Source organism: Dendrobates tinctorius, unplaced genomic scaffold (assembly GCF_039654945.1).
Source record: "Dendrobates tinctorius isolate UK_male_01 unplaced genomic scaffold, ASM3965494v1 ptg000011l, whole genome shotgun sequence".
In the NCBI taxonomy this organism is placed as follows: Eukaryota; Metazoa; Chordata; class Amphibia; order Anura; family Dendrobatidae; genus Dendrobates; species Dendrobates tinctorius.
In genome coordinates, this window is record NW_027361679.1 from 104,551,256 (window position 1) to 104,623,344 (window position 72,089).

Consider the following 72,089-nt stretch of genomic DNA (forward strand, 5'->3'; position numbering starts at 1 on the left):
CCTGATTGATATGAGCGCCGTCCAGTGGTCGGCGCTCATAGCAAGTGAGCAATTCTGCTACATACAGGTGATCTGATCATCGCCTGTATACAGCAGAGCTGATCGTGTTATGGCAGCTTCTAGTCTCCCATGGAGACTATTGAAGCATGGAAAAAGTAAAATAAAATATTTTTGAAAATCACCCCCCTTTCGCCCCATTCATAAAACAATAAAAAAAAATCAAATATGCACCTATTAGGTATTGCCGAGTTCAGAATTGCATGATCTAGCAATATAAAAAAAATTAACCCAATCACTAAATGGCGTAACGAGAAAAAACGTCAAAACGCCAGAATTACATTTTTTTTGCTGCCACAACATTGCATTAAAATGCAATAACGGACACCCCCAGCTTTATTACAGCTTGGGAGAGAGATCTGCAGATCACTCTCTCTGAAGCAGACCGTCTGAAGATCTTTATCCTTACCAACAAGACCTCTATCTCTTGCAGATCACAAGAGAAAAATTATAAAATATTAACGCGTTGGTATAGGTGTCCTGTGCTCCTCCATAAAATATATCCTGCAATTTCAAACTTATGCTGGAGATGTGACAATGAGGAGGGGTCTATGCTTCATATATGGTGCGGTTGCAGTCTTCTACGTCCATTTTGGGAAGCTGTTTTTGGAGCCTTTCGCTTGATGACGGGCGTTCGCTGTGAGCCATCCCCTCAAATAGCTCTCCTTTCACTGATTCCCGGGTCTATAACATCCATAAAGAAAGGAATTATGAGGTTCTGCTTAGTAGCAGCCAGAACAATTATTCCCTGGTACTGGAGAGCGACAAGGGTTCAGTTTGCGGTGGAGTGGGTGTCCGAGATGGATAGAGTGAACTGAATGGCGTCGCTGATGGCTCAAGAAGACGAATCTGTGACCGAGTGGGGACAAATGCGGTTCCTCTGGGAGACATTCAAGGAGAGTTCGGAGTTTCCGGGCTGGTTAACTGAGTTTCCATAATTTTCATAGGGTAGCTGGGACCGAGGTTGGTTTAGTTTTCCCTCCCCTTCCCCCATTTCTTACCCACTTTCTCTCTTCTCTTCTCTTTCCCTCTTCGTTACTACTGTTCTCCAAAAAAAATTGTTTAATATTCTTCCTTATGGATTTTTGAGACTCAGTATCGTAAATTAAATTATTATTAAGTTTCCAATTAAAAACGCTTTTTTTGTGTTACTTAGGGTCATGTTGGTGAGCAATGGGGCATGGTCCTAGTATATTTTATTATCGTAAGAGGTCTTTTTAACCAGGCTTATTAAGTCATGTGTTATGAATAGATAGTCGATTCTGGAGTATTTTTTATGTACTGACGAGAAGAACAAATAATCTCTCATTGAGGGGTGTATTATTCTCCATATATCCAGCAGGAGAAGATCCATCAGTGCTTTTTTTTTTATTTTTGGTTATGGGAGTATATGTCTTCCTGAAATGGGTTTCTTGAAAAAAGATCACATCTACTTTGTTCTTCTCTAGATGTCTCAATATTTGTGATCTTTTCTGTGGAACATTTATGCCTTTATCATTGAAGGTTGCTATGTTTAGATTGGCCATATGTATGGTTTGTAGTTGGAGACATTGTGTAAGAGGCTACCAATAGGACCTAAGGGCAAAAACTTACAACTGGGGGTAACAGTTATTAACGTGCTTGAAGAAAACATGTCAACCAGAAAATCGGGACGGATTACCGACCCGACATGAATTCACAGTTTGCTACTGGTTGGATAAGTACCCGATGGTGTCCAACCAGAAGAGATAGCAAAAAAAGATCACCAGATCTGTGGGGGCGTGGATCTGACGGTCAAAGGCCTAAAGGAAGAGACAGCCTGAAAGAAGAAAGGGGAAAAGGAGAGATAGAAGACAGGGCAAAAGACAAGAGAAGGGCGTTGTAAAGAAAAGAGAAAGAAAATGCAAGTGCCAATCCTGACTGAGTCTTGCTTATAGAGGGACTAAAACCAGAATATATCAAAGATTAAACATTTCCTGTTAACTAGTTTATGTTATTAAACACAATGAATTGTAAAAAGAGAAAAGGTAATCAAGCATAGAAACACATTATTCAAAATCGGTGAAGAGTTCGTGACTCCAAGAGCTAGACCATTCCCTCTGGAGATGGAGCTTTTCAACCTTCACCATCTTTGTGTTAGGAGTCAGATTTCTGCCTCTCCTTTGTTGAAATCTAGACCCTCACATTCTGCAGTCTCCTGCTCCTCATCTGCTGTAGAGGAGACTGCAGAGGAGATTGCCTTGCGGCAACTCTCTCCAGAGGCTAAGTCCTCTACTCCTGCGTCTGAGCATGCTCATGGGACGAACTCCCATTGGAGTTCGGGAGTCAGGTGTTCAGGTCCTGTGTCGGATCCCATTGGCTCCTCTTGGAGACCTGGAGATTTCCGGAAGGTTCCATTTGCTATAAAAAGCGCACATGGCTGTTCCGCCATGCGCTAGTATAGCCATACTGCTGCTGTATGTTTGTTGATGGATGCATGGACTGGTGAATGACTCATTGGAAACCCCTACCCTATGATACTACGTTTGTGAGAGTGCCTGAGTTATTGCCAGTATCAGCGCCAGCGCGCTATTGCTCCATCGCCTCAGCAGCCTAGCGTCAGCATTGCGCCTGCTATTTAGCAGTGTCATTGCAGTGGCTCCGTTCTTGCCGCGCTGCAGTTGCAGTCCTGCGTGCGACGCTCTACACCCGGTCTTTGTCGGTAGGTCTAGACGGAGTAAGTACCGCCATCTAGTGCTACTCCTGTGACCAGATACTGCGGGTGCAGCGCTGTAGTTCTGTGTCCTAAACAGACTCAGCGTTTTTGTGTTTATTATTGTTTCTGGGACTCTGTGAGTTCAACAGAGTCTGAGCAGTGCACATTGGGTGCCATTAACCCCTGTGCACATTACCGCCAGATTGCTCTGTCGTCACCTAGCAGCAGTTATTACATCCTCTGCACGGTGGGCCCCGAGTGGCGAAGGCACTTTATTTATATTTTTATTTAGTGCCTTCCGCCACTCCTAACACTTTGTTACCTCCATTGGGCATTTTGTTAATGTCCGCATTCAACCTTCTGATTTTCTTAGGCTTATTTAGTGTAGTATTAGACCATTTTTCATGTACTGGTAATGGCGGGAATTTGAGAAATTCTTCCGCAGTTGTCCAATTTGGTAATTGAAGTTGAGAAAGGTCCAGCTTGTTCAGGACAAAGGGTAGATCCTCAGGTGTTCTTATAATCAAGGTTTTGCTGTCCAAGGAGATCGCAAGTCCAAATGGAAACATCCATCTATAGGCTATGTTTCTATCTCTGAGGGTCCTAGTCAGGGGCTGAAGTTGCCTTCTTAAGGCCCCTTTACATTACACCAGCGATCCGACCAGCGATCCGACCCGGTCAGGATCGCTGGTGCATCGCTAAATGATTGCTAGAGAGCTGTCACACAGGAAGATCTCACAGCGATGCAGCAGCGATACAGCGCACGATACTTACCTTTCACACACAGCGATCCTGACGTCCTCCCGCCCACCTCCACGCGTCGCTCGTCATCACAGCAGGAATCCCAGCAGGAAGCTGACGACGAGAAATGGAGCCGGACATTCTCGCGCGATCACTCAGCGATGGACAGCGGGGGAGCCGGTCGGAGGTATCACACATAGCGAAATCGGTGATGTTATAGCGATATCGCTAGTGATATCGTTATGTGTAAAACCCCCTTAAGATCCAGAGTGAGTTTTGAGAGGTCTTGAAACATTTGGTATCTCATTGTCCTTATATTCAATTTTAGCTGCTTGCCTTGATCTGTGATAGAGTTCTTTTTTCATTTTAAAGCTTTGTATACAACAAAGAACATCCCTGGGTTTGTCTGGGCTTATATTTTTGGGCCTATAGACTCTGTGGGCCCTTTCAATGCAAATAGAAATAGAATCGTCATTGCCCATCAAATCCTTGAATATGTTAATGAGAGTAGATGTAATGTCCTTATCCAGAATTTTTTCAGGAAGACCTCTGATTCTCAAATTGTTCCTTCTTGACCTGTTCTCTAGGTCATCTATACGAATTTTTTGTAGGAAGCGCTCCTTATCAATTAGAATTTCGGTAACACGTTTGGAGTGTGTGGTTATCTGATCACATGTATCTTCCAGAGTCTGCACTCTTGTGTATACCTGCTTGACATCTTTTCTAAGATCTGCTATTTCTTCTTTAATGGTTTGGGTAAAGTCTTTGAAGAGATTCCTTATGTATTCTGTAGTAGGTAAGGTTTTAATAAAATCCTTAAGGCTTGTTTCTTCAAATGTATTGTTCTCTTCCTCGTCGCTATCAGAAGAGAGAAGAAGAAGAGCTTTGTTTATGTTCAGAATTTGATTTGCTGAAGTGAATATCCATAGAGAGTTGTTTTCTAGATCTTTCCTTCTCTTGACCCTTCTTGGGGGTTTTGGTAGTTTTGGCTACCTCTTCAGTTTGCATTTTGGTAGATCTATCCATTTTTTAAATCTGGTTTAAATGTAACTCAATCAAGAAGTATGGCAAAATCAAGTCATTTAGAAATTATTCATGATTTCATAAACAACTGGTAATAGAGAGGTAGTTTACATTAGAAGTGGATTCCTCAGGTTATGTCTAAAGAGGCCACTAGGTGGCAGCAAAGAACTGTTATCCACTTGATCCACTGCCCTCAGACAGCGTATATATAGGGGTGCAAGCTTATGAGATCGTTGCTTTTTTTAAAAAATTTATATCCCTCTTCCTCTTTCCTTATTTGACACAGGAGATGGGTAAGGGTCAGGCACCAGCCCAGAGTTTATAGATAATGCTATTTATGTGATGTAGGGAGGGTGTCACGTGGACCCGTAAACAACAAGACGTGGCACGTGATACAGTCCTGTGTGACACGGCCCGCAGGCCGGTAACTAAACAACAAGACAAGGGGGAGGGACAACAGTTACAACGATGGGCCCTGCGATAGGGAAAGGGGACGTGGAGACCTACTGCACTCCCCTGAGTCAGTGTCGCTAGTGCTCCTAATGTTCCCTATGCCGCTTCCGCACCGGGCGCCGCTCAGGATACCTGTCGCCCTAGCACACCCTACACCTATCCCTTGCTAGGGAGCTGGGTGGCGCAGGCACTGGCCCCACCGCTGTACTAGTACACACGAAGGAAAAACACAAACGGGAACACCACTTAGCTTTACTCTATTGCACTTGCTCCTGGAAACAGAGTCCACCACCAGAATGCAGCTCTCCTCCTGAAACGCTGTCACCAAGCTCTGTCAGAGCTGCAAGGAAATCCCCTCTGACTCCTTCCACACCAGGGCTCTGACCGTGCTGCAAGGAGCTCTCTCCAGCTCCTTCCTCCACCAGGGATGGTTGGAAATGAATACTATCACCAACACTGATTGCAACACCTGTGACTCTTTTATAGCAGAGCCAGCAATCACACCTGCATTATAAATGTGCACTTAACTAAAGAAACAGAGTGCAATGATGCTCACCACCACCGGGAGGCAAATTTAGAACAAAAGACACCACAGTGCAATAATCCTAATGGCCACCGGGGGCAAAAACCAAACCTAAGCACAGAAAAAAAAAGGTTACATGTACTTTATCTCAGTCCTGATCCAGCATGGATCATGACAGCGGGGATCCCCAGCACCGACCGCCCCAGTAACCTGGACCCGGCCGGCACAGGGGTACCAGGCCCCCAGGTGGCAAAGACCTGAGCTCGGGCAGCAAACAGTGAATGCCCGGTGGTGTTGTGCTTTAGAGGGGAATGCCACAGCTTGTTCCTCTGTGATGAGAATTGCAATACACCAAGATTATGCAGTCCTTATTTATATGAGAAAGCGTTCAGAAGGGTTGTTGTGAGAACTGTGGGGTTGGTAATAAAAGAGAATCACCTTTGTGGAGTACTCCCCTTTTATATATGTGCTGTTTCAGTTTTCTAATATGGGGAGCTGTAAGCCTAATTCGCCCTCGTCTCCATCCAGGCTCTCTCCTAGCTCTGTATCCACCAGGTGACCTACGGCGACTAGGAGCAGTCCAGGGTGTTCAGGCAGCGTCCCTGTATCAGAAAATACCGGCGCGTCAGGCCGCGCAGCCCGGGGCCCAGACTCCAAAATGGCACCGACAGGGCAAGAGCACGGAGCCTCCAGGGGGAAGCAGCTTCACCTCGCGACAGGCCCGGACTCCGAGGTGCTGCAGGAGAAGGAGCAAGCAGCGCCCACTGCGTCACCGGCGTCTAGCAGCTCCGTCCGCTCCCAGCCGATCTGCACCTGCTCACTCCCGTGTTGTGAGTTCATTTTCCCCTTCACTACTGAGGCCCGAGGAACTCCTTCTTCTGGTAAAGAAAGGTAGTGAGCCTGATTATCAAACACCTGAGCCTGATGATGATGACTGGCTGAGTGGAGTTACTGACTGGATATAAGGCTGCCGACGCCCTTCTGCCCTGCGGGTGATTTCTCTGTGGGATCCTTGGAGACCAGTCTGAATTCCTGCTCTTCTAAAGCTAAGTTTTCTGCTCGGCTTTTTGCATTTGTGCTTTGACTTTGTTTTGCTTTGTTTTTCTGGATTTCTGCCATTCCCTGCTGGGGTGTGCTGAATTCCTTTAGCTCTGTCTTCTGAAAATACCTGAGTGCTGATTTAGTTTTTGAAGCCTAGCTGCTTCAGGGTCTTTTTCCATATCAGCTTGTTGGCTTATGTCTTTGATAGGGTTTTGGCAGATTGCAGACAGCAACCTTCCTTTCCTGTTCTTTTTAGTTAGCTTGGGCCCCATCGTTTGCTCAGCCTATCTTTCTATCTGTGTGAGTGTTTTTTCATCTTGCTTCACCGTCATTATATGTTGGGGGCTGCCTTTTACTTTGGGGTCTGCTCTGGGGCAGTTTAGATTTCCTTTTCTGTCTTTAGGCTATTTAGCTCTCCGGCTGTGATCGAGGGGTCTAGGGCATCATAGGAACCCCCCACGGCTACTGCTAGTTGTGTTGATAGGTTCAGGGGTCTGCAATCTGATAGTTGCCAACTTCTCTGGTTTTCTGGACGTAGCTTCTATTTTTGTGTCTGCCTCCTACGGTGACTCAGTCATAACAGAATCACCCGCCATACCGCAGATCCTAGGGTACTCAATAGCAGGAAAGAATTTAAAAAAAAAAAAGTGTGTATATTTTTTCCTCTATATCTCTGAGGCCGTAGGGGGAATTTTTTTTTTCTCTCAATGGAGATAAAGCAATTGTCTGATCGTGTGGAGCAGCTCGCTGCGGAAGTGCGGGGAATTTCTGCCTACCTTGCTCATTCACATGCTGCTGAACCAAAGATTCCTACACCTGATGTATTTTTTGGGGATCGGTCTAAATTTTTGAATTTCAAAAATAATTGTAAATTATTTTTTGCCTTGAAGCCTAACTCGTCAGGGAGCTCCGCGCAGCAGGTTAAAATTGTCATCTCTTTGCTGCGTGGCGATCCCCAGGATTGGGCGTTTTCTTTGAAACCAGATGATCCTATTCTGACTAATGTGAACGCATTTTTTCAGGCCTTGGGGTTGTTGTATGACGAACCTAATGCCATTGATCAGGCTGAAAAGACCCTGCTGGCATTGAACCAGGGTCGAGATTCTGCAGAATTGTACTGTCAACAATTCCAAAAGTGGGCAGTACTTACTACCTGGAAAGATAATGCCTAAACTGCTCTCTTTCGGAAGGGGTTGTCAGAAGCCGTAAAAGATACTATGTGGGATTTCCTGTTCCCTCTGGTCTTGACGATTCTATGTCATTAGCCATTCAGGTTGATCGGCGTTTGCGCGAACGCAAAGCTGCACGAGAGGTGTTGCCCCCTGTTGAACAAATGTCTGAACCTATGCAATGTGATAGTTTTTTCCAGAAAGCAGCGTCAGGAGTTCATAAGGCGTAATAAGTTGTTTTTTCTGTGGAGATGCCTCGCATATTATTTCTGTCTGTCCTAAACAAGAGAAACGCTTTGCACACACGTTTTCTGTTGGTGGTGTTCAACCTAAGTTTCTTCTGGCTATTACTCTGATCTGCTCCCTGTCCACATTTTCCGCCAAGGCTTTTGTGGATTCGGGAGCAGCCCTAAACCTAATGGACTTGGATTTTGCTAAACGTTGTGGATTTCCGATGACACCTCTGCAGACACCTATCCCTTTGAGGGGGATTGATGCGACTCCTTTGGCTAAAAATAAACCTCAGTTTTGGACCCAGGTGGTAATGCGGGTCGCCCCAGACCATCAAGAAAATAGCAGATTTTTGGTGTTGCATAATCTGCATGATACTATTGTTCTGGGGTTTCCCTGGTTACAAATTCATAATACAGTTTTGGATTGGAAATCTGTGTCTGTGGTGAGTTGGGGTTGTTGGTGTGCCTTTAGTGAGGCTCCGGTGTTTTCCGCCTCTCCTCAGTCGCATGATGTTCCTGACTATTTGGTGGACTTTTATGATGTATTTAGTGAGAATGAGTCTGCGTCTTTGCCTCCTCATAGGAGTTATGACTGTGCAATTGAACTGAGCCCGGGGTGTAAATTTCCCAAGGGTCGGCTCTTCAATTTACCTGTACCCGAGCACGAGGCTATGCGATCCTATATTAAGGAGGCGTTGGAGAAGGGTCATATTAGACCATCCTCGTCACCCTTAGGTGCCGTTTTTTTTTTTTGTAGCCAAAAAGGATGGATCATTAAGACCTTGTATTGATTATCGTGCCCTCAACAAAATTACTGTTAAATATCAGTATCCGTTACCCCTGATTTCTGATCTATTCTCCAGAGTTAAAGGTGCTTGCTGGTTTACCAAGCTTGACCTCAGGGGGGCGTATAATCTTATTCGCATTAAGCATGGGGATGAATGGAAGACGGCGTTTAATACTCCGGAGGGACATTTTGAGTACCTGGTGATGCCTTTTGGGTTCACTAATGCCCCTTCTGTCTTCCAGTGCTTCATGAACGATATTTTCCGAGATTTTGTCGATAAATTTTTGATTATCTATCTGGATGATATTTTGATCTTCTCCAAGGATTGGGATTCTCATGTGGAACATATTCGGACTGTGTTCCGGATCTTGAGGGTGAATTCCCTGTATGTCAAAGGATCTAAATGCCTTTTTGGAGTACAGAGGATTTCTTTTTTGGGATTTATTTTGTCCCCGTCAACTATTGAAATGGACCCGGCCAAGGTACAGGCCATTTACGATTGGGTTCAGCCCACTTCTTTGAAGGCACTCCAGAAGTTTTTGGGTTTTGCTAATTTTTATCGGAAATTTATAGCAAAATTTTCTAGTATTGCCAAGCCATTGACTGATTTGACTAAGAAGGGTGCTGATGTGTTAAATTGGTCTCCGGAGGCTGTTTCTTCCTTTCAGGAGCTGAAGCGAAGATTCACCTCCGCCCCGGTTTTGCGGCAACCTGATGTCTCACTTCCGTTCCAGGTAGAGGTGGATGCTTCTGAGATTGGTGCAGGAGCTGTTTTGTCCCAAAAGGATCCTGTAACATCTAAAATGAATCCCTGTGCTTTCTTTTCCCGAAAGTTCTCTCCATCTGAATGTAACTATGATGTGGGGAATCGGGAACTGTTGGCCATGAAATGGGCATTTGAGGAGTGGAGACATTGGTTGGAGGGAGCTAAGCATCAAGTCGTGGTCCTCACTGACCACAAGAATTTGATTTACCTAGAGTCGGCTAAGCGCTTGAATCCTAGACAGGCTAGGTGGGCCTTGTTTTTTACACGTTTTGATTTTGTGGTTTCTTTTCTTCCTGGAACTAAGAATGTCAAGGCAGACGCCCTCTCTAGGAGCTTCTTTGCTGATTCTCCTGTGGTGACCAAGCCTGCTACCATCTTAGGCGAAGGGGTAGTTCTTTCTGCCATCTCGCCCGATTTGAGACGTGCTCTGGAAGAGTTCCAGGAGGACAAACCTGAGAGTTGTCCCAGTGGAAAGTTGTATGTTCCTGACCAGTGGAAGAAGAGAGTGATGTCTGAAGTTCATTGCTCTGCTTTGGCTGGTCATCCAGGTATTTTTGGTTCTAGAGATCTGGTGAGTCGGTCTTTTTGGTGGCCCTCCTTGTCTCGTGATGTCAGGAATTTTGTGCAGTCCTGTGGGACGTGCTCCCGGTCTAAATCGTGTTCTCGCTCTAGTGGGTTGTTGATGCCTTTGCCTGTCCCCAAGAGGCCATGGACCCATATTTCAATGGATTTCATCTCTGATATGCCTGTCTCTCAAAGGATGACTGTTATTTGGGTGATTTGTGATAGGTTCTCTAAGATGGTTCATCTTGTACCACTCCCTAAGTTGCCGTCTTCCTCTGAGTTGGTGCCCCTGTTTTTACAACAGGTGGTTCGCTTGCACGGGATTCCTGAGAACATTGTATCTGACAGAGGAGTCCAGTTTGTGTCTAGATTTTGGAGAACTTTCTGTTCCAAGCTGGGAATTCAGTTGTCCTTCTCCTTTGCTTTTCACCCTCAGACCAATGGGCAGACAGAGAGAACAAACCAGACCTTGGAGTCATATTTGAGATGTTTTATTTCTGCTGATCAGGATGATTGGGTTTCATTTTTGCCCTTGGCCGAATTTGCTTTAAATAATAGAGCTAGTTCTGCCACTTTGATGTCACCTTTTTTTTGTAACTTTGGGTTTCATCCTCGATTTTCTTCAGGGCAGGTGGAGCCCTCTGCCTGCCCAGGTGTTGACACTGTGGTGGAGAGAATGCACCAGATCTGGGACCAAGTGGTGGATATGTTATCTCTCTCCCAGGAAAAGGCCCAGCGGTTTTCCAGCCGACATAGGACCATTGGTCCCCAGTTTAAGGTTGGTGATATGGTGTGGTTATCATCAAAAAATATTGCTATGAAGGTGGCTTCTCCTAAGTTTAAGCCTAGATTTATTGGACCTTACAAGATTTTGGAGATTATTAATCCGGTCTCTTTTCGTTTGGCTCTTCCTGTCACATTTAAAATCCATAATGTGTTCCATAAATCTTTGTTGAAGAGGTTTGTTGAACCTGTTGTTCCGGGGGTGGCACCTCCAGACCCTGTATTGGTTGAAGGTAACATGGAATATGAGGTAGAGAAAGTACTGGATTCCCGTCTGGCTAGACGGAGTCTCCAGTATTTGGTTAAGTGGAAGGGTTATGGTCAGGAGGATAATTCCTGGGTCTCTGCTCTGATATTTATGCCAAAAGATTGGTGCGTGCCTTTCATCGGGCTCACCCTGATCGCCCTGGTGGCGTGGTTGAGGGTTCGGTGACCCCTCCTCAAGGGGGAGGTACTGTTGTGAGTTCATTTTCCCCTTCACTACTGAGGCCCGAGGAACTCCCTCTTCTGGTAAAGAAAGGTAGTGAGCCTGATTATCAAACACCTGAGCATGATGATGATGACTGGCTGAGTGGAGTTACTGACTGGATATAAGGCTGCCGACGCCCTTCTGCCCTGCGGGTGATTTCTCTGTGGGATCCTTGGAGACCAGTCTGAATTCCTGCTTTTCTAAAGCTAAGTTTTCTGCTCGGCTTTTTGCATTTGTGCTTTGACTTTGTTTTGCTTTGCTTTGTTTTTCTGGATTTCTGCCATTCCCTGCTGGGGTGTGCTGAATTCCTTTAGCTCTGTCTTCTGAAAATACCTGAGTGCTGATTTAGTTTTTGAAGCCTAGCTGCTTCAGGGTCTTTTTCCATATCAGCTTGTTGGCTTATGTCTTTGATAGGGTTTTGGCAGATTGCAGACAGCAACCTTCCTTTCCTGTTCTGTTTAGTTAGCTTGGGCCCCATCGTTTGCTCAGCCTATCTTTCTATCTGTGTGAGTGTTTTTTCATCTTGCTTCACCGTCATTATATGTTGGGGGCTGCCTTTTACTTTGGGGTCTGCTCTGGGGCAGGTTAGTTTTCCTTCTCTGTCTTTAGGCTATTTAGCTCTCCGGCTGTGATCGAGGGGTCTAGGGCATCGTAGGAACCCCCCACGGCTACTGCTAGTTGTGTTGATAGGTTCAGGGGTCTGCAATCTGATAGTTGCCAACTTCTCTTGTTTTCTGGATGTAGCTTCTATTTTTGTGTCTGCCTCCTACGGTGACTCAATCATAACACTCCCGGGACCACAGTGCAAGGCCAGAGGCGCGCGACCGAGAAGTCGGAGCTGGCTCCTGCCGTCCACTTCAGCGCAGAAGTGGAGACCAGCGGCTCACAGAGGGACAGGGCACCGTCCAACCGGACACTAAGGTGAGAGTCCCCGTAGGTGTAACCTGCAGCGGTACCTCAGAGAGTGGCCCCACCGTCTCCTTGTCAGTCTCTCCAGCCGTGCAGCAAGGCGGGAAGAAATCTCCTCTCCAGCATCTCAAATTCTCCCAGGGCCGTCCCGGCTCCCCTCTCCCTGCAGAAGATCGATCTACGGGGTCCAGGGGGTCACCAATCCATCCAAACCACGGGGAGTGGAATGTGGGGTGGAAAAAAAGGTTTTTCCCTTTGATTTATTTCTTTTCAAGCAGAAGCTCCTGTGCTGTGCGTCCTCTCTTCAGCTTGGTCAGGCCACGCCCCCCGTATATTTATATTCTTTTTGCATAAAATGCAGAGGAAATGTGTCATCTTTAACGCCTTTACCACCTTGGGTTTTTCCATTTTTGTTTTATGCTCCCCTTCTTTCCAGAGTCATAACTTTTTTAACCCCTTCACCCCCAAGGGTGGTTTGCACGTTCATGACTGGGCCAATTTTTACAATTCTGACCACTGTACCTTTATGAGGTCATAACTCTGGAACACTTCCATGGATCCCGGTGATTCTGACATTGTTTTCTCGTGACATATTGTACTTCATGACAGTGGTAAAATTTCATTCAAATAACTTGTGTTTATTTGTGAGAAAAACAGAAATTTGGCAAAAATTGTGAAAATTTCGCAATTTTCCAACTTTGAATTTTTATGCCCTTAAATCACAGAGATACGGCACACAAAAAACTTGATAACTAACATTTCCCACATGTTTACTTTACATCAGCACAATTTTGGAACCAAAATTTTTTTTTCGTTAGGAAGTTATAAGGGTTAAAAGTTGACCAGCGATTTCTCATTTTTACAACACCATTTTATTTTTACGGACCACATCACATTTGAAGCCACTTTGAGGGGTCTATATGATAGAAAATACCCAAAAGTGACACCATTCTAAAAACTGCACCCCTTAAGGTGCTCAAAACCACATTCAATAAGTTTATTAACCCTTTAAGTGCGTCACAGGAATTTTTTTGAATATTTAAAAAAAAATGAACATCTAACTTTTTTTCACAAAAAAAATACTTCAGGTTCAATTTTTTTTATTTTACCAAGGGTAACAGGAGAAATTGGACTGCAAAAGTTATTGTGCAATTTTTCCTGAGTACGCTGATACCTGATATGTGGGGGGGAACGACTGTTTCGGCGCATGGCAGAGCTCAGAATGGAAGGAGCGCCGTTTGACTTTTTCAATGCAAAATTGGCTGGAATTCAGATCGGACACCATGTCACGTTTGGAGAGTCCCTGATGTACCTAAACAGTGGAAACCCCCTACAAGTGACCCCATTTTGGAAACTAGACCCCCCAATGAACTTATCTAGATATGTGGTGAGAACTTTGAACCCACAAGGGCTTTACAGAAGTTTATAACGTACAGCGGTACAATTAAAAAATCATATTTTTCCACAAAAATGATCTTTTCACCCCAATTTTTATTTTCCCAAGGGTAACAGGACCCTAAAAGTTATTGTGCAATTTGTCCTGAGTACGCTGATACCCCACATGTGGGGGTAAAACACTATTTGGGGGCATGGCAGAGCTCGGAAGGGAAGCAGCGCCATTTGACGTTTTTGGCTGGAATTGAGATCGGACATCATGTCGCGATTGGAAAACCCCTGATGTACCAAAACAGTGGAAACCCCCCACAAGTGACCCCATTTTGGAAACTAGACCCCTAAGGAACTTATCTAGATGTGTGGTGAGAACTTTGAACCCCCAAGGGCTTCACAGAAGTTTATAATGCTCAGACGTGAAAATAAAAAAATCATTTTTTTCCACAAAAATGATATTTTTGCCTCCAATTTTTTATTTTCCTAAGGGTAACAGGAGAAATTGGACCCCGAAAATTGTTTTGTAATTTGTCCTCAGTAGGCTGATACCCTACATGTGGGGGTAAAACATTGTTTGGGCGCATGGCAGAGCTTGGAAGGGAAGGAGCACCATTTGACTTTTTCAACTCAGAATTGGCTGGAATTGAGATCAGACGCCATGTTGCATTTGGAGAGCCCAAACAGTGGAAACCCCCAATTCTAACTCCAACCCGAACCCCAACACACCCCTAACCCTAATCTCAGCCCTAACCCTAGCCCTAACCCTAGCCCTGGACCTAACCCTAGCCCTAACCCTAATGGAAAAATGGAAATAAATACATTTTTTTTATTTTATTTTTCCCTAAGGGGGTGATAACGGGGGGTTTGATTTACTATTTATGGCGGTTTTTATGTTTGGCAGCTGTCGCACGCTAAAAGATGCTTTTTATTGTAAAAACAGTTTTTGCATCACCACATATTGAGAGCTATAATTTTTCCGTATTTTGACCCACTGAGTCATGTGAGGTCTTATTTTTTGCGGGACGAGTTGACGTTTTTATTGGTACCATTTTCGGGCACGTGACATTTTTTGATCGCTTTTTATTCTGATTTTTGGGATGCAGAATGAACAAAAACCAGCGTTTCATGAATATCTTTTGGGGGGGTGCGTTTACACCGTCCCGCGTGCGGTAAAATTGATAAAGCGGTTTTATTCTTCGGGTCAGTATGGTTACAGCGATACCTCATTTATGTCGTTTTTTTATGTTTTGTCGGTTTTATGCAATGAAAACTATTTTATATAAAAAATAATTATTTTTGCATCGCTTTATTCTGCGAGCTATAACTTTTTTATTCTTTCGCAGATGATGCTGTATGGCAGCTCGTTTTTTGCAGGACAAGATGTCGTTTTCAGCGGTACCATGGATATTTATATGCGTCTTTTTGATCGCGCGTTATTACACTTTTTGTTTGGCGGTATGATAATAAATCATTATTTTTTGCTTCGTTTTTTATTTTTATTTTTTTAAGGGGTTCGCTAAAGGGGTTAACTAATGGGACAGTTTTATAGGGCGGGTCGTTACGGACGCGGCGATACCTAATATGTGTACTTTTATTTATTTTTTTTTTATTTCCAAAAAATGGATTTATTCGGGGAATATTTTTTTTTTTTTTTCTAATTTATTTGGCGATTTTTTTTAAATTATTTTAACACATTTTTTTAACTTTATTACATAGTCCCAGGTGGGACATCACTGTCCTGTGACAGATCGCTGATCTGTCACATTACAGATCACTGTGACAGATCAGCGATCTGTCACAGGCAGTGCAGAATGCTTCCTCATGCCTGCGCTTTGCAGGCACTGAGGAAGCCAGCTTCCTGGAGGCCCCCGTCGCCATCTTGGGTTCGGGGGCCTGCAGGAAAGGAGCCCCCCGCAGCAGTGCTGCACATTGCGCTGCCGTGGGGGGCTCAGGGAAGCACAGGGGGCTCAGGGGCTCCCCTCCCTGCCGATGCTTCCCTTTAACCCCCGGTACACCGCGATCATGTTTGATCGCGGTGTGCAAGGGGTTAACGTGTCGGGGGCGGTCCGTCCGCCCCTGACACATTGTGCCGGGTGTCAGCTGTGATAATCAGCTGACACCCGGCCGCGATCAGCGGCGCTCACCACGTGGGCACCGCTGATCGCGGTAGACGTACTATCCCGTCCATGGGCATAGGGGCCCGGGTCCCATGGACGGGATAGTACGTCGGATGTCAGAAAGGGGTTAAATTTCTGTCAAAATAGTCACGTGAAGGCTTGTTTTTTGCAAGACAAGTTGTACTTTTGAAAGACACCATTGATTTTACCATATAGGGTACTGGAAAATGGGGAAAAAAAATTACAAATGCTGTGAAATTGCATAAAAGTACAATTCCCAATTTTTTTTCTAATTACCATGTTCACTAAATGCTAAAACTGACCTGCCATTATGATTCTCTAGTTCATTACAAGTTCGTACATAGAAAACATGTATAGGTTCTTTTCTATTTATGCAGGGCGGCGCTCATAGCAGTTGACAATCATAGGGGTCTCATGCAGACCCCCAAGTTGTCACGTCAACCCATCGGCTACCTGAAGTCATATGACAGGTATGCAAAGATTGACAGCGGCTTTTAATATGTTAAAAGCCCCTGGTGGTTTGTGATTCCACCCACGGCTGTTAGGGGCCCATGACAGCTGATCAGATCAGCTGTCATGTGATGGAAAAGGTGAGGGCTCAGTACCGGATCCCACACCAACGAGGGTGAGGTGGCCTATGACGTACTTATATGTCATAGGTCATCATAAAGGGGTTTTCCCACAAACAAAAGTTAATTTTAATCAATAGATTTTGGAATAATAATAATTTCCAATTATTGGATGTGTTTAAATAAAAACAATTGGATGTGTTTAAATAAAATGTTCATCTGCTGAGATAATCTTAGAAATGTGCCCCTGCTGTGTACTGTGTAATGGCTGTGTCTGACCGTACAGGAACATGGTCTGATCATACCACAGCTCCCGGGAAGGGAGGACACAAAAGAGAGTATACAGACAGGACAGCATGGGATCACAGCTGATTATTTTTGCCAGATAAAACATTTCCCTGCCTATTTTTAAACAATGTTTTACTTCAAAGAAAGAATCAATTGGGATCCCATGCTGTAATGCCTGTACACTCTTTACCCCCTCTGCCCAGGAGCTGTGGTATGATCAGACCATGTCTTGCACGGTGAGACACAGCCATTACACAGTACACAGCAGGGGCACATTTATAAGATTATCTCGGTACAGGAACATTTTATTCAAATACATCCAATTGTGTAAGTTATCGCGATGAAGTCCAAGACCTATTGATTAAAATTAAATTTTGTTCGTGAGAAAACTCCTTTAACTTTAGGCTGCCCCAAATAGTATAATACAGCCCCATAGAGTAGAATGCAGCCCCACAGAGTATAATGCAGCTCCATAGAGGATAATGCAGCCCTATAGTGTATAATGCATCCCCATAGAGTATCATGAGACATCAGCATAATGCAGCCAATAGAATATAATGCAGCCCCATACAGTATAATGCAGTGTCATAGAGTATAATGCAGCCTCAGTATAATGCAGCCCCACCTCATAGTATACCATGCAGCCACATGTAGTATAATGCAGCCTCAGTGTAATGCATCCCCATATAGTATAATGCAGCCCCATATAGTATAATGCTGCCCCAAAGAGTATAACTCTGCCCCATAGAGTATAATGCATTTCCATAGGGTAAAATGCAGTCCTATAGAGTATATTAAAGCCTCAGTATAATGCACCCCCATAGAGTATAATGTAACCCTACAGAGTATAATGCAACCCCAAAGAGAATGCAGCCTCATATAACACAGCCCCACAGAGTATAATAATAACTCCAGAGTATAATGCAGCCTCATAAAGTATAAGGGTGTGTGCACACGCTGCGGATTCTGCTGCGGATCTGCAGCGGTTTTGGCTGGGGTGTACATTACCATTATAATCAACTAGATGGTGGCCCGATTCTAACGCATCGGGTATTCTAGAATATGTATGCAGTTTCTTTATGAAGATTTAATAGTAATGCAATAATGCACCCCCCAATCCTGGTATGCATGGTCCTCTCACCCCCAATCCTGATATGCATGCTACTCCTCACCCCCCAATCCTGGTATGCATGGTCCTCTCACCCCCCCTTTGCTGGTATGCATGGTCCTATCACCCCCCCTTTCCTGGTATGCATGGTCCCCCCACCTCCCCTATCCTGGTATGCATGGTCCTCACCCCCATTTCCTGGTATGCATGGTCCCCCTCACCCCCCCCTATTTCCTGGTATGCATGGTCCCCCTCACCCCCTATCCTGGTATGCATGGTCCTCACCCCCATTTCCTGGTATGCATGGTCCCCCTCACCCCCCCTATTTCCTGGTATGCATGGTCCTCTCACCCCCCTATCCTGGTATGCATGGTCCCCCTCACCCCCCTTTTCTGGTATGCAACGTCCCGTCACCCCCTTTGCTGGTATGCATGGTCCCCTCACCCCCCCTTTCGTGGTATGCATGGTCCTCTCACCCCCCTTTTGTGGTATGCATGGTCCTCTCACCCCCCCTTTCGTGGTATGCATGGTCCTCTCACCCCCCTTTCGTGGTATGCATGGTACCCCTCACCCCCCTTTCCTAGTATGCATGGTCCCGTCACCCCCCTTTGCTGGTATGCATGGTCCCCTCACCCCCCTTTCGTGGTATGCATGGTCCCCTTACCCCCCTTTCGTGGTATTTATGGTCCCCTCACCCCCTTTTCCTGGTATGCATGGTCCCGTCACCCCCCCTTTGCTGGTATGCATGGTCCCCTCACCCCCCTTTCGTGGTATGCATGGTACTGCTCACCCCCCTTTCGTGGTATGCATGGTCCCCTCACCCCCCTTTCGTGGTATGCAAGGTCCCCTCACCCCCCTCTCGTGGTATGCATGGTCCCCTCACCCCCCCTTTCATGGTATGCATGGTCCCTTCACCCCCCTTTCGTGGTATGCATGGTCCCCTCACCCCCCTCTCGTGGTATGCATGGTCCCCTCACCCCCCCTTTCATGGTATGCATGGTCCCTTCACCCCCCTTTCGTGGTATGCATATTACCCCTCACCCCCCTTTCCTGATATGCATGGTCCCGTCACCCCCCTTTGCTGGTATGCAGGGTCTCGTCACTCCCTTTCGTGGTATGCATGGTCCCCTCACCCACCTTTCGTGGTATGCATGGTACCCCTCACCCCCCTTTCCTGGTATGCATGGTCCCGTCACCCCCCCTTTGCTGGTATGCATGGTCCCCTCACCCCCCTTTCGTGGTATGCATGGTACCCCTCACCCCCTTTCCTGGTATGTATGGTCCCCTCACCCCTAGGAAACTGCACACATACAAAAAAAAAACATTTATACTCACCCATCTTTCCTGTGGTCCAGCGCTGTCCCATTCTGCCGGAGGCTGGGGGAGGAGTGTGGCACTGACGCCGGAGTACGCGCATGCCCACACCGCGCTGTCCGGCGCCATTTTCCTGAAGACACACTGCAAATTTGTCTTCAGGAAAATGGCGCCGGATAGTGCTATGCGCATACTCCGGCGTCAGTGCCACACTCCTACCCCAGCCTCCTGCCCCGGTCACCGTAAGAAGCGCCGCGGCAACGCTCCTCCCGGTGAGGTATGTATGTATCGCGATCTCCGGCGCCATACCCATTATCATACAGTACCTGTCTGTCTGTCACAGAAATCCTGCGTCTCTGATGGGTCGTGGCCAGCCGAGCTCAATCAGTGACGCGGGATTTCGGTTACAGACCGACATGATAAGACAAAATATATAGATGGAAAATGAAAATAGCAGTGCCCACGATGTGGAATTTTCTGCACGGATTTGCTGCAGTTTCAAATCCGCAGCATATCACTTCTTTGTGCGTATTCCGCAGCGGTTTGGCACCTGCTCCATTGTCCAGGTATCAAACCGCAGTGGAAACCCGCAGGCTAATCCGCAGAAAATCAGCAGATAAACCGCAGGTCTTTTGACCTGCGGATTTAGACAAATCCGCGCGGAAAATTCCGCAGCAGAATCCACATCGTGTGCACACACCCTAAGGCTATGTGCACATGTAGTTTTTTGGGTGTGCGGATTTTGTAGAGAAAACCGCAGGTAAATCCGCAGGACAAAAGTCCTGCGGTTTTACACCTCATAATGGATGAGGTGTGAAACTGCAGCGTTTCTGCACCAAACAATTGACATGCTGCGGATTGTAAACCGCAGCAAAACCGCACGGAAAAATCCGCAGCATGTGCACAGCGTTTTTTAATTTCCATAGGAAATAAAGGTACTGTACAATGCAGCAGAATCCGCACTGTGTGCACATAGCCTAACACAGCCCCATATAGTACAATGCAGCCCCATAGAGTGTAAGGCTATGTGCACACAGTGCGGATTCTGCTGCAAATCCGCAGCGTTTCAGGCTCTGCGGGCCCGCAGCAGATTTAGCTGCGTTGTACAGTACCATTGTTTTCAATGGTAAACTGAAAAACGCTGTGCATGTACATGCTGCAGATTTTTCCGCACGGATTTGCTGCGGGTTACAATCCACAGCATGTCAATTCTTTGTGTGGAATCCGCTGCGGTTTCACACCTTCACCATTGTAGAGGTGTGAAACCGCAGGTAGACCTGCGGATTTATCTGCAGATTTTCCCAAATCCGTGCAGACAAATCCGCAGCACCTAAAACTACGTGTGCACATAGCCTAATGCAGCCATTGCGTTGTTTTCAGCGTCTTCCCTGTGGTTCTTCATTTGTTGCGTCAAGGATAAAAAATCACTGGAAAATGCCGGTAAAAAGCCCTCCCAAACACATTCTAGTCTCCACAGAGCTGGGTCCTCCCGTAGGCTGTCTCTTTAGTGCCTGTATATAACAAGAAATAGGGTAAGACTATAAGCCATAACTGCAGAATCAAGAAAGGGAACCACTACCACGTGACTATCTCACTCTCAGGACCCAGGAGAGAGGCCACACACAGGCGCGCGTCGGACAGCTCATCTGGGGTCCTCGGCGCTGCGCAGTTTGCCGCTACTTCCGGCAGCCGCGGGTCACATTGAAGGAGTGCGACGAGAATGCTCGCTAAGGTGCTGGGACCGCGCTACGTGGAGCTGGCCAAGAACTGGTGAGGGAGGGCTTGTGATGGCGGCGTGTGCAGCTGCTGCTGCACCGTGTATGTGGGTGCATACCATGGCGGTAATATGTGTGTTCTGTGCAGGGCTCCGACACTGTTCACATGGGGCTCAGTGGGAGCAGTGGGCCTGGTCTGGGCTACAGACTGGCGGCTTTTCCTGGACTATGTTCCCTACATCAATGGCAAATTTAAAGAGGATAAATGAGCCACGGCTTGGAGTAAGTATTGCCTGTCCCTGCCCCCCCCCCCTCCTTCCCGCCTGTCCCTGGGCTGCCCCCCCCTCCTTCCCGCCTGTCCCTGGGCTGCCCCCCCCTCCTTCCCGCCTGTCCCTGGGCTGCCCCCCCCCTGCCCGCCTGTCCCCCCTCCCCCTCCTGTCTGCCTGCCCCCCTCCTGCCTGCCTGGGACTGCCTGTCCCTGAACACCCCCGCCCCCCCTCCTGCCTGCCTGGGACTGCCTGTCCCTGAACACCCCCGCCTGCCTGTCCCGGGCCCCCCCTCCTTACCGCCTGTCCCTCGGCTGCCCCCTCCTGCCCGCCTGTCCCCCTTCCGCCCCGTAGTGGTAGTGGGGAAGGTAAAGTTGTAATTTTTTATTTCTATAGTGCTGACATATTCCGCAGTACTTTATATTACAGAGGGGACTTATACAGACAATAAAGACATCACAGAATAACACACAACAGATACCAAGAGCAGTGAGGGTCCTGCTCGCAAGCGTACAGTCTGTGAGGAAATAGGGGGGACATGAAAGGTAAATGTCCTGCTCGCAAGCGTACAGTCTGTGAGGAAATAGGGGGGACATGAAAGGTAAATGTCCTGCTCGCAAGCGTACAGTCTGTGAGGAAATAGGGGGGACATGAAAGGTAAATGTCCTGCTCGCAAGCGTACAGTCTGTGAGGAAATAGGGGGGACATGAAAGGTAAATGTCCTGCTCGCAAGCGTACAGTCTGTGAGGAAATAGGGGGGGACATGAAATGTAAATGTCCTGCTCGCAAGCGTACAGTCTGTGAGGAAATAGGGGCGACATGAAAGGTAAATGTCCTGCTCGCAAGCGAACAGTCTGAGGAAATAGGGGGGACATGAAAGGTAAATGTCCTGCTCGCAAGCGTACAGTCTGTGAGGAAATAGGGGGGACATGAAAGGTAAATGTCCTGCTCGCAAGCGTACAGTCTGTGAGGAAATAGGGGGGGACATGAAATGTAAATGTCCTGCTCGCAAGCGTACAGTCTGTGAGGAAATAGGGGCGACATGAAAGGTAAATGTCCTGCTCGCAAGCGAACAGTCTGAGGAAATAGGGGGGACATGAAAGGTAAATGTCCTGCTCGCAAGCGTACAGTCTGTGAGGAAATAGGGGGGACATGAAAGGTAAATGTCCTGCTCGCAAGCGTACAGTCTGAGGAAATAGGGGGGACATGAAAGGTAAATGTCCTGCTCGCAAGCGTACAGTCTGTGAGGAAATAGGGGGGACATGAAAGGTAAATGTCCTGCTCGCAAGCGTACAGTCTGTGAGGAAATAGGGGGGACATGAAAGGTAAATGTCCTGCTCGCAAGCGTACAGTCTGTGAGGAAATAGGGGGGACATGAAAGGTAAATGTCCTGCTCGCAAGCGTACAGTCTGTGAGGAAATAGGGGGGACATGAAAGGTAAATGTCCTGCTCGCAAGCGTACAGTCTGTGAGGAAATAGGGGGGACATGAAAGGTAAATGTCCTGCTCGCAAGCGTACAGTCTGTGAGGAAATAGGGGGGGACATGAAATGTAAATGTCCTGCTCGCAAGCGTACAGTCTGTGAGGAAATAGGGGCGACATGAAAGGTAAATGTCCTGCTCGCAAGCGAACAGTCTGAGGAAATAGGGGGGACATGAAAGGTAAATGTCCTGCTCGCAAGCGTACAGTCTGTGAGGAAATAGGGGGGACATGAAAGGTAAATGTCCTGCTCGCAAGCGTACAGTCTGTGAGGAAATAGGGGGGGACATGAAATGTAAATGTCCTGCTCGCAAGCGTACAGTCTGTGAGGAAATAGGGGCGACATGAAAGGTAAATGTCCTGCTCGCAAGCGAACAGTCTGAGGAAATAGGGGGGACATGAAAGGTAAATGTCCTGCTCGCAAGCGTACAGTCTGTGAGGAAATAGGGGGGACATGAAAGGTAAATGTCCTGCTCGCAAGCGTACAGTCTGAGGAAATAGGGGGGACATGAAAGGTAAATGTCCTGCTCGCAAGCGTACAGTCTGTGAGGAAATAGGGGGGACATGAAAGGTAAATGTCCTGCTCGCAAGCGTACAGTCTGTGAGGAAATAGGGGGGGACATGAAAGGTAAATGTCCTGCTCGCAAGCGTACAGTCTGTGAGGAAATAGGGGGGGACATGAAAGGTAAATGTCCTGCTCGCAAGCGTACAGTCTGAGGAAATAGGGGGGACATGAAAGGTAAATGTCCTGCTCGCAAGCGTACAGTCTGAGGAAATAGGGGGGACATGAAAGGTAAATGTCCTGCTCGCAAGCAAACAGTCTGAGGAAATAGGGGGGACATGAAAGGTAAATGTCCTGCTCGCAAGCGTACAGTCTGTGAGGAAATAGGGGGGACATGAAAGGTAAATGTCCTGCTCGCAAGCGTACAGTCTGAGGAAATAGGGGGGACATGAAAGGTAAATGTCCTGCTCGCAAGCGTACAGTCTGTGAGGAACTAGGGGGGACATGAAAGGTAAATGTCCTGCTCGCAAGCGTACAGTCTGTGAGGAAATAGGGGGGGACGTGAAAGGTAAATGTCCTGCTCGCAAGCGTACAGTCTGTGAGGAAATAGGGGGGACGTGAAAGGTAAATGTCCTGCTCGCAAGCGTACAGTCTGTGAGGAAATAAGGGGGACGTGAAAGGTAAATGTCCTGCTCGCAAGCGTACAGTCTGTGAGGAAATAGGGGGGACGTGAAAGGTAAATGTCCTGCTCGCAAGCGTACAGTCTGTGAGGAAATAGGGGGACGTGAAAGGTAAATAGTAAAATATGCTTATATTGTACAATACAGCCATTCATGTAATAGGGGATGCACATAACACTGCATGAACCGATCACCAGCCAGCATGTGTGCAAATACAGAGGAATATTAACCCCTTTACCCCCAAGGGTGGTTTGCACGTTAATGACGGGCCAATTTTTACAATTCTGACCACTGTCCCTTTATGAGGTAATAACTCTGAAACGCTTCCATGGATCCCGGTGATTCTGACATTGTTTTCTCGTGACATATTGTACTTCATATTAGTGGTAAAATTTCATTCATATAACTTGCGTTTATTTGTGAAAAAAACAGAAACTTGGCGAAAATTTCGCAATTTTTCAACTTTGTATTTTTATGCCTTTAAATCACAGACATACGGCACACAAAAAACTTAATAAATAACATTTCCCACATGTTTATTTTACATCAGCACAATTTGGGAACCAAATGTTTGTTTGTTTTTTTTGTTAGGAAGTTAAGGGTTAAAAGTTGACCAGCGATTTCTCATTTTTGCAACACCATTTTATTTTTAGGGACCACATCACATTTGAAGTCACTTTGAGGGGTCTATATGATAGAAAATACCCAAAAGTGATACCATTCTAAAAACCACATTCAAGAAGTTTGTTAACCCTTCAGGTGCTTGACAGGAATTTTTTGAATGTTTAAAAAAAAAAAAATGAACATTTAACTTTTTTTCACAAATAAATTACTTCAGGTCCAATTTTTTTTATTTTACTAAGGGTAACAGGAGAAATTGGACTGCAAAAGTTATTGTGCAATTTGTCCCGAGTACGTAGATACTTGATATGTGGGGGGGAACCACTGTTTCGGCGCATGGCAGAGCTCAGAAGGGAAGGAGCGCCATTTCACTTTTTCAACGCAAAATTGGGCGCCATGTCACGTTTGGAGAGCCCCTGATGTGCCTAAACAGTGGAAACCCCCCACAAATGACACCATTGTGGAAACTAGACCCCCAAGGAACTTATCTAGGTATGTGGTGAGAACTTTGAACCCCCAAGTGCTTCACAGAAGTTTATAACGTACAGCCGTACAAAAATCATATTTTTTTTCCACAAAAATGATCATTTCACCCCCAATTTTTATTTTCTCAAGGGTAACAGGACCCCAAAATTTATTGTGCTATTTGTCCTGATTATGCTTATACCCCATATGTGGGGGTAAATAACTATTTGGGCGCATGGCAGAGCTCGGAAGGGGAGCAGCGCAATTTGACTTTTTTGGCTGGAATTGAGATCGGACGCCATGTCACGTTTGGAAAGCCCCTGATGTGCCAAAACAGTGGAAACCCCCCACGAATGACACCATTTTGGAAACTTAATTCCCCAAGGAACTTATCTAGATGTGTGGCGAGAACTTTGAACCCCCAAGTGCTTCACAGAAGTTTAAAACGCCTGGGCATGAAAATAAAAAAAAATCATATTTTTTCCACAAACATGATCTTTTAGTCCCCAATTTTTATTTTCCCAAGGGTAACAGGAGAAATTGGACCCCAGAAAGTTGTCCAATTTGTCCTGAGTATGCTGATACCTCATATGTGGGAGAAAGCTGCTATATGGGCACATGTCGGGGCTTGGAAGCGAAGTAGTGACGTTTGAAATGCAGACTTTGATGGAATGGTCTGCTGGTGTCATGTCGCGTTTGGAGTGCCTCTGATGTGCCTAAACTGTGGAAACCCCCCACAAGTGACCCCATTTTGGAAACTAGACCCCCCAAGGAGAGCCATAAAAATAAAAAAAAAAATCATTTCCCATGGGTAACAGGAGAAAATGAACCCCAAAAGTTGTGCAATTTGTCCTTAGTAGGCTTATACCCCATATGTGGGGGGTAAACCAATGTTTGGGCACATGGCAGAGCTTGAAAGGGAAGGAGCACCGTTAGACTTTTTCAATGCAGAATTGGCTGGAATTGAGATCATAGAATCGTAGAGTTGGAAGGGACCTCCTGGGCCATCTGGTCCAACCCCCTGCTCAAAGCAGGATTCACTAAATCATCCCAGATAGATGTCTGTCCAGCCTCTGTTTGAAGACTTCTATTGAAGGAGAACTCACCACCTCTCGTGGCAGTCTGTTCCACTCATTGATCACTCTGTCAAAAAGTTTTTTCTAATATCTAATCTGTGTCTCCTCCCATTCAGTTTCATCCCATTGCTTCTAGTCTTTCCTTGTGCAAATGAGAATAAAGATGATCCTTCCACAATGTGACAGCCCTTGAGATATTTATAGACAGCTATTAAGTCTCCTCTCAGTCTTCTGTTTTGGAAGCTAAACATTCCCAAATCCTGCAACCTTTCCTCATAAGACAGGGTTTGCAGACTGGTCACCATTCTGGTCGCTCTTTTCTGAACTTGCTCCAGTTTGTTGATTGTCTTTTTTAAAATGTGGCGCCCAAAACTGAACACAGTATTCCAGATGAGGTCTGACCAAAGAGGAGTAGAGGGCACTAATGCCTTTACATGATCTAGACTGCTTCTGTTAATACATCCTAGAATTGCATTTGCATTTTTTGCTGCTGCATCACACTGTTGACTCCTATTCAGTCTGTGATCTATTAGTATACCCAAGTCTTTCACATGTGCTGTTGCTTGGCCCTATTCCTCCCATTCTGTATATGCTTTTTTCATTTTTATTGCCCAGATTTAGTATTTTGCATTTTTCCCTGTTAAAAACCATTGTTAGTTGCTGCCCACTGCTCCAGTTTATTTATCTTTTTGAATCCTCTCTTCTCTAGTATTAGCTATCACTCCTAGCTTTGTCATCAGCAAATTTAATCAGTTTACCCTCAATTCCTTCATCTAAATCGTTGATAAAGATGTTGAACAATACAGGGCCCAAGACAGAGCCCTGTGGTACCCCACTTGAGACATTCTTCCAACTGGATGTGCAGCCATTTACGACCACTCTTTGGGTCCGATCACTGAGCCAGTTATGAATCCACCTAACTGTTGTCTTGTCTATTCCATACTTAGTCATTTTTTCAATAAGGATTGTGTGAGATATTTTGTCAAATGCTTTGCTGAAGTCAAGATATACTATATCTACAGCATTTCCCTGATCCACCCAATCAGTGATTCTGTCATAGAAGGAAATTAAGATAGTCTGAGATGACTTATTAGTTACAAACCCATGCTGACTCTGTTTAATCACTTCATTCTTATCCAGGTATTGACATACATGTTGTTTAATAATTTGTTCAAAGATCTTTCCTGGTATAGAAGTCAGACTCACCGGCCTATAGTTGCCTGGGTCCACCTTCTTCTCCTTTTTGAAGATGGGAACAACATTTGCTCTTCTCCAGTCTTCTGGGACTTCTCCTGTTCGCCAAGAATTTTCAAAGATTATGGAGAGGGGTTCAAAAATTTCTTCTGCTATCTCCTTCAGTACTCTGGGGTGTAATTCATCTGGACCTGGAGACTTGAATTCATTTAGGTTAGCTAAGTGTTTCCTCACTATCTTTCTGTTTATAGATATCCTGGATTCTTCTATTCCCTTAATAGGACAGTGAAGAACAGTTGATGTTACATTTCCTTTCTAAGAGAAAACAGATGCAAAATAGGAATTTAAAAGTTCAGCCTTCTCAACATCCCGGCTTACTATTTCATCATTTTCATCCTGTAAAAATCCTATAGCGTCTTTGACTTTTCTTTTACTTTTGACATATCCCCAAAATCCTTTATTATTGCTTTTGACGTCTCTTGCAAGCCTCAATTCATTGTCAGCTTTAGATAATCTGACTTGTGCCCTGCTGGTTCTGTAGACAGCATTATATTCTTCTTTAGATATGCCTCCCTCTTTCCATTTTATAAACATTTTTCTTCCTTTTTAGCATGTGCTTAAGTTCTGTGTTCATTCATCCTGGTTTCCTTAAATACTTCCTATTCTTCCCTCTTTTCGGAATTGTTAACGATTGTGCTTTGAGAATTTCATTTTTCAAGATTTCCCATCCTTCCTGTACATTTTTGTCTTTAAGGATATCCAGCCATTGGTTCCCTCTGATTCTCTTTTAGTCCCTTAAAATCTGCCTTTCTGAAATCTAACCTTGACGTCTGAGTCTTCACAGGTCTTCCTCCTCTAGTTATCCAATATTCTAAAATAGCATGGTCGCTACCTCCTAGGGTCCCAGCCACTTTTACCTCCTCAACCATTTCCTCCTTGTTTATAAGCATTAGATCCAAGATAGCAGTTCCCCTTGTTTTCTCCGCTACCTTTTGGAAGATAAAGTTGTCAGCAAGAGAGGATAAGAATTTGCTTGACCTGTTAGTTTTGCCTGAGAGAAATTCCCAACAAATGTCTGGATAGTTGAAATCTCCCATGACAACTGTCATATTTTTTGGAGAACTTGGCCATTTGATGCATAAAGAGTTCATCCATATCTTCAGCTTGCACAGGCGGCCTGTAGTAAATGCCTACAATGGTGTCCTTTCCATTGTTCTGTCCTTGTATTCTTACCCAAACAGTTTCCACAGAACTCCCAGTCTCTGAAGCTTCCATCTCTGTGCAGACATACGCGTTTCTAAAGCCCCCGTTACACACGGTGAGATCGCTGGTGAGATCGCTAGCGATATCGCTGAAGCGACAACGATTTTGTGACGCAACATCGCTAGCGATCTCGCTAAGTGTGACACGCGGAAACGACCAGCTCCCTGCTGCGATGTCGCTGATCGTGCGCGAATCGGGCTGTGGAGTCGGTAAGCCAAACCTGCGACTCCGACTCCTCAATTTCCCTTACACCGACTCCACGACTCCGACTCCCACATATATTGCTTATATTTAAGTGAAAAATTTATTGTAGTACAATGTGAACATCAGACATTTAATCATTTCTATGATACAATAATCAAGATATTTAGATAGAACATAATATCTATTTATCTATTTGGAATCTATTGACAGATTTGCAGTGCAGTGTTTCTTTATTCAACCATTAAAGGTCACATAATAATGGACGGGCAGATAACATGAGGCATGTGGGAAAAAAGACGGACGACAGCCTGGACCTGTTGAAGCGTCTGTGTACGCGAAACGGCTGTCGTCCGTCTTTTTCCCTGCATGCCTCATGTTATCTGCCCGTCCTTTATTGTGTGACCTTTAATGGTTGAATAAAGAAACACTGCACTGCAAATCTGGGTGCGTGCCGCATCTTTTTCCTTCTTTTACAAATATATATAAACACACACACACACACACTATGACTTATCTCGGCTAAGATAAAGCCTAGATCCTCAGGCTACAGTCACACTATGGGCGTAGCAGGATCAAACCTGGGGGGGGGGGCAGAACTTCATACTGTTCTGCAGAATTTCATACTGCACACCTCAGCTGCTGCAGAACCTCATACTGTACACCCCTACACTTGAAATAAAAAGCCTGCACCTTAACATGTGAATGTAGTCTATTTATTCCAACTATCAATTGATGTTGATGTGTTACTGAAGACGAGCAATGCCTGTCCTGGACGTCCTTTTGGGCAGCTATGAGGTGTACCTGACTGGTGCTAAAAAAAAAAGGAGTGTTAGTCTGTGTGCTACCCGGCTTTCATTCTTTTTGGTACAGATATGATATGGATAGACAGATATGGATAAATGGATATATACAGTAGATAGAGCAGATTTCTAATCTGCTTTTGCTATTGAAAACATTATCTATGAGCTCAAAAATCTTTCAGGTGATGCGGTTTTTTAAAAAGCTAATCTGCTTTTGCAACTGAAAAACGTATCCTCAAAAAACGCAGGAAAAACGCTGTGTATGAATGTGGCCTTAGATCAGGAATAGAACAGTCATTTATAGGACATTTCATAACTTTCCCAAATTCCTATGAAAAAATATTCAGCACATTCTGCATTGAACTACTGCACCAATTTATTATATATTTTAGGAGTCGGAGTCGGTCCATTTTATACTGACTCCAACTCCGACTCCACCAAAATGAGCACCGACTCCACGACTCCGACTCCACAGCCCTGCGCGAAAGTTCAGGATCATCTTTTGAGCGCTGGCGTCACGCTGACCAGCATGCATCGCTGTGTTTGACGCCCCTTATCAACGACGAGCGACCTCGTTGGCGACTCCGAACTCATATAGATAGCGCTGAAGGACGCCTATTCAAAGTCTGAATTGCTATTACAGACAGTGTGTGACACTGTACCAACGATCGCCGTGGTCGTTAGTGACATCGCTGATGCGTCGTTATGAAGATCAGCCTGTATGACTGCATACTAGCAATGCACAAACGATCTTAGCCAGATCGTATCGTTGTCGGGATCCTTGGTGCGTCGCTACGTGTAACGGTACCCTAACATACAATGCGACACCTCCCTCGTTTATCAAGTCTGTTTTTTGCAAATAAGTTGTATCCTTCTAGCCTTGTATTCCAATCATGTGTATTGTCCCACCAAGTTTCAGTGATTGCAATGACATCATATTTCTTTTCCTGCGTTAGTAGTTCCAATTCTAACATTTTAGTTTGTGATTGGTTTCTCTTTCTCCAATATTTTTATTATTTAGATTCTTTTGTCTTTCTTCTTCCTTTCCACTTCTAATAGCAGAGTTCTCAATAGTATTTGTCAGGTGTGTGGCTTTTTCTGGCCTTTTTCTTCCCTTCCCACATTGTTCTAGTTTATAGCTATCCTGATGAGCGTAGCAAGGCGACTTCCAAATACATGTTTTCCAGTCTTCGTAAGGTGCACCCCATCTCTAGCAAGTAGTCCATCGTATAGGTAATTCACTCCGTGATCCTGAAATCCAAATCCTTGCTGACGGCACCATCGACGTAGCCAGTTGTTCACCTGCAGAATTTTATTCCACCTCCTTGTTCCATGGCCATCCACTGGGAGGATGGAAGAGAAGACCACCTGCGCTCCCAGTTCTTTCACTTTCTTTCCTAAGTTTTCAAAGTCACTGCAGATGGTTTCCAGGTTGTTTCTTGCGGTGTCATTTGGCTCTACATGTATAAGCAGGAATGGGTAGTCATCTGTAGGTCTGAAGAGTCCTGATATTCTGTGAGACACATCTTTAATTTTTTCACCTGGAAGACAGCACATTTCTCTTGAAGTTATGTCCGGTCTGCAGATAGCGGCGTCTGTTCCTCTCAACAGGGAATCCCCCATGACCACCACTCTGTTTCTTCACAACATTTTTCTTTCTCCATCCAGGAGGACTCTGAAGTCGTACAAGGTTGCTGTTTGTGAGCAAAGTCTTATCTTGATGTATTTCTTCATCGTTCTCCTGCGTAAGAGCCTAGTACTGGTTCCTGAGCAGTATGGGTGCTGACTGCCTCCCGATCCTCCTGCTTCTTTGGGTCACATGCTTCCATTCCTCTTGTTTCTTCAGGTGCGCTTCGAATTTCTTCTCTTTCTGTAATATGAAGAGATAATTCTGCTCTAAGAACTCTTCACCTTCCTTAATGATCTTCAATGTAGCTAACCTTTCATCGAGATTTTGCAACTTTTCCTCCAACAGGGACACAAGCTTGCATTTGTGGCATGTGAAGTTTGGCTTTTCCACTGGTAAGTCTGTGAACATGTAGCAAGAAATGAAGACACCATGTTGCGTTTAGATAGCACCTGATGTGCCTAAACAGTGGAAACCCCCCCCCAATTCTAAGGCTATATGCACACGTTATGGAATTAAGGCTGTGTTCACACATGGGGTTTTTTTGCGCTTTCGCGTCGATTTTAAACGCATGATTTTGCCGCGAAAACGCAAAAAAAAAAACAGCATCCCATGCAATCCTATGGGATTCCGCAATGCTGTGGATTTTCCCACGGCGGAATCGCATCGCGGAAAAATATGCAGCATGCTCGTTAATTTTGCGGAATCGCGGCGATTCTGCACCCATAGGATTGCATTGTTCTGTTTACTTCCCGCATGTGGCTGTGTCCACCAAGCGAAAAGTAAGCAGAACTTTTGCGGATGGTACCCACGGTCTGGAGGAGTCGAGACTGTTCACCGGGCTTTGGGTACCATATCCCTGTAAAAAAATAGAATTAAAATCGTCATATTCTCATCTTCCGATGTCCCTCACAGCATCACCAGGCTTCAGCGATGCTGCTGGCAGGTCCCGTTCCCAGTGGTGCATTGCAGCAATGCCGCAATGCATCACTGGGAACAGGACTTGCCGGGAGCATTGCGAGGATCGGGAACGCTGCGTGGGACGTCGGAAGGTGAGAAAAACACCATTTTTTTATTTTAAAATTAGATCTTTTTACTACTGATGCTGCATAGGCAGCCTCAATAGTAAAAAGTTGGTCACACTCGTCAAACACTATGTTTGACGAGTGTGACCAACCTGTCAATCGGTTCTAGCGATTCTACAGATCGCTTGGAAAACGCTAGTGTTCTGCAAGCTAATTACGCTTGCAAATCGCTAGTTTTTCCGCGGGAAAATCGAGGGAATTTAAAATACGGTTTTACCGTGGGAATTCCGTAACGTGTGCACATAGCCTAACTCCTTCCCTAACCCCAATACGCCTCTAACCCTAACGGGAAAATGGAAATAAGGCTAGTTTCACATTTGCGTTTAAGGCAGCGGCGGCCTACGCACGGCCGCCGCTAAGCCCCACGCCTCCGCATGTAGCTCCGCCTACGGACGTATGACGCTGCATGCGTCCTGTGTCCCCTATCTTTAGCACTGGGGACACAGGCCGTGCGCAGGTATGCGTTTGGCGGCACATGCGTCCTTTTGACGCTGCGCCGAGCGCACCAAATTGCGACCTGTTGCGTTTGGCGCTGGTCGCTGCTGCCTTAAACGCAAATGTGAAACTAGCCTTAGGGGGTGATAACGGGGGGTTTGATTTACTATTTATGGCGGGTTTTTATGTTTGGCAGCTGTCACGCGCTAAAAGACGCTTTTTATTGTAAAAATTGTAAAAATAGTTTTTGCATCACCACATTTTGAGAGCTATAATTTTTCCATATTTTGACCCACCGAGTCATGTGAGGTCTTATTTTTTGTGAGACGAGTTGACGTTTTTATTGGTACCATTTTCGGGCTTGTGACGCTGATCTGACAGGCGCTGCAGCAGGTTTCCTCCGTGCCTGCTCTCTGCAGGCACTGAGGAAGCCGGCAGGGAAGGAGGCCCTCAGAGCAGCGCAGCACATCGCGCTACTCTGGGGGTCTCCCTGCCGATGCTTCCCTAATCCCCTAATACACTGTGATCATGTTTGATCGCAGTGTGCCAGAGGTTAACATGCCGGGGGCAGTCTGTGACTGCCCCTGACACATTATCACAGCTAACACCCGGCATTATCAGCCGACACCCGGGTGCATGGAACAGATGATACAAGGGTCCTGATTTGGAAGAAAATTTTATAAGGGCAAAATGGGAATAGTTAGATAAGTGAGGTGGGGTCATAGGCCAGTCTAAAGAAATGCGGTTCCTGAGTAGTGCATTAGGCTGGGGTCACACTGCGTTATGGCAGTCCGTTTAACGGACTGCGTTACACCGCGGTAACGTTGAGGAGATGAAAAACCGCAGGGCAATCCGCAGGTAAAACCGCAGGTCTTTTGACCTGCGGTTTCACCTGCGGATTTTACAAAATCTGCGCGGATGAATCCGCAGCGTGTGCACACAGCCTTAAAGGAACGTGTTATGTAAAAAAAAAAAAATGCTATTTGCCAACAGATAAGGGGTTTATCTGTATGTTAATAGCATTCTAAAGATGCCCATCTCCCACACTGACAACCCGACTACTGTATGGAAGCAAACTTTATTCCCTCCGGCTTTCGGTCATACAGTCGTGGCTACAGTCACTGCTCAGTACATAGCGAGCTGTGGCTATAACCATGGACTGACAACCCTCAGCAGTCGTTCAGTACAGAGCTGGCTGTCACCGTGCCAGGGCATGGTTATAGCCACAGCTCGCTTTGTACTGAGCAGTGACTGTAGCCTCATCTGTATGACTGAAAGACAGAGGCTGCTGGAGAGGAATAAAGTTAATTTTTGTCTTGTAGCCGGTCAGCTTTAGAATGTGATTAACCCGTATCTGCAGATTAAGTGCGGTTTTTAACATGATAAATTCCTTTTAAATGTCCGAGTGAAGTGTGTGAACCCTGCATGCCGATAACTGCTGCTGATTGGCTACAGCGCTCATGGGACATAATGTCACCCAAGTGCTGGGAGTCCTGGCACCTACATTGCTAAAACAGTGCTAGTGTGAGGGGAGTATGAGTATTTTTTATTTTAGTTGGGAGACTACAGTATTTAACAAGGGGCTGTCTCAAGTAGTGGAATTTGCTGTGGTTCTTATTTGTATTAAATATTGATTATGTAATTAATGTCATGTTTTAAATTGTTTTTTTTTTTCTGCAGCTGCTGGGGGCTGCCATTTTTTGCTGGTGTGTAAGGGTACGTGCCCAGTTTCAGGAACTAATGTGGGTTGAACGCAGCACATTTATGCATCGTCAAACACGCAGCGGCCAGATGTTACAGCATAGTGGATGGGATTTCTAGAAATCCCATGTCCACTATTTGTCCATAGTCTCCTGTGGATCACCTGCGGAGACGGACATGTGATGCGTCTCTCCAGACCGCAGCATTCCAATTTCTCTTATGGATACGCTAGTCTCCACAACAGAAATGTGATCAATACAATGTATTATATGCGGTAAATCCGCACGGTTCAGTGAACACATGCAGATTTACCTGTGTTCAATATAAGGCAGCGCTTTGGACACCGTGAACATACACTATGTTCAAAGCCCTGCTGGCTTTGGATTGTGGGCATGTACCCGAAGTGTCTGGGTACACAGTTACCACAAATACAGCAGCCCCTAGGCATTGACTTTCGTGGGCTTCTGATCTCATCTCCTACACGGTGGCTGCCTCATCTGTGAACTGAGCATGACCCCAGGGCGGAGGAGACAGGCGCCATTTCCATTGTAGTTTACAGTTGAACTTATTCCAATGTTGAGAACAGGGTGGTAGCCTGGAATTAACAGTACAAAACCATGCTGCTCACCACAGTGCTTACAACACAGCAGTGTAACCATCACGCTGCTGTGCTCTAGCACTGATATATTCAGACATCCCTGTGTTATACAACTGAATGAGCCTTTACACTGACATAGGATTAGATATGTGCCTCTACCATGTTTGATGCGCCCTGTGTTGCTCGTCCCAAGGTGTGATACAGTGAGCAGGACCAACTAACAGAAGCAGCTCTGCCAGTTGTCCTTGGTGACACTCTCCACTTCTCCGTATGATTTTGGAGTCCCCAATAAAATGTCTCTGCACTTTGATTCTAAACTTCATTCTCTTATCCTTTTGAAAATGCTCAGAAAGGAGCGATGTCACACATGAGCAAGACCCCCGCCCACTTTTACTGCAGTCGTAATGGGAGCTGGCAGTACACTTGGATTTCATGGCAAGTTTCAGCAGCTGCTCCCTCTAATGTTTAAAAGAGGAAAATATCAAACCTTTTAACCCCTTAATGACCGGAGCTGTTTTCGGTTTTCGCTCCCCTTAATTCCAGAGCCATAACCCGTAGTGTCTCCATATTTCATGATCTCTGATTGTGTGAGGGCTTATTTTTGGCGCGCCGATCTGACATTTAATGATACCATCTTTGTGCAGAAATGTTCTTTTGATCGCTTGTTGTTGCATTATAATGCAAAGTCGCGGCGATCAAAAAAACTTAATTCTGGCGTTTCAATTTTTTTTTTTCTCGCTACGTCGTTTAGCGATCAGGTTAATTTTTTTTATTAATCGGGCGATTCTGAACGCAGCGATACCAAATGTGTATGTTTGATTTTATTTTTACTGTGTAATTTTGAAAGGGGGGTGATTTAAACTTTTTTTTTTTTTTTTTTTTTTTAAATTTTGGCATGCTTCAATAGCCTTCATGGGAGGCTAGAAGCTGCCATAGCTTGATCGGCTCTGCTACATACAGGCGATGCTCAGATCGCCTCTCTGTAGCAGAATTACAGCATTGCTATGAGCACAGACCACAGGGTGGCGCTCACAGCAATCCGGCATCAACAACCATAGAAGTCTTCAGGAGACCTCTGTTATGCCGACGCACCGATGACCCCCGATCACGTGACGTGGGTCTGTTGTGCGCGTATTTCCGACCTGGCGGCCGGAAGCACCATTTATGCCACTATCAGCGTTTGACAGCGGCATTTAAGTAGTTAATGGGCGCGAGTGGATTGTGATTCCACTCGTGCCTATTGCAGACACATGCAGCAAAACAGCTGACGTCTCAGCTTCGATGCGGGCTCACCGCTGGAGTTCTCATCAAAGCGGGGTCCTGCTAGCTGACATACTATTCCGTCAGCTGGCAGTAAGGGGTTTAAATTATTTTTCACCTTTTTATACCATGAAAATTACCATAATATTAAAAAAAATAAATTAACAATGCTTTACACTTTGTTTTAGTTTTTTGATGGCACATTCCATTTTAAAGAGGTCCTGTCACTATTTTAAAAGTGGCTAGTTTTAGCTTTTTTTTTTTTTTTTTCTTGCAGCTCCCCCCTGCCCCAAGTACGGTATTTATTGCGTTTTTTTATGTAATCCGCCATAAGGTTCTAGAGATACAGGCCTTTTTATTTAGTGCAAAGTTTGGGGTATTTGCAAAAGGGGATGTAAAAATGCCCAGATCTGTGGATCCGTAAGGCACATCTAAAGAAAAAAAAAAGTTTAAAGTTAGTCATCTGTATTTATAGAGCAATCATTTAACATGTACATGATGAAATTGAGTTTCTTAGGTTAACAATAGCAATGTAAAATTAAAAGCAAAGCCACAAAAACAGGAATTAAAATTCCCCCCCAAAATTCAAGAATTAACACAGCAAAACAGGGCAGCAGTAGTTACCTGCCCAGGTCTCAGAACTAATGCACTAGGATGCAGCAAACCTATATAGTGAAGATGACGGGGACATGGTGCAAAATACTGATGAGAGAACCACTACTCACACCCTACCAATTCATGGCGGGGGTGAGTGCTTATTATTAGAGCTACAGTATACGCACAAAAGGCTTGTATAGGGCGCTGGTCACACACAGGTAGTGCAGAGTGTCTGACTTGCAACCTCTTAGTGACGTAGATCAGGTGGGCTTATGTACTATTCTAAAAAGCATGTTTGCCTCCGAGACCTGTTCACGTCCTGGCTTTGAGTCCCCTGTAATTTTGTGACTGTCATGTTAGCTCTGCATCCTATCTGTGTTGGGCTGATAGACTGCAATGCCAGCTTACATAGTCACAAGATCGCTGACAGACACGGAGCCAGGAGGTGTGCCGATCCTCTTGACAAGTCAAACCTGTCACCAGGTTTGGCCAATATAAGCTGCGGCCACCACCTTTCAGGGTTTATCTGCAGCATTCTATAATGCAGTAGATAAGCCTCCAGTCCAAGCTGAAAGATGACAAAAATTAACTTTTATTATACTCGGTTCGCAGGTCCGGGTCCGGCGCCTCCCACCTTATGATCGTCGCCCTCCTGCTTGCATCATGGCTCTCTGGCATTGCACTTCTGCGCAGGCGTACTTATCTGCTCTGTTGAGGGCAGAGCAAAAATACTGCAGTGCGCAGTTTCTGAGCCTCAGACCTTTCCCGGTGCCTGCGCACTGCAATACTTTGCTCTGCCATCAACAGGGCAGATAAGTACGCCTGCTGCTGGGGAGCCATGAAGCAAGCAGGAGGGCGGCGATCATAAGATGGAAGGGCATCGGATTGCCCCCCCGGGTGAGTATAATAAGTAATTTTTCTTATCTTTCAGGTCGGATCGGGGGCTTATCTACAGCATTATAAGCCCTGAATGACGGTGTCCGCATCTTATATCGGCCAAACAAGATGACAGGTTCCCTTCAACCCCTTCCTCACCCACGACGCGTACGTTGGCGTCATGGTATAAATAGCATTCCTGTGGGTCGGGTGACCGGGATCACTGAAAGGGTCACCCTACCCGCAGGTACAGGATCCTTTGTGCTTCGCCCCCCCCCCCCCCTTCCCCGATCGCTCTGATTGGCTGTTTCACTTTCAACAGCCAATCAGAGCGCTAGTAATATTTCGTCAATGAAATATTACAATCCAGCCATGGCCAATGCTGAAATAGCATCTGGCATGACTGGAGACGCCAATCTGCCAGACGGTGACGGTGGCAGCGACCTGCAGCCGCCGCTATCATCCGCTCCCCCTCCCCCCTCCTTCCGATCACCCCCCCCCCGGTACCCTCCGAGTTCCGCTGTGGCTCCCAGTGTCCCGCCGGCATCGGTGATGGGCACCGCCATCTTCCAAAATGGCGGGCCCATGCGCAGTGCGCCTGTCGAATCTGCCGAACGGCAGATTCCATTCATTTTGATCACTGTGATAGGATCTGTGAGGGTTCACTGTTTAGGCACACGGGCTCTCCAAACGCGACATGGTGTCCGCTAACAGTTGGCGCTAATTTTCCATTCAAAAAGTCAAATGGCGCTCCTTCCCTTCCGGGCCCTGCCGTACGCCCAGTGGCATAGCCACTGTTTGTGGCGCCCGGGGCGGTCGAAAAATTTGCCACCCCTTTGGTCGTTGATAATTCGGAAGCATCTGAAGAGCCCACACTACACTCAAAGATCTAATTTTTAGTCTGCTACTAACTCTGATGTTATTTCTAAATCTCTAGACTTTCATCTTCTTGCAGTTCTCTATATGTATGTATGTATTAGCTTGATGATGCTGGATGAAGACCTAATGGCTTTTTTAATAATAATTTTTAATAATGTGACAGAAAAAAAAAGTACAAATTATTTTGGCGGACACTGACAGCTTGGGGCCCCTGTGCAAGAAATGTGTCCGGGCCCCCCTCCTTTTATGGCGTCAAAGCTACGTGTGTATGTATATATACATATAGATAGATATTGATAATATATAGCCACACACACACACACACATACGGGTATATATATTACAGTCTCCTTTATTATGTATATTGCTGTCCCTTACACAGTGCCCTCTCGTTATGTACAGTACCGTCCCTTACATATTGGATTATATAGAGCCCTGTTTTTTATTACATACCGTCCTGTCTTGTTGGCTGTATAATGCAATGATGGCTGATGGAGCATGGGAAAGCTTTCTCCCCCACCACCTCCATCATTTCCTCCACCACCACCCCCATTTATTGTTCTTTCCTCCACCACCATCATTGCATTCTCCCCCACCACCCCATCATTTTTTTCCCCCACCACCCCATCATTGCCCTCTCCATCACCCCCATCATTGTCTTCTCCCCATCACTCCCATCATTGCCTTATACATCACCCCATCATTGCCTGCTCCATCACCCCATCACTCCCATCATTGTCAGCTCCATCACTCCCATCTTTGCCTTCTCTGCATCACCCCCATCATGGCCTTCTCCCATTACCCCCTCATGGCCTTTTCCCGTCACCCCAGGCATAATGGCCTTCTCTCCCCATCACGGTCTTCTCATGTCCCCATCTCCTCCAGGGCCAGGCTAACCTACACACACACACACCAGCTCTCTCCTCTCACCTGTCCGCAGCATTGCCCACGCTTCCTCGCTCACACAGCAGTGGCCGCTGAATGATGACGTCATTCAGCGGCGCTCCTCTGTGTCAAACAGGAAGCGAGGCCTCTGAGCAGGAAGCAGGACGGACCCTTGCAGCTCCGCTGCTGCTATTCCCTCTTGCAGGCAGTGGAGCTGCTGTGATCGCTCCCTGCCCGCCACTGCATTGCACCTCCGCGCTTCTCCCACAGAGAGGAATTGCTGCTGCTGCCGCGCCGCCCCCACACACGTGCCGCCTGGGGTGGACCGCCCCCCCCCCCCCCCACGCTACGCCACTGCGTGCGCCCAAGCAGTGGTTTATGACCACATTTGCGGTATCTGTGTACTCAGGAGAAATTGCCCAACAAATTTTAGGATCCATTTTATCCTGATGCCCATGTGAAAATGAAAAAAGGAGCATGCTTCCATTTGGGCAACATGTGAGTTGTGAACTGAAGCATTGTCTTTCAGAAGACAGTCAATTTTGGTGAGTGTAGAACCTGATGTTTTGGGGTGCCAGTTAATAATTAACAAGAGCTACTGGATCTTTAAAGGGAACCTGTCAGCAGGATTGTGCATGGTAACCTACAGACAGTGTCAGGAGGGCGCGGTTAGCTGAAAATAAAGATTGATATGCTTGGCTCTGGGGCGGCTTGTGGTGGGGTCTTTATGTGGTACTCTGTATAACTAGTCACAATGATGGCTTATGACAGGTCACTGCTAGAGATAAGCGATCATGGTTGGCTCCTTCCTTATTCGGCAAGCTATAGCGCTTACCGAAGAAACTGCATCGGAAACCTGGAGTGCTCTCGATAATCAGCTCTTTGGCACGGCAGCTGCATGTGTCACGGCTGTGTGACAGTCACAACGCATGCATGGAGAGCCTGTTTGTTGGGCTCTCCATGCATGTGTTGTGGCTGTCAACAGCCGTGTCACATGTTGCTGCGGTATCGAACAGCTGATTATCGGGAGTGCTCCAGGTATCCGGGTTCCTGTCCCCACCTTCAGAATTATTGAACATCAACAGGAAGCCAGGACTCTGGCTCCTCTGACTTCCTGTCGTTCGATTTGTCCGAAGGTGGGAACAGTGACGCCAGTGCTGATTGGGCGCAGGGCTCACATGAGTACTGGGAAGCTTTTCTTGTCGCTGCACTTTTGGGAAAAAAAAAAAGGCAATATCGGTAAGTTATCAAAACCTATTTCTTTAAAGCTGAACCAATAGAAAACTAAAGCTTGCCAAAAAAAAACCCTGGTGTGCCATGTTGCAACTATATTGCAAAGCGCCTAAAAATCAGATGAGGCACCATGGATTGTGATATGTAGGATGAAGTTCACAGGAAGCCAGACTACTGACTTGGTTGCTAGACCTCATCTCAATTTAATTAAAAAGTTCCACCTTCAGGAACATTCATGTTGTCTATCAAATCCCATAAACTATGTCAACTGTGCTGGTTGTCAAAATACTTCATGGCTTGTTTTCTGTTTCTCTTACAGATTGACTGGTTCCTGATCCGTATGTGATAGATGGACAGCATGAGACTGTGGCCCCCTATTTGTTGTGTCTATAAAAAAAGTTAGATTATACAATAAAATATTGTATATAAATTACTTCAAATAAAACAGTTTCTAAAAATGTTCATTTTAAATTATTGTAAATACTTTACAATATTTAAAATAATGTGTTTGGTATTTCGTTCTCTTCTCCTATGCCAGGGCTAGGGAACTTCTTTGTTTTCTACCAAGGGATATTTACATTGTCATTTGGAGACTATACAGAATTATCAACTTAAAAATTCTCCTGCTATATTAGGCCAAATATTTTAATTAACTCACCCCTAATGTAATGGCTGGAGCTTCTCTTTGGTGCGGCTGTGATGTTAGGTGGTAATGATAATGTTGCTGTTCAACTGCTTTTCCAGGTTTAGGCTATGTGCACATGCTGTGGATTGGTCTGCGGATTTGTATCTGCGGAACCGCAGGTAAATTGACCTGCGGAACCGCAGGTAAATTGACCTGCGGAACCGCAGGTAAATTGACCTGCGGAACCGCAGGTAAATTGACCTGCGGAACCGCAGGTAAATTGACCTGCGGATTGGCCTGCAGTTTATCACCTTTACAATGGAGGAGATGGTAAACCGCAGCAGAATCTGCAGAAAAGAAGTGGCATGTCATTGCTTTCTGCGGATTCAAAACCGCAGCTTTTCCGCAGTTAAAAATCCGCAGATTGTAAATCACACAGATTTACATGCTACTGTACACTGTCTGCAGAACTGCTGCGGATCCGCAGCAAAAACCGCAGCGTGTGCACATAGCCTAACGGTCTGGGGAGCAGGTTTTTTTTTTTTTTTTTTTTAGTTTTGTAAAGAAAAAGCAGTGGAAGGTCTGCTGTGTACATCACATACCACGCAGATTGCTGTGTATACGTCATGTAAGAGACAGTGCTGCATTTATCATAGAGATGCGCCAGACAGTGATAAGCTTGTCTGCCTGCTTCCTAAGGCGAAATTAAGAGGCTGCTGGCCCAAGCACTGCAACCCCCAGGAGTCTGCTCAAGGGATGGAGGTTTCCCACCCCTACCCTAAAGGGCACAAATAATTTTCAATGTTGAATGGTCCACTTTCCAATCAGTTTCTCAATCTATGCTAACAATGTAGCACAATTTATTTTATTTTTTTTTGTCAAAGTTCTGTTCAAAACTGTGCCAGAGATTGCATTTTGTCTTTTTTTTTTTTTTTTTTATGTAATGCTTCAGTGTTACGGCCTTTACGAAGGGGTTTTCCTTGAAGGGGTGCACAACTCCAGTCCTCAAGGGCCATCAACAGTGCATGTTTTCAGGATTTCCTTAGTATTGCACAGGTGATAATTCTAACACCTTGTGCAATGCTATGGAAATCCTGAAAATATGCACTGTTGGTGGCCCTTGCGGACTGGAGTTGTGTATAACTGTCAGAGTGTAATAATACAGAGCAGCTTAACCCCTTCCTCCCATATGACATATAGTTACGTCATATGCAGAGCTTGCATCTTTCCCAGTTGATGATGGCTGAATTGAGGCATCAACTGCCTTTAACAGCAGCAGGTGAAGGAGATAGCTATTGGCACTGAACTGTCACTTCATGTTTACACGCAGTGACAGTCCAAAGTCATGATGGGCATAGTGCAGGAACTGACACCTGCTCGATACGTGCTACAAAACTTTAATCACGGTTCCAACCATGGACCTATGATTAAGGCTTTATAGGTGAAACGCATTGGTTTGTTCTCATAATTGGAGATGGGCAAACCTGAACAGTAAAGTTCGGCGTCCATACCGAACACCTACTGTTCGGGCTTGAACACTGACTTCCCCAGGATGTCTGTGTTACTGTTCAGGTTCGGCTGCGCAAACACTGCTTCTGATTGGCGGTGAAATCATCCCCGCCGGTCAGCGAGCCGCGGTTACCACGCTGTCAAAAGATAGCGTGAGCGCAAAGCTGTGATCAGAGGTATAAACTTTACCTCCAATCACTGGTGTTAGCTGATGGGACTACTGCTCCCATCATCTGACCCCTACAGCCGCTAATGAGGCGAGGCTCACACTACCGTGTATGATGCGAGAAACTCCCACGAGTCTTTTGTATCAACACCCGGCACTTGGGACCGGAGCTGCGTCTGCATGTATTTCTATGTTGCCAAGGAAGCTGAAGGTCACATCTTTAAAGGCTCTCCATGCCACTACTTCAGCACCTGCAAAAGACCATCAAAGCTACTGTCATTCATTATATCTCTGATCTGTGGGCCAATAAAAATACCTTCTTTAATCTTTGCATCACTTATTCTTGGAAATTTCTGTTGCAAGCAAGAAAATGCTTCCGATTCTTTGTTCATTGCTTTGACAAAATTCTTCATAAGCCCAAGTTTAATATGCAAAGCAGGGAGAAATATCTTTGCTGGATCAACGAGAGCATTATGTTTAACATTCTTCTGTCCAGCAACCAGGTTTTCACGGAGTGACCAGTCCTTTCTGAAATAGTGCATTTCTCGTCTACGACTGTCCCACTCACAAATAAAACAATACTTGGTATATCCAAGCTGCAGTCCAAGAAGAAGTGCAACAACTTTTAGATAACCACATATGTTCCAGTTATAATTTCTATAATTAATGTGGGTCAACAGTAACTCCATATTCTCATACGTTTCTTTCATGTGTACGGCATGTCCAATAGGTATAGAATGATGGATATTTCCGTTGTGTAGTAAAACAGACTTAAAACTGACGAGTCAATGAACAGTCGCCATTCCTCCGGGTCATGTTCGCATCCAAAAGCACCAAACAACCCCAAGATGTTGTTGCAAAAGGTTAAACTGTTGACATGGTTGAAAAATTGATTAAGGTCTTCTTGCTGACTGCAAAAAAAACAGAAACTCTTGTTCCTGGTAATAAGAGATTCCGTTCTTGTAGCCTTGATCCCAATAATTCTGCCTGCCTCTTTCACAATTTCAAATCTCTGACCAAGTCATTCAGATCAGCTTGATTGAACAGATGTGGATAATAGAGGGCTCAAACTCTGGGTTTGCAGCAGTTTCATTTTCCACTGACGTTCATCTTCGTCATCCTCCATTGTCCATACTTTGGGCGGCTTTTGAGCACGAAGGCTTTCATTGTGTGGCACTGGTCTTATGGCTGAAGGAAGAGTAGGATATTCTATTGATTTCTTGTTCTTTGCTGAATATCCTGTTTACATTTGTAAGGCAGAAGTAGCAATCTGTTACATGATCACTCTGCTCTCCATATCATTGGGACAGCGAACGGCATTGAAGGTCGTGATCCATTCACCAAGTATGTCAGTATTGTCTTTTGATTCCTCCCCTGCCTAGGAGATGTGGTATGCTCCGTACACGGTCAGCTGAATGATTCACTGTGCCTGCGTGGAATTCGCATAAGTGCTTGCATATGTGTAGATCAGCGATTGATGTTATTTCAGTGAAAAATTCAGAAAATACTGTTTCAGAAAAAGTTCATGCGTTTTTAGAATTATAACATTATAACTTTTTGTATAATTTCACAAAAAACTTACATGATAGGAAAAATCAGAACTCATTTTTGAAATCCGCAGGAAAAAAAAATCTGGAACACTCAAAATTGTCCGAGGGACTAAACCTTGGTAACCTAGTGTAATTAAAAAAAAAGAACCCTTTGTGAGTTCCCCTGTATTTTTGCTACCCAGCCAGGCAAAATTTGCAGCTGTCAGCTTCAGCAAGGCTTGTTATCAAGAACAGAGGGGTCCCTACTAGAGTTGAGCGACTTTAGTCGGATCGGGTTTCATGAAACAAAATTTGTTTCAGATGAAACTGGTCCGACTAGGGCAAAAAAAGTCGGATTTTCATCCGAAACCCGACCCCAATGCAAGTCAAAGAGGAATAAAAGTCGGCATTGAGTGGATGAATGCCGATGATGGAGACCACCTCTTTTTTCCTTTGGATTCAAAATGTCTAATGTAGCAATTTTGTTCTTGCATTCTGTTTTTTTTGGATATGTGTGAAAATGGTATTTTACTAAAATGTTCACATCTGCAAAAAGGCCAATTTGGCCCATTGCCCCAGTTATCATGGCAATAATATGTTTAACTTTAAAAAAAAAAAAAAGCAAAAGTAATTTGTCTACTACAGTTTACGTCTGTCTCAATTCTGAAAAACCGTGTCAGCATACTAACATACGCTTACCAATGCAATTAAACAGTCATAGAATCAGAAGGGGTAGAAATATATATTTAGACACACATAAAAACAAAAATTATAACATAGATACAGCATGCTCTTGCCAAGAAGTTTCCCCCTCAGGTGACAAAGTAGTGAAAATATCACGCACTTTGAGCCCAGAGAGCGGTCTACGTTGAGGGTTGATAGGTGGTCTCACCCTACGCACATTGTCCGGCCTACGCACAACACCAGCAGAGGAGGAACAATCATGTATCCTGGTGGAAGAACCACACAGGCTTTAACTACTTCATTAACATTTTGTTCACTCAGCTGAATGGCAGACTGGAGTACCCGCCATTTGGCACAAAGAATGCCAAAGGAACACTCCACCAGTCGCCGAGCACGTGATAGGCGCAAGTTAAAAATGGCCTCATGACATTGCAAGTTAACTGAAACGCCTCATCTGCCACAAGGATATAAGGGACTGATTCTTGAGTGGAGCCTGGTAGCTGGCGTGGTGGTGGTAGATCCAACTGGTTGGTGCGTAGCCGCCAAGCCATAATGGAAGTATTGAAGACTCGAGAGTCTCCCGTCCTTCCATAGGCCCCAATGTCAACAATTATAAACTTGTATTGAGGGTCGGCCAGAGCCAACAATACAGCAGAAAAGTATTGTTTATAATTGAAGAATTGGGAGCCAGAGTTCGGCGGCTTACGCACCTGGATATGTTTTGCCATCAAGGGCCCCAATATGATTTGGAAACTGGCATTCCTCCTCAAAGTCCCTTGATATCCTCAACCAGTCTTCCATCCTGGGCTCGGGCATGACGACTTGATGTAGTCTTGTCCAGATTTCAATACATGTTGACCTGACTATGCCAGAAATGGTAGATCTTCCAATGAGAAACTCATGGTGGAGGGCGGCATAAGACAGGCCAGTGGACAGGAAGCTGAAGAACAACAGAAAAAGGAAGATTTTAGAATGCACAAATTCCAAAAAGCAGGAACATACATACCAAACTTGTTAGGAATTCAGAGCGACTAACACATATTTGGTTGCACAATTACTAAGTGATATTCAGTACATATTACACATAACATTCTGGTCTGTAAGTTGAAACGTGGACTAAGATGAGGGCATTAAACTTAGGCCAAAAATACATACTTTGGCCAACACATTATGAACATAGAGAATGTGGTTGTGTAGTACATACCGAATTGTGAGTAGAAGTCGCTCCTCTGCAGATATAGCTTTGCGCATCCTTGTGTCCTGAAAGGTTATCCCAGGGCGCACTGTCTCCAAGAGTCGATCAAATGTTGCAAGGCTCATGCGATAGTATTGGTAGAATTTTACAGGATGCTCCCGCATAGAAGAACAGAGGCGGTGAAAATGACCTCTTGTGAGTCATTGCCTCAAAAGTGGATGGACCCACATGCGTCTCCTCCTGCTCAGTTGTGTTGAAACTCAGACTGCCATGTTGCACATACAACAGCAACACACCTAGTGAAGGCAAGGTCACAAATGGACAGAATGGAGGCAGCCACCTGTTCCTGAGGCAATAAATAGGGTGCAGGCTAATGATTTAAATAGTTAGCAGGACTCAAAACCGTTAAATGTCCATTATGCAAGGCTGCGAGAAAATCTCGCCATATGGATTACATACGGATGCAGACTTGCGCAAAATACGCAACAACACCTTGCTTATGGATGACATACGGAGAACTATTTAGGGGTCATTCATCCGTATTACGCAAGTAAACTACGAACCGTATTTTGCGTCGGTTAGTGTGACCCCGGCCTTAAAGTGATCATTGGTATAGAAGTCAGAATAAATCCATCCAGGGCTTTGGTTTTGACCCCAGGCCTCTCTTAAAGGGATCCCTGCTATGGAAGTTAGGACCGTTCCACTCAGCTCTGTGGTTCTGACCCTAGGGTCTCTTAAAGGGATCATTGGTATGGAAGTTAGGGCAAATCCACTCTGTGCTTTGGTACTGACCCCAGGCCTTTCTAAAAGGGATCTCTGGTATGGAAGTCAGGGCAAATCCATCCAATGCTTTGGTTCTGACCCCAGACTCTCTTAAAGGGATCTCCTGTAGGGAAGTTAGGGCAAATCCCTCAATGCTCTGATTCTTACCCCAGGGCTCTAGTAAAGGGATCATTGGTATGCAAGTCACGGCAAATGCACTCAGCGCTCTGGTTCTGATCCCAGTCTCTTAAAGGGATCCCCAGTATGGAAGTGAGGGCAAATCCACTCTGCGCTTTGGTACTGATCCCATTCCTCTCTTAAAGGGATCTCTGGTATGGAAGTTGGGGTAAATCCCTCAGCGCTTTTGATTCTCACCCCAGGCTTCTATTAAAGGGATCATTGGTATGGAAGTCAGGACAAATCCACTCAGCGCTCTGGTTCTGACCGCAGGCCTCTCTTAAAGGGATCCCCGGTATGGAAGTTAGGACCGTTCCACTCAGCGCTCTGGTTCTGACCCCAGGCTGACGGGATGATGTGGGATATTAGGGGTAGTAGTCCGGTGCCTCTGGCTGACGGAATGATGTGGGATATTAGTGGTAGTAGTCCGGTAGCTTTGGCTGACAGGATGATGTGTGATATTAGGGGGAGTAGTCCGGTGGCTCTGACTGACGGGATGAGTTGGGATATTAGTGGTAGTAGTCTGGTGGCTCTGGCTGACGGGATGATGTGGGATATTAGGGGTAGTAATCCGGCGTCTGTGACGGGATGATGTGGAATATTAGGGGTAGTAGTCTGGTGGCTCTGGCTGACGGGACGATGTGGGATATTAGGGGTAGTAGTACGGTAGCTCTGGCTGACGGGTTGATGTGGGATATTATAATGAATGTGGCTATGCAGAGTGGGTGGGGCTCTACACTCAACTTTATATATATATATATATATATATATATATATATTCACTATTATTTGTTATAACCGTAGTTAGTTACTATGCCCAGGCGGCGCTGGGCTCTTCAGCTAGATTCTTATATTTAGGGACTGTATAACGACCAGGTCTGTTCCACAGGACTGGCGTATGGCAAATGTGGTACCAACATTCAAAAAGGGCTCTAAAAGTGAACCTGGAAATTATAGGCCAGTAAGTCTAATCTTTATTGTTGGTGAAATATTTTAAGGGTTTCTTAGATGTTATTCTGGATTATCTCAATGAGAATAAGGGCGAGAGACTCGCACGCGAGTATGAGCCCTAACTGTTAAACCCATGCTGATATGGCGTTAATGAGGAATCGCTCTTGTCAAACCAATCTAATCAGTTTTTATGAAGAGGTAAGTTATAGGCTGGACCAAGGTGAGTCATTGGACGTGGTATATCTTTACTTTTCCAAAGAATTTGATACCATACCACACAAGAGGTTGATACACACAATGAGAATGCTGAGTCTGGGGGAAAATGTGTGTAAATGGGTAAGTAACTGGCTTAGTGATAGAAAGCAGAGGAAATGGTATATTCTCTAACTGGGTTGCTGTGACCAGTGGGGTAATGCAGGGGTCGGTGTTTGGACCTATTGTCTTCAACATATTTATTAACAATCTGGTAGAAGGCTTACATAGTAAAATATCGATATTTGCAGATGATACATAACTAAAGCAGTCAATACAAAAGAAGATATCCAGATCCATCTGTAGATTAAGTTGGAAAATTGGGCTGAAAGGTGGCAGATTCGGTTTAACAATGATAAATGTAAGGTTATGCACATGGGAAGAAGGAATCAATATCACCATTACACACTGAACAGGACACCAATAATTAAATCTGACATGGAGAAGGACTGGGGGATCCTAGTTAATGATAAACTTACCTGGAGCAGCCAGTGTCAGGCAGCAGCTGCCAAGGCTAACAGGATCAGGGGGTGCGTTAAAAGAGGTCTGGATACACATGATGAGAGCACTATACTGCCTCTGTACAAATCCCTGTTTAGACCGCACATGGAGTACTGTGTACAGTTTTGGGCATCAGTGATCAAGAAGGATATAATGGAATTAGATCAAGTACAAAGGAGGGCAACAAAATTAATAAAGGAGATGGGGGAACTACAGTAGCCAGAGAGATTAGCAATATTTGGATTATTTAGTCTAGAAAAAAAGAAAACGGGCGATCTAATAGCCATGTATAAGTATTTAAGGGGACAATACAAATATCTCTCTGAGGATCTGTTTATACCAAGGAAGGTGACGGTCACAAGCAGGCATTCTCTGCGTCTGGAGGAGAGAAGGTTTTTCCACCAACAAAGAAGAGGATTCCTTACTGTTAGGGCAGTGAGAATCTGGAATTCCGTGCCTGAGGAGGTGGTGATGGCGAACTCAGGCGAGGGATTCAAGAGAGGCTTGGATCTCTTCCTGGAGCATAACAATATTATATCTTACAGTTATTAGGTTCTTTAGAAGGACGTAGATCTGGGGATTTATTCTGATGGAATATAGGCTGAACTGGATGGACAAATGTCTTTTTCGGCCTCGCTAACTATGTTACACTGTTTTTTTAAATTTAAATAATTTTAAAACATGGCGTGGGGTCCCCACCATTTTGACAACCAGCCTAGCTAAAGCAGACAGCTGGGGGCTGGTATTCTCAGGCTGGTAAGAAAACACCCAGAAATAGTCCTTTAATTGAATGACACAGAATAATCTTAATTAAGCCAAACTTACTACCTCGCCTATTTTCACTGAAGCCCTCAATCTCCTGTAATAAAACAACCATATACCATACCTGTTCATCGTTTTGTCCCACGCCGTAATCCATGTCTGGGGGATAAATAGTTTTCAACCTGGATGGTGCCACGATGAGAACTACTGGTGACTGAGCGGGTATGAGTGTGGCTTCAGTGACCGGTGGTGATGTCATCGAGGTTACGTCTAGTCACAGGTTCCGATACCAGCCGGGCAGAACTGCTGTCACATTAGTGAGATCCCCGCTAGCAGCGTGAGTTCTCACTGTGCTAGCAGGGATCTCATCGAGGTCTCCGCAGTTTAGCCTGGCTGGGAACGCAGCCTCAGTGATGTCACTGATGCTGCGCTCACAGCAGCACATTCACCAGTAGTTCTCAGCCTGGACGGTCGCATCTTGGCATTGTCCAGGTTGAAAATTATTTCTCCCCCAGACCTGGATTATGGTATGGGACAGAACGACGGACAGGTAACGTATATTGTTTTTTTATTTTAGTTTTATTACTGGAGATCGGTGGCTTCTATGGAATTTGGTGAGGTTGTAAGTATGGTTTAATTAAGATTATTAAAGGTGTCTGCCATTCTTTCAACTTAAGGACTTTTTTCTGGGTGTCTGTTTTCTTACAATGTGACTATGGGGTTAGCAATAGGGGTGTCTTATTGACGCCTCTCCATTACTAACATCAGGCGTTGATGTCACCTGACAATACGAAGGTGACATCAATCCCTCCCAAATAACACTCCACTTGCCACTGCTACAGAGCAAGTGGGATGAGCTGGGCAAAGCGCCAGAATTGGCCCACCTAATAGATGTGTCTTTTCTGGGCATCTGCGGCTGCTATTTTTAGGCTGGGGGGCAATATCCATGGCCCCTTACTAGCCTGAGAATACCAGCCTCCAGCTTTAGAAAGGCTGTCAAAAATGGGGGGACACCACACCGGTTTTTTAAATTAAATGAAAACAGCGTGGGAACCCTCGTTTCTTGATAACTAGCCTTGCTGAAGCTGACAGCTGAGGGTTGAAACCCCCAGCTGTGAGATTTGCCTGGCTGGTTAGAAAAAATACAGGGGAATCCACGCAGTTTTTTTTTAAAATTATTTACAGCGCAGGAGTGGCTGATGAATACTCCCATCCGTTGCTCCTGCTGTCACTGTAATTAGTGGCAGAAGGTGTAGGATGATGGGAGCAGTAGTCCCATCAGCTGAGACCAGTGACCGGAGGTAAAGATTATACCTCCGATCACAGCTGTGCACTCATTCTGTCTTTTGACAGCGTGGGAACCGCAGCTCTAACCGGCGGGGATCATTTCACCGCCGATCAGAAGCGGTGTTTGCCGCGCTGTCATGCACATGTCAGTGTGGCAAACACTGAATGTTCTGGCCCCCCATTAAAGTGAATGGGGTACGGGTACTGTTCTGGTACACAAACTTTTTGCAACTTTGTCCGGACCCCATCATCCAGGAGTCCACCCATCTCTACTCATAATAGGGGCATCACCATTTTTTTTTTTTTTACTGCGGAAATCAATGTGACATTTTAAATCCATAACTTGTTATCCTTTCTTTCTCTATAGAGTATGAGGTGGCCTCATAGCCTGTAGAGTTGAATGTGGGAATGGCACACAACACCCTCCTGAATCACGTGCCCCATAGCGGCTGCGTGGCATGACACTATTAGCAGCACACCACTGGCTGGGGGCCCTAGCCAAATATTTAGCTTGTTTGCCCTGTTTGTAGCATCTGACCCTTCATGCAACACACAAGCTACAGGGAAATGAACCCTTTAGAAAAATCCCACTATTAAGTGGCATCTAGTCAAAATGTCCCCTAGAGGTGGTTTGTGTCCGTGATTCCAGAATGTTTCTTACCTGGTTCTATTGTTTGTTATAGTTTGTAATGAACGTAACTGTTGATCTTTTTCTGGTGATGAGGTGTCAGAAGAAAGGCCTAGGTCTGTTGTGGCCTGCTGATAGGCCATAGATATCACCTTTTTGGAGTAATCCCATTGTTTCAACCTTTCAGTAAGGTGTTCTGCTTGTTTATGAAAGCCCTTGTCATGTGCAGTTGCATCTCACCCTTAGAAATTGCTCCGTAGCGAACTCTGCTATTAGAAGTGGAAAGGAAGAAGAAAGACAAAAGAATCTAAATAATAAAAATATTGGAGAAAGAGAACCCAATCACAAACTAAAATGTTTCTATACTAATGCACAAAGCATGAGCAACAAATAATAATCTTTATTTAAGTAGCGCCAACATATTCCGCAGCGCTTTACAGTTTAACAGTTTCAAAACACAAGTCATAAGTAACAACGTTAACAATACAATAATTAAAGCAAAATAAGACGACCCTGCTCGTGAGAGCTTACAATCTACAATGAGGTGAGGGAGATACAAAGTACAGGTGTGTATTTACAGTGATGTATTTACAATGAAGGTCCAGCCATCTTGAGGGAGTGAGGGATGGATGGAGATAGTGAATGGGCTACACACACTTCCACATAGAATGACTTTGATTAGTGAATGTGATAGGCCTCTCTGAAGAAATGTGTTTTGAGGGAGCGCCTGAAACTATGCAAATTGTGGATAGTCCTGATTTCTTGGGGTAGAGCATTCCAGAGGATAGGAGCAGCACATGGGAGAAGTCTTGGAGTCGGGAGTGGGAGGTACGGATTAGGGCAGAGGTTAGTCGAAAGTCGTTTGCAAAGCGCAGCAGTCGGTTAGGCCGATGGACAGAAATGAGGGAGATGTAGGGGGGTGCTGCACTGTGGAGAGCTTTGTGGGTGAGAACAAGTACTTTGAATTGGATCCTATAATGAATGAGCAGCCAATGTAAGGACTGGCGAAGAGCGGACGCGTCCGAGTACCGATTAGTCAGATAACCCTGGCTGCTGCATTAAGTATGGACTGGAGAGGGGATAATCGAGTGACGGGGAGGCCAATTAATAGAGCATTACAGTAATCCAGGCGGGAGTGGATCAATGCTACAGTGAGGGTTTTTGTTTCCATGGTGAGAAAAGGGCAGATTCTAGAGATGTTCTTTAAGTGTAAGCGGCAAGAGCGGGCAAGAGATTGTATATGAGATGTGAAGGAGAGATTGGTGTCAAACATAACACCCAGACAGCACGCCCACAGAGAGGGAAATGTCAGATTTAGGGAGGTTAGTAGACGGCGGGAGCAGAAGAAGTTCAGTTTTGGAGAGGTTGAGTTTCAGATAGAGAGCGGACATGATGTTGGAGACTGCAGACAGACAGTCACTAGCGTTCTGTAGCACAGTAGGGGTAAGGTTGGGGTTAGACGTATATAGTTGTGTGTCATCAGCATAAAGATGGTACTGAAAGCCAAATCTGCTGATGGTCTGTCCAATTGGCGCCGTGTAGAGAGAGAAAAGAAGGGGGCCAAGGACTGAGCCCTGAGGTACCCCGACTGCAAGAGGAAGAGGAGATGACGTGGCGCCAGAGAACAAAACACTGAAGGAGCGGTCAGAGAGTTGGGAAGAGAACCAGGAGAGAGCAGTGTCCTTAATGCCTAGTAACTGGAGCCTAGAGAGTAGAAGATGGTGGTCAACAGTATCAAAAGCTGCAGATAGGTTAAGAAGAATGAGCAGAGAGTGGTCACTGTTACGTTTTGCTGTCAGAAGGTCATTGGTCACTTTGAGTGCAGTTTCAGTCAAATGTAGGGGGCGGAAGCCGGACTGTGAAGGGTCTAGAAGGGCGTGAGTGGAGAGATAACGGGTAAGGCGGGAGTAAACTGAGAGGAGACTTAATAGCTGTCTACAAATATCTAAAGGGCTGTCACATTGTAGAAGGATCAACTTTATTCTCATTTGCACAAGGAAAGACTAGAAGCAATGGGATGAAACTGAATGGGAGGAGACACAGATTAGATATTAGAAAAAACTTTTTGACAGAGTGATCAATGAGTGGAACAAGCTGCCACGAGAAGTGGTGAGTTCTCCTTCAATGGAAGTCTTCAAACAGAGGCTGGACAGACATCTGACTGGGATGATTTAGCGAATCCTGCTTTGAGCAGGGGGTTGGACCAGATGGCCCAGGAGGTTGCTTCCAACTCTACGATTCTATGATTCTAAACTTGGCGCTCCAAAAGTTTAGAGATGAAGGGGAGATTGGAGACTGGTCTGTAGTTTGTGCAGGATGGGTCGAGAGCGGGTTTCTTTAGTAATGGAGTAACGATGGTGTGTTTGAAGGAGGATGGGAAAATGCCCGAGGAGAGGGAGAGATTAAAGATTGTAGTTAGGTGGGTTGTGACGACTGGAGAGAGAGACTGGAGGAGATGTGAGGGAATGGGGTCGGTAGTGCATGTAGTCGGACGAGAAGAAGAGGAGTCTGGAGATTTCTTCTGTGATGGGATCAAATGTGGAATGTGAGCCAGGGGAGATGCAGGAAGGGATGGGAGTAACAGCACTTGGTGGTTTGGAGCAGATTTCCTGACGGATATTATCTATTTTTTCTGTAAAGTGGGAGGCCAGGTCATCAGCACAAATGTCTGTGATAGGGGCTTGTGCTTTTGGCCTGAGGAGGGAGTGAAAAGTGTCAAAAAGTTTCTTGGGGTTGGCTAGTGAGGAGATCAGGGTGGTGAAGTAGGTCTGTTTGGCGAGGTGAAGAGCAGTGTTATAGGTTCTTAACATAAATTTGAAGTGGATGTAGTCTTCTGGTGTGTGGGTTTTTCTCCATAGGCGTTCAGCACTCCTAGAGCATCGCTGGAGAAGTTGAGTTTGCGATGTGAGCCAGGGCTGTTTTAATCTGTGCTTGGAGGTTCTGAGGGTGAGGGGAGCTACATGGTCAAGGGTGCTTCTAAGAGTGTCGTTGTAGTGATGAACAGCCAGATTAGGACAGGAAAAAGAGGAGGTTGGGGACAGTGATGAGTGTAGGGAATCTGAAAGTGTCAGAGGGTTAATGGCTTATAGATTTCTGAATGTGTGGTAGGTAGGAGTGAGCTGGGGTGGGCGAGGATTTGTGAGCGTGAAAAAGAGAATGTTGTGGTCAGAGAGTGGAAGCGGTGAGTTATTTAGGTGGGAGATTGAACAGAGCTGGACGAAGACCAGATCAAGGGTGTTACCGTCCTTGTGTGTCTCAGAGGTTGAAAGCTGCGAGAGGCCTAGAGAGATGGTTAGTGATAGAACCTGGGATGCAGATGTGGAAATAGGGCTGCTAATGGGGATGTTGAAGTCTCCCAGGATCAGGGTTGGAAGTTCTGAGGACATGAAGTGCGGCAGCCAGGCTGAAAAGTGGTCAAGGAAGTGGGTGGGTGAGCCTGGGGGCTGGTATATGACCGCTACTCTGAGGGAGAGGGGACGGAAGAGCCTAATGGTGTGGACCTCAAAAGAAGGGAATATGAGTGATGGAACTGGGGGGATGACCTGGAAAGTGCATTGTGAGGACAGGAGTATGCGGACTCCACCACCATGTCTGTATGTGGGTCTCGGGGAATGAGAGAATTGTAAGCCACCATAGGAAATGGCAGCAGGAGAGACAGTGTCAGAATCCTGAATCCAGGTTTCTGTGAGGGCCAATACATTAAGAGAGTTGTTCAGAAAGTAGTTGTGTAGGAAAGGAAGCTTGTTACAAACAGACCATGGATTCCAGAGGGCACAAGTAAAAGATGGAGATGAGGGAGTGCAAGTAATATTAATTAGATTAGTATGGTTTCGATATGGGGTTGGGGCATGGTGGACCAGGGTTGGGGGTGATGTCCCCTGAAATCAGTAGGAGTAGGAAGATAAAGAGCAAATAGTTGTTGGAATTGTAAGTAGTTTTTTTCTGTGATGTGTTTGGGCAAGATGGGATGAGGTTTCTCAGGAAGGTGAGGAGTGCATGGGAGAGGGAAGTATTGAGGGGCTGATGTGTATGAGTCGTGATGGAGGGGGGATGGGGTGGTGAATGTGGATGGCAAGGGAACACAGGAGGATAGAAATAAAGCACATGGATAAAAGAGAGAGCAAAGTGTGGGTTACCTGAATTGGAACTACTAACGCAGGAAAAGAAATATGATGTCATTGGAATCACTGAAACTTGGTGGGACAATACACATGATTGGAATACAAGGCTAGAAGGATACAACTTATTTGCTACAAACAGACTTGATAAACGAGGAGGAGGTGTCACGTTGCATGTTAGAAACGCTTATATCTGCAAAAAGATTGAAGCTTCAGAGACTGGGAGATCTGTGGAAACTGTTTGGGTAAGAATACAAGGTCAGAACAATGGAAAGGACACCATTGTAGGCATTTACTATAGGCCACCTGTGAAAGCTGAAGATATGGATGAACAGCACAGTTTATGCATCAAATGGCCAAGTTCTCCAAAAAAATATGACATAGTTGTCATGGGAAATTTCAACTATCCTGACATTTGTTGGGAATCTCTCTCAGGCAAAACTAACAGGTCAAGAAAATTCTTATCCTCTCTTGCTGACATCTTTATCTTCCAAAAGGTAGGGGAGAAAACAAGGGGAACTGCTACCTTGGATCTAATCCTTATAAACAGGGAGGAAATGGTTGAGGTAAAAGTGGCTGGGACCTTAGGAGGTAGCGACCATGCTATTTTAGAATTTTGGAAAACTAGAGGAGGAAGACCTGTGAAGACTCAGACGTCAAGATTAGATTTCAGAAAGGCAGATTTTAAGGGATTCGGAAAGAGAATTGGAGGGATGCAATGGCTGGATATCCTTAAGGACAAAAATGTCCAGGAAGGATGGGAAATCTTGAAAAATGAAATTCTCAAAGCACAATTGTTAACAATTCCAAAAAGACAGAAGAATAGGAAGCATTTAAGGAAACCAGGATGGATGGACACAGAACTTAAGCACATGCTAAAAAGGAAGAAAAAAATGTTTATAAAATGTAAAGAGGGAGGCATATCTAAAGAAGAATATAATGCTGTCTGCAGAACTTGCAGGGCACAAATCAGATTATTAAAGCTGACAATGAATTGAGGCTTGCAAGAGACGTCAAAAGCAATAATAAATGATTTTGGGGATATGTCAAAAGTAAAAGAAAAGTCAAAGATGCCATAGGATTTTTACAGGATGAAAATTATGAAATGGTAAGACAGAAATTTGAGAAGGCCGAACTTTTAAATTCCTATTTTGCATCTGTTTTCTCTCAGAAAGGAAATGTAATAGGGGAATAGAAGAATCCAGGATATCTATAAACAGAAAGATAGTGAGGAAACACTTAGCTAACCTAAATGAATTCAAGTCTCCAGGTCCAGATGAATTACACCCCAGATTACTGAATGAGATGTCAGAAGAAATTTGTGAACCCCTCTCCATAATCTTTGAAAATTCCCGGAGAACAGGAAAAGTCCCAGAAGACTGGAGAAGTGCAAATGTTGTTCCTATCTTCAAAAAGGGGAAGAAGGTGGACCCAGGCAACTATAGGTTGGTGAGACTGACTTCTATACCAGGAAAGATCTTTGAACAAATTATTAAACAACATGTATGTAAGTACCTGGAAAAGAATGAAGTGATTAAACAGAGTCAGCATGGGTTTGTAACTAATAAGTCATGTCAGCCTAACTTAATTTCCTTCTATGACAGAATCACTGATTGGGTGGATCAGGGAAATGCTGTAGATATAGTATATCTTGACTTCAGCAAAGCATTTGACAAAGTATCTCACACAATCTTTAATGAAAAAATGGCTAAGTATGGAATGGACAAGGCAACTGTTAGGTGGATTCATAACTGGATTGGACCCAAAGAGTGGTTGTAAATGGCTGCACATCCAGTTGGAAGAATGTCTCAAGTGGGGTACCACAGGGCTCTGTCCTGGGCCATGTATTGTTCAATATCTTTATCAACGATTTAGATGAGGGATAGCTAATACAAGGGAAGAGAGAGAGAGAGAGGATTCAAAAAGACATTAATAAACTGGAGCAGTGGGCAGCAACTAACAGAATGGTTTTTAACAGCAAAAAATGCAAAATGCTACATCTGGGCAATAAAAATGAAAAAAGCATATACAGAATGGGAGGAAGAGGGCTAAGCAACAGCACATGTGAAAACGACTTGGGTATACTAATAGATCACAGACTGAATGAGTCAACAGTGTGATGCAGCAGCAAAAAAGGCAAATGCCATTCTAGGATATATTAACAGAAGCATACAGTCTAGATCACGTGAAGTCATTATTGCCCTCTACTCCTCTTTGGTCAGACCTCATCTGGAATACTGTGTCCAGTTTTGGGCGCCATATTTTAAAAGAGACATCAAGAAACTGGAGCAGGTTCAGAAAAGAGCGACCAGAATGTTGACCGGTCTGCAAACCCTGTCTTATGAGGAAAGGTTGCAGGATTTGGCAATGTTTAGCTTGCAGAAGAGAAGACTGAGAGGAGACTTAATAGCTATCTACAACTATCTCAAGGGCTGTCACATTGTAGAAGGATCATCTTTACTCTCATTTGCACAAGGTAAGACTAGAAGCAATGGGATGAAACTGAATGGGGGGAGACACAGATTAGATATTAGAAAAAACTTTTTGACAGAGTGATCAATGAGTGGAACAGGCTGCCATGGGAGGTGGTGAGTTCTTCAATAGAAGTCTTCAAACAGAGGCTGGACAAACATCTGTCTGGGATGATTTAGCGAATCCTGCTTTGAGCAAGGGGTTGGACCAGATGGCCCAGGAGGTCCCTTCCAACTCTACGATTCTATCATTCTATATATAAAAAAAGGGATTTACTTCTTTATTATTACAATAATTAACATAAAAAACAAGAGAAACTTTGCACAAAAAAGACAGATGACGTATCCTAGTTACATATGAAATGTTTAGATAACACAATTCCACAAAAGAGCTCAATGTGCTATACTACATGGCAAGGACAATCCTATATTGCTATGATACAACTCACATAAATAATACAAAATTAAATAGTGGTGTCAATTCCCCCCCACGGACAGAAGTGGGAACCATTAACCACTTTACCACGTTAGACATATAGTTACGTCTAAGGTTGACGCCCCCTGTTTGCTGCAGGCACCAGCGGTGAGCCTGCAACTTTTCCAGCACATGTCAGCTGATTTCAATAGCAGATATGTGCCCCTAACAGCCGTGGGTGGAATTTCGATCCACCCGCGTCTGTTAACATGTTAAATGCTGCTGTCAATCTCTGACAATAGCATTTAACACGATCGCGCCAGAAGCGCATCACTAACCCAGCCCAACGGCGCCCGTGTCACATAACCGCGGGTCACTAGGGATGGGCGAATCTACTCGTTAGGACTCGTTACTCTGCGAGTAGTAGGGGACTCGCAGGAGTCGGTACTCTGCGAGTTTCCAAGCGATTACTCGCACAGTAACGAGTCCAATGCAAATAAGGCTAAGTGCACACATACCGAAACTCTCGCGGAAATTACCGCGAGAATTCCGGAATTCCGTTCCGCGGGAAAATCGCATTTTAAATTCCCGCGATTTTCCCGTGGAAAAACTAGCATTTTGCAAGCGTAATTAGCTTGCAAAATGCTAGCGTTTTCCAAGCGATCTGTAGCATCGCTTGGAGAACTGATTGACAGGTTGGTCACACTCGTCAAACATAGTGTTTGACAAGTGTGACCAACTTTTTACTACTGAGGCCGCCTATGCGGCATCAGTAGTTAAAGATAAAATGTAAAAAAAAAAAAAAAAAATGGTGTTATTCTTACCCTCCGACGTCCCGCGCAGCCTTCCCGCCTCTCCACGCATCCGTTCCCAGTAATCCTTTGCGAAAATGCCCGCGATGACGTCCGTTCTCGCGGGATCGCGATGTCTCGCGGTCATTCGCGATGACCGCAAGACTTCGCGATCCCGTGAGAACGGACGCCATCGCGGGCATTTTCGCAAAGGACTACTGGGAACGGATGCGTGGAGAGGTGGGAAGGCTGCGCGGGACGTCGGAGGGTGAGAATAACAATATTTTATATTTTTAAATTCTATTTTTACAGGGATATGGTACCCAAAGCCCGGAGGACAGTCTCCTCCAGACCGTGGGTACCATCCGCAATTGTTCTGCTTACTTTCCGCATGGTGTGCACAGCCACATGTGGGAAGTAAGCGGAACAAAAAAAATGGCAGCACAGGAATCGCTGCAATACTCGCATCCCCATTCATTAACATTGGACTCGCTAGACTCGCAATGAATAGCGAGTTTCCGAGTCGGACTCGTTAGAGTCTAGCGATTCCGAGTATTTCAGGATTCGCCCATCCCTACGGGTCACCCATAGGTTGGCATGACAACCCGGGCTCTGCAGCAGGACCCTTGTGGTTGTCGTTGCCATATAGCTATGAGCTAATAGCAAGTGAGCATTTCTGCTACTCAGAGCAGGGCTGAAGCCCTGCTGTGTGTAGCACAAGTGGTTGCATGAGCGCAGCTTCTAGTCTCTCATTGAGACTATTGAAGCAAGTGTAAAGTTAAAAAAATATATTTTTAAATATAAAGATGAAATCACCCCCCATTCGCCCCATATACAAATTGCACATATTTGGTATTGTCATGTTCAGAATAGTCCAGTCTATCAATATATAAAAATAATTAATCTGATTGGTAAACAGCATAATGAGAAAAAAAATCAAAATGCCAGAATTAACGTTTTTTGGTTGCTGCAACATTGCATTAAAATGTACTGATGGGGGGGCGCATGCGCAGGACTCGATGGTGACAAACACCCGCCGCTGAGCTCTGCTCCCCAGCAGGCTAAAAATAGCCCTTATCAGCACCCTGACCGTGGCGATTTGAATGCCGGTGGGGTCTTCGCTTACCCGGTACATTCAGAGTGGGATGCCGGCAAGGAGAGGCTCTGCACAGCCGGCGACCCGTCCGATTTTTGAGCACTTCTCAGGAGGCAGAACGTCCAAGATGGCTGCCACACCCGTGGCTTCCACTTCTCCCGCTCCTCAGTCGCAGGTAAACTCTGCAGCTAGTGGTGATGATCTCTCCTCTCACAGGAACACCGCAGTACATACAGCGGAGCTAATCAAAGCGCTGCAGGAAACTTTTAAAGCTGAATTAGCCTCGGCCATGCAGACTGTTACCTTAAAGTTATAGGACATTGCACAAAGAACCTCTGCATTAAAGGAAAAGATGGATGCCGTAGCTGATTCTTTGGAGGAGGACCAGGGAGCCCTTAAACAGCACATGGAGCGTATTATCGAATTGGAATTCAAATGTGAGGATGTTGAAACCATATCCCGCAGGGGAAATTTACGCATTCAGGGCCTCCCTGAGGAAATTACAGCCCTTAAAGACATGGCCGCCACACTTTTCTAGTCTACTCCCACAGACCCACCTCTGCTACATATCACTAGAATTCATAGAGCTGTGGGGAAACCACGTTCAGCTAAATACCCCAGAGATACTATCCTTAACCCTCCGTCAGGAACAATGGATCTGACAGGCGCAGCTCTTCTACTTTCATTTCTCACCAGATTTTCAGGAAACCCCCTCCCTCTAGATAGTCTCCTGGCTCTAGCTGCTGTGTGAAACCTGATACCACAGTTGGTCTGCAGAGCTTCAGGAAGGAAGATATAGCTGTGCTGGGGCTCATTGGTCCCGAACACATCACACTTTATAAGGTTGGTATGTAATGTTTTTAGTCATTGCTATTGTTTATTTAGCTTGTTTTATGAATGGATAGAGAAAGGTTTGTGGATATTTCATATAAATAAGGCAGATTTTCTTACAAATGAAAGTGTACTTCTCAGGAGTTTTGAAATTTGTGTATATCAAAGTTATTACTTTTATGTTGAGTAAATGGGTTTGTTTTGCACCTGATAATGTGTAGTCTCTTTTATTACATCCCTATGAAGGTCTCTGATCACTTTTAGATCACTGAAATTGAGAAAATTAGATATTCTAGGCATTTTTCTAGCCTGTGCTTGACAGGCACATTGTTCCATTACGAGTTAGTGCGAATATTGTTCCTGACGGAGGGTTAAACTGCTTCATGAAGAAGCCCGTGATCTAATCTTATTGGCGACAAGAGGTCTTCGTACATTGCCTGGTCTCCCAGGCTCAGTCCAAGTTTTTGCAGATATAGCACCTGCCACTCTGACAAGGAGAAACCTAAGACCGGTAACCACCGCCTTGCAAGCAGCTCAAATTAAATACCGATGGGGCTTCCCCTTTGCTCTGTCCTTTTCAGCACATAACAAAAAATACATGTGCAGGTCATTGTAGGAAGGTAAACTAGCTGGCATTTCAGAATTGGATGCTCCTCAACCACTACCACCTCGACAACCAAGGCCTGCGAGAGAGAGGACAGAGGTCCGTAGATCGGGCCGTCAGCAATCGAATGTCACTTGATTGGCATCACCCTGCTTATACCCTCTCATTGGGGTGTAAACTCCTCTTCATACCGGAGGATCTTCTATGGGCCAGGCAGGTCCCGCTGGAACCATTGGCCTCCTCTGGTTGATGTTGATTCTTATCTATTTCGGCTGTTTTGATCTGATTATAACAATGTTTGCTTAGTGTGTTTGAGACTGCCCTGTTTGAATATGATGGCTTCAATTGTTACAGAATTCTAATACAAGCAGGGGCTTCGCCTGTGGGGATATTCCATGTTGCCCAAAATTGGTGATTTTTGGTTTGCCCTTGATAATAACGGGCACCAGGTCACCATGCGAATTGGACTTGCAGTCAATTTAATGCTGTTTATTGCTCATTTAGTGTCTGTGTCTTCCCTCCCTCCTGTTTTTCCCATTTGTTTTCCCTTAGGAATGTTTATATTTGCTGTTCTTTTTGGTACCAAGATCTCTACATGGTTACTAATTCAAGTTCTCGTCTCCATGCATACGGGGTGAATAGTCAGGGTGTTTCATTATTTAGCATCCCAAATCTAGCCAAACATGTGTAGGGTCCTATCACATAATGTAAGGGGCTTCAATTCCCCTTTAAAACGCAAAAAGCCCTTCCTGGATTACCGAAAACATAGCCTGGATATTATCTGTCTCCAGGAGACCCATTTCTCCAAATCGTCATGCCTAAAGTATTTTGATTCTGTCTACTCTCGCTTTTTTGTGTCGGCCTGGGACAATAAGATGAGAGGTGTAGAGATGAGCGACTTTACCTTTTTTCGGGTCGAGTCGGGGATTCATGAAACCCGATTTTCGCAAAAGTTGGGTCGAACGAAATCGGCCGATTTTTGTGAAAAGTCGAAGGCCGACTGAAACACGAAACCCACTGCAAGTCAATGGGGAAGCAAAGTCGGCAGGGAATGGAGGACAGGAAACACACCTACAGTGCCCTTTTGTATGCCAAAAACATCAATTCTTATTACTGAAGCATTTCACCCTTAATTTACTTCATAATACTAGTTACGCACTGAAAAATGGGGGTTATTTGGCTAAATTTGTGGGGGGGCATGGCTGGCTCCAGGTTTTCATGTGCCCTGGGCCAAAGAGCGCCCCTTTAACACATAGCACAACTCATGATGCTCCGATACGGCAGAGAAATAGCGGTATAGTACAATGAAAAATACTTCACTTTTTACATCTCATGACTGATATCCATTTTAAATTCTCCAATGGCTCCAAAAACGGACAGTATATTACTCCATACAGTATTATGGCCACCACATAGTGCGCTATACAGAGTAATGAGGCCCATATATTTCTCCATACAGAATCATTGGTCCCATATAATGTTTGAAACAGTATATGATGAGCTCCACATAATGCTACAGTATATATTGGTCCCCATGGATGAAGCTGCACTGTCTTATGGGCCCAAATAGTGCTCCATATATAATGGGCCCCATTTCTAATGCTCTAGTGTATAATGGACCCTGTAAATGCTGCTCCAGTGTCTGATGTCCACCTTTGGAATGCTCCAGTGTATGGTGGCCCCCATATATCATTCTCCAGAGTATAGTGCTCCCCAAAAATTGCTGTCCCAACATTGAAAACAATTAAATAAGTCTCCTCGCTAGGGAATCCCTGTACTAGTCTGGGCGTACAGACTTGATGTAATTGCACTCTCTGATCAGAATATCACTGTCAGGAAACGCGGAAGACGTCATGGCGGTGGAGCAGGGAGAGGTAAGTATTTCAACTTTGCAAGTGCTGTGATCCTGAGCAAGAAGGGGGGGCCCACTCATTGCCGACGGCACTGGCACAAGGCCCCTCATAGTACGGCGGTGTGTCTGATGGCGGGTGGGCCGAACCTGCACTTTCATCTGCACCTTCCTCTTTGTCACCGTGTAAGGTGGTACAGTATATGGGAAGGGTAACCTGAGTTTCATCAGAGTCAGATTCTGGCTGTGTAGAGTGCGAGGGGAATGTAGTGGTTTGGGTCAATGTACCAGCAGAATCATCTAGCAGTGGCAGGGCATCAGTGCACTTGTGGTGCCCCCAGGAGTAAGGTCGCCACAGTGGCATTACCTTCCTCCTAGGGAGTGTGATGGCATGCTTGGGAGCAACGAAGGATCTCTCTAGCAGTTAAAACAACACACAACACATTTCCCACTCCAGACCAGCAGGGAGACCTCTGAACCTGACTGCTGAGGAGCTGCTCTCTGTGGTCAGGAGGAGGTAAGTTAGGGCAGTCTGTTAAGGGAAGGGGAAGTGTGTGGATGTGAGAAGGGGAGCTGGAGGATGAGCAGAGTTAAGGCTCACTCCTAGCTGGAGTGCATGGTCCGGATTCCTGTCTCCGAGTTTGTAGGGACACTGACGTTCCTGCAGCCGAAGCTGGAGGAAGTAGCAGTAGTAAATGCTCTGTACACAACTAAGGCTCAGAGGCCCCAGCAGCGACGTGTAGGTGCCAGAAGTAAAAGGCTATGGCTGCCTGCCATATGAGAAAGTTCCAAAAGAGAGTCAACAGGGGGAACTTCATTGAACTCAGCACTGCGAGTACCTCAGATAAGCGCTGGAACGGAGGCCACACTACCTATCTGCAGAGAGAGAATTCCAAATTGGCTTCCAGGCTGACCAACTCCTTCTCCATCTGTACTCTGGGTCCTGGACGGCACTTACCAAGTACAGGTAAAGGAACTGCACGACTGTGTCTGTCATCTTTCTCCTGCAGCTGGCACCTGGCTCTGCTACATCCTGCACTGCACACCATCTACCAACTCTTTTATCTGCCCTGTGACTACGGCCCTACCTGTTAAGGGCTTCTACATCTTAGCTGCACCACAACATCTGTCTCAGAGAAGCGACACTGCAGCGCTGGTCAATCTAATCAGAAACCACAGGTGGCGTCACGTATCATTCACCTATAAACGTAATTCACCCCTTTGCATGGATGCCCAGGGCCACGGAACGGGTCACCACCACCGTGACACATCCCTGTGACACACCGGCCCGGTACCGATTAACCCCACTGCCCTGGCTGGCCACCCACACTCCATGTCAGATTCATCTTGGACTGGGGAATTCACGATTTGACTTGATAACCCAGGCATGGTATGATAGAAAGAGCTACATGGACTAATGTGAAGTGTGGCCTGCTGCATCATTCACTTTGGGTGGGGGTGCAGGACACAAGGAAAGAGTTTCTTCCTGACCAGGAGCCAGCACTTGACGACTCAGTGCTTGCATTTTTTGAAACTTCAGAAGAGGAGGGCATATTTGCTGGAGTCTGTTTCGGCAATGTAAGCCAAAACCAGTTCCTCATGCTCCGGCTTTAAAAGTGGTTTACCTACTCCCAGAAAAGGGAGCCTTCGAGGCCTTGTGGAGCCAGACGATAACGCAGGCTCAACACCTCCTGCATTAGGTGCTATTTTGCTTTTGCCACTACCAGCAGATCCACCACCAACACCATCATTACCAGCTGCCAACCCCCGCCCACTTCCACGGACTCTTCCACCACACTTCCTCATTTTTGGGGAAAATGTACCCAAAAAACCACCAACTATATGGTACTGTAAAACAAGGTACAAGGTGTATATAGGAGTGGGGAGAATTTGAATCTCTCTAGACTTCAGGACACAGTTGGATTCTGTCAGGTCCTGTTTATATTACACCGCAATGTGACAGGCAGATTCTGGATGGTGTAAGAAAGGTGTATAGAGGACTGTGGAGAATTTGAATCTCTCTAGACTTCAGGACACAGTTGGATTCTGTCAGGCCCTGTTTATATTACACCGCAATGTGACAGGCAGATTCTGGATGGTGTAAGAAAGGTGTATAGAGGACTGTGGAGAATTGGAATCTCTCTAGACTTCAGGACACAGTTGGATTCTGTCAGGCCCTGTTTATATTACACCGCAATGTGACAGGCAGAAATTGCCTAGTGTATGACAAACTACAAGGTGTATATAGAATTGGGCTGAATTGGAATCTCCCTAGAGTGTAGGTCTGTAAGAACGGACAAACTCCTCGACTTTTCCTTACAGAGTCACACACTTAGCTTCAATTTGGCCGTGATAACAGCCGTTACACGGTACTGTGTGAGGAGCATACACCGCTGTACGATGTGTGAAAAAATGAACGCTCAGTAACTCACCAGGACAAAACAATAAAATTTGGATTGCTTTTAAAAAAGCAGTTTGAACACCAGTGTGCACACAGCAATGCAGCTAGCCTTAAAAGGCAGGCAAATCACCACCAGCGATGCTGCACAAAAGCAAAAATCTTCACCTTTCACTGCACAGTAACTACAGTGAAAAGCGCTATCAGCAGAAGCAGTTTTTTTTTCTTTTTGCCTTCCTAACGCTCTCCCTACAGAATCAGCAGCTGCAGCAGCTCTCCCTATTCTGAGATCAGCATGAGTAACATGGCGGTCGGCATGCACGCCCTTTTATACCCCCTGTGACGCCACACAAAGCAAGCCAATCACATGCATGCCCTTCTCCAAGATGGTGGTGACCGCTGCCTATGTCATCACGTTGCCCACAGTGTCCATTCTTCCTGATTGGCTGAAAAAGGGCGCTAAAGCATCTTTTGAAATGCGACTTTGGCGCTAAAGTCGCCGACCTCACGCTAAGGTCGGGTTTCGTTTCATGAAACCCGACTTTGGCGAAAGTCGGCGACTTTTGAATTTTTTCGACCCGTTTCGCTCAACTCTAGAGAGGTGTAGTTGTTTTCCTCAAAAATAGTTTCCCTCTACAACTGGTTAACCCTTACACAGATCAAGAGGGTAGATTTTTTATTCTTCAAGGAATATAACAGGGACAAAATATTTGTATTGTAAATAGTTATCTACCAGCTTCGGCCCAATTCCCAGACTTTAAGTTGATATTAGCCAAACTCAATGCATTCTCATTCAATCACCTGATATGGTGCGGCGATTTTAATTCCACTATTAACCCTTCCCTGGATAGTGCCACAAAACGCTGCGATATTGCTAAAATAGAGCGGAAAAAAATTTAGTCTCATGAAAGAAAATCACTTAGCGGACCTCTGGAGGGAATTTAATGGGGTGTCAAAGGGCTATACTTACTATTCTCCAGCACATAAAATGTATTCTTGAATTGATCTCCATTTGACCACAGCTACCTCGCTCCCAACAGCTCTTTATACGCGTCACATACCCTCCTCATAGACCATGGTGCAGTTATCTCACTTTTTAAAATTAATATTACCACGTCTAGGCTTTATAGTTGGAGGTTAAATGAGTCTGTCCTTGTTGACCCCGTTAATGTCACTGCTATAAAAGAGGATTTAACAAATTTCTTTGAAATTAATACAACGGAGGAGTCCTCGCTTGAAGCAGATTGGCTTGCGCACAAAAAATATATTACGGGCTCCTTAATTAAATTAGTGGCCAAAAGGAAAAAAGAAAGGTCTGATTTACAGACCAGATTGGAGAACAAACTGAAAAAGTTTCAATTGGCCAACCAACTTTCGACTTCCTTATACTTAACTAAACAAATCCAAGATACGAAACTACAATTGGATACTATTCTTAATACCAAGTCGGAGAGGGCCCTGACTTGGACTAAAGCTACAATTTATAAACATGCCAATAAGCCTAATAAGATGCTAGCTCATAAGCTCAGAATGAAAGAGTCACTTAATATTATATCTTCCATAAAAGACCCTAAGGGTCAGGTTTCGGCCCACTCCGACGTCATTTATAACACTTTTATTACCAGAGTCTGTATTCTGCCCCGCAGTCACACCTTCCCTCACTATTGGAGTCATTCCTTCGCAAACTACATCTACCCAAATTGACTGAGTCCGAGGCACAACTGCAATTAGACATTTCAGAGGAGGAAATAGTTTCAACAATCAAAAAGTTAAAAAAAAGGAAAGGCCCTCGGGACCGGACGGTCTTACGGCAATATATTATAAAAAATTTAGCGAAACGCTTATACCACATATAAAAAATCTTTGTAATTCGCTTCTTAATGGCTCACAGTTATCCCCCCGAAATTTCTGTAAGGCAGCACGGTGGCTCAGTGGAGTCTGGAGTCCTGGGTTCGAATCCCACAAAGGACAACATCTGCAAGGAGTTTGTATGTTCTCCCCGTGTTTGCGTGGGTTTCCTCCGGGCACTCCGGTTTCCTCCCACACTCCAAAAACATACTGCTAGGGAATGTAGGTTGTGAGCCCCTTCGGGGACAGTGATGATAATGTGTACAAACTGTAAAGCGCTGCGGAATATGTTAGCGCTATATAAAAATAAAGATTATTATTATTATTATTATTATTATTATTATTATTATTAAGTGGTGCATGTGACTGTGATCCACAAACCTAAGAAAGATCATCTCACAAAAAAACTATAGACCTATATCTCTCTTAAACATTGACTTAAAATTTTTTACATCCATCATAACTGACAGGATCAATAAAATTCTCCCTTATCTTGTTCATCAGGATCAGGTTGGCTTTATACCAATGCGACAGGCCCCGGATAATATTAGGAGGGCATTAAATATTATTCATGCAACTAATCTACATCGAAAGTGACTCCTACTGTTAGCTCTAGATATCGAGAAGGCTTTCGATTTGGTGTCCTGGACATATCTTTTCACGGTCCTGTCTAAATTTGGGTTCTCTCCTAAACTTAGTGCCTTCAATTGTTATATGACAACCCCATTGCCTATTTAAAACTTTCGTTGACACATCCCACTCCAATTAATATTCAGAGGGATACTAGGCAAGGCTGCCCTCTATCCAGCTCTTTCTGCACTCGCAATGGAACCTATCACGGAAGCAATAAGGAGAGAGCAAAATATACTGGGCCCTGAAAATTTGGGAGACCAATATAAGGTTAGCCTCTTCGCAGATGATCTCGTTTTAGCATTAATAAGTCCCCACATTACACTTCCTCACCTATTTTCGCTTCTTCACAAATTTGAGAAAATCTCGGGTTTAAAGATAAATATTGATAAATCTGAAGCGTTATTTGTAAATTTTCCAAAGACAGAGCAAACTACCGTAATATAGCATCCCAATTTGGGTTTATACGCAAAGAAAATTATCTAACATATCTTGGTATCAACTTAACAGTTAATAGGTCAACTTTGTTTAGGTGGAATTACACCCCATTGATCCAAAGCTTTCAGACAGACCTGAATAGATGGGCATCCTCGAAGTTATCCTGGCTCGGCAGAATACATGCATTAAAAATGGTATCACTACCTCGCTTATTATATCTATTTAGAGCCCTCCCAATTGTAGTAGCAACTAGAACGTTTACCCATTTACACTCTGTGATATCTAAAGGGGGTTTTACACATAGCGATATTTCTAGCAATATTGCTAAAGCATCACTGATTTGGTGACGCAGCAGCGATATCGCTATGTGTGATACTTACCTCCGACCGGCTCCCCCACTGTCTATCGCTGATCGCGCGAGATCGTCCATTTCTCGTCGGGCGCTACCTGCTGGTGCCGACGAGCAACGCGTGGACGCGGGCGGGAGGACGTCAGGATCGCCTCGTCTGAAAGGTAAGTAACGACTGCTGTATCGCTGTGAGATCTGCCTGTGTGGCAGCTCACTAGCGACCATTTAGCGATGCACCAGCGATCCAACCGGGTCGTATCGTTGTCGGGATCGCTGGTGCATCGCTAAATGTGAAGGGGCCTTAAGTTTCTTTGGCTGGGAAAACAACCCAAAATTGCACAAAAACTTATGTTCTGTTATGGGAAAGAGGGAGGTTTATCCCACCCTAATTTTGCACTTTATTATAAGTCGGCACAGATCGCCCAATTAATCAATACATGTTCATACACCAATAGACCGAGATGGGTTAATCTGGAATCATTTCTCCCCAAACCATTCTCATTGCCAGGCCTAATGTGGTCCACACACCAACTTCCATGGGGGTTAATGAATGTGGTGCCTTATAAAGTCCAATCGTTGCTTCTTTGGAGGAAGGTTCGGTTTAAATATGAATTACAATCAAACCCCTTTCCCCTGACAGCCATATTACAAAACCCTATGTTCCCTCCAAGCCTCGAGCCACAAATCTTTTTCGTGGTGGAAGCTGAAAGGAATGCATATACTTAAACATTTGTGCTCCCCATTTAATATCTTGTCTGACAGACAGGAATTTGTTCAAAAATTTGACCCCCCCCAGTTAGGGAGATTATGCGAATGAACCAGATCTTCCATTTTGCAAAGCAAATCCTCCAGAGTGGAAATCCTCTCAGGGCAACGAGTTTCGAAAATAAATGTATAAATGACCCTTTGGGCAGAGGAGTGATCTCGTTGATCTACTCTACCATAAACTCTCCCCAAGGTGATGAAAATACATGATGCAATGGGAGGAGGATCTGGGGTTTGAAAAGTCAATTGTTGAATGGTATCATAGCTGTGACACCTTATCGAAAGGTAGTCATCAAACTTAACTTATTGAGACTTCCCTGAAAGTTTTACACAGAGCCTACTATGTACTGGAAAAATCCACAGCATTTTTCCTAATGTCTCAGGAGATTATTTTAGAGGTTGCAAAATATCTGGTGATATGAAACACATCTGGTGGTCTTGTACAGTAGTTTCTGGGCTTTGGAGGAAGGTGAAGCGTCTGATAGCAGAGATATTTGGTAAACCGGTTGATCTGGAGCCTTTTACCCTTTTATTGGGAACCAGACCTTCGCAGCTTCCAAAAAGCTTCCATAAGCTAGTGAATTATTTATGTATGGCCACTAAAATCCACATCGCGATGAGGTGGAAGTCGCCCTCACTGTCAATATCTATGGTAAAGGAAAAGATGAATGATATTATGTTATGTGAAAGAATAGAAGCAACTAGAACTGACACGTGGGGAATCTTCAAGGTTTGGCACCCCTGGATTGGACTACAGTCAGATGCTCAACTGGACCAGGCACTGCGGCTATCTCCGTAGTTGAGAACTGATGGTGGCTTGGCCCGAAATCTATATATAAAAAAATGTTGGTCGCATAAATGTATTGAATGTCCTAGGTTGGTTAATGATGATACCATTGTAAACTATTGGATCTTGAATAGATTCCTTGTGTTTTTCCCAACCCTTGTCTATGTCTTCCCTTATATTAATCTGTGTTTACAAAATGTTTGTTAAGATGTTAATATACGCTCCCATGCATGGGAGAAAATATTTTGGAATTGGTTTGTTATATTTCAAAATAATAATTAATGAAACTAAAATGTACTGTCGGGCGATTAAAAGATTGTAATGCTGTAGATAAGCCCCAAATGTAACCTGTGAGATAAGAAAAAAAAAAAGTTAGATTACACTCACCCTGGCGTTCGGTCTGGTCCGATGGGTGTCACCGTCCCGTTCGGCGCCTCCCATCTTCATATGATGATGTCCTCTTTGCTTCTCTCTCGGCTCCTGTGCAGGCGTCCTTTATCTGCCCTGTTGAGGGCAGAGTAAAGTACTGCAGTGCGCAGGCGCCGGACCTCTGACCTTTCCTGGCGCCTGCACACTGCAGTACTTTACTCTGCCCTCAACAGAACAGATAAAGTACGCCTGCGCAGGAGCCGAGGGAGAAGCAAGGAGGAGGACATCGTAGAAGATGGGAGGCGCCGGACCGCAACACCCACTGCACCCGACTCTGCCCCCCAGTGAGTATAATCTAATGTGTTTTTCTTATCTTTCAGGTATCATCGGGGGCTTATCTACAGCATTACAGAATGGTGTAGATAAGCCCTTGATGGCGGTGGCCGCAGCTTATAGGTTGAAAATGGGGTGACAGATTCCCTTTAAATAAAAAAGAACCTAGACATGTTGTATCTACAGTGTCCCGCCTGCAACCACGGCCAAGCCGGCGCCTCCACGTCGACGTGAGGCGAGCGTCCCAGGTGGGGACGGAATGTGGACCCACTGGACCACAGGGGGGACCCGGGCCTACCCGGACTAGGGAAGGGTAGTGACCGGGGTCTGTGGCAGCTGAGCATGTGGACGAGGTAGCAGAATGACATGACACCGCACAACTTCAAGTATAGACAAAATTTACTTGAACAAGACATGGTACATAAACAGAACAGTTTTGCAAGGCGCCCGGTTCCGCACATCAGGGAACGGTACACGTCTCAGGATAACAGACGAAGGCAGGTTTGATGCAGTCCAGGTTGTCTGGCATGG

The 72,089-nt window shown here is 45.2% G+C and overlaps 1 protein-coding gene across 1 annotated transcript; it reads left to right on the forward strand.

Annotated features, from left to right (window-relative positions):
- The first annotated feature begins 20,624 nt into the window (after positions 1-20,624).
- Positions 20,625-40,900, forward strand: UQCR11 (ubiquinol-cytochrome c reductase, complex III subunit XI). The gene is made up of 3 exons (XM_073545764.1): positions 20,625-20,768; positions 20,862-20,995; positions 40,758-40,900. Exons 1-2 carry the CDS (start codon positions 20,719-20,721, stop codon positions 20,980-20,982), a joined length of 171 nt encoding a protein of 56 aa, XP_073401865.1. The 5' UTR covers positions 20,625-20,718; the 3' UTR covers positions 20,983-20,995; positions 40,758-40,900.
- Positions 40,901-72,089: the final 31,189 nt, after the last annotated feature.

Excerpts from the sequence above, each read along its gene's own strand:
- UQCR11 (XM_073545764.1), top strand. The coding sequence starts at position 20,719 with ATGCTCGCTAAGGTGCTGGGACCGCGCTACGTGGAGCTGGCCAAGAAC. Across the intron at positions 20,769-20,861 it reads GTGGAGCTGGCCAAGAACTG|GGCTCCGACACTGTTCACAT; the intron begins GTGAGGGAGGGC and ends TGTTCTGTGCAG.